Genomic DNA, 61,132 nt, shown 5'->3' with positions numbered 1-61,132 from the left:
AAACACTCCATGAAATTGTTTATACACTCCATAAAATAGTCTAAACACTCCATACACTACATAACATTATAAATAAACTCCATATAATAATCAAACACAACAAAATTAAATCAATTATCACTATCAATTTACAATCACCCAAATAAAAACTATAAATCATTTAAATAAAATCCTATTACTATTAGAGACTTACTAGAAAATTACAAGAAATATTTTAAATTTTTCCTTGGAAAGTTAAATGGACCTCTTATTGCCTTTTCTAAGGAAATAAATAAAAATTAATAATTAATCTAATATATTATTATACTTATCGATAAATTTTTAATCACATAAAATGTTAAACATAAAATTGCTATGAAAATTGCATCATGCTCAAAGTATTATACCATCAACGGTCAAATACTTATTCAAAATTTTTCTATATGGTTTTCTAACCCATCTTGGCAAGAAAATCTTACTTAGAAAATTATATGATTTTTTAAAAATAATTTATAATTAGAAAAATATTTTGAAAAAACATGAGGCACTAATGGTCCCTATATTTCTACTAAAAATGTCTTTTCAACATTTATTGAAAAAACCACTAATAGTCTTTAGAAACGTATTTTTACTAAAATATCTTTTCAATTTCTTTAAGAGCCATGAGGAAGGGACAAAGAGTTTTTTTTTCCCATGTTTATGATCTCGCCCGTAGGGGTGGCTTCGAATAAATTATATATAAAATTATGCATACATTTTAAAAAAATATAATGATAGGGGAGGTTCAAGATTGAATTTCAATAATGGATTAAAATGTACCAATATTAATCTTTTTTACTCCAATTATTGTCTAGCTTGTTTTGTAATTTTTGAATCCCCCTAGATGAAAATTTATATTCTAGGAAAAACTAAAAATATTTTTCCTATGATAAATATTCCCAAAAAACATTTAAATAAAATCTTATTACTATTAGTGACTTATTAGAAAATTATTAAAAATATTTTAAAATTTTCTTAGGAAAGTTAAATGGACCTTTTATTGTCTCTTATAGGGAAATAAATAAAAATTAATAATCAATCTAATATATTATTATACTTATCGATAAATTTTTAATTAAATAAAATATCAAACACAAAATTACAATGAAAATTGGTTCATGCTAAACGTATTACAACATTAACTGTTAAATACTTATTTAAAAATTTTTAAAACGTATTACAGCATTAAATTTTTTTTTTTTTTTTTTTACTTTATGATCTCGCACGTGCAAGATCATCTTCGCGCGGGAGAGGGGGGAGATTATTTCTCCCCTAATTTTCCCCTGAAGTTAGGTTCTGGTTTTCCGCCGTGATGATGCGGAGGGAAGGGGGTTACGGCGCCGGGGAGGACCTCTCGATCCAGCGCCCGCTCCCCCCCCCCCCACGCTCCCGATTCCGACTCACCTCGAGCCGGCTCGCGAGTCAACGAATCGAACCTGGCTTCGGTCGAGCTCAGCTCGTTAAGGTAAACGAGCCGATTTCTATGCTCAAGCTCGGCTCGAGCTCGATACATAACGAATCGAACAGAGCCGGTATCGAGCCGAACTCGAGCCACTCGCGAGCCGGCTCGGTTCGAAGCCACCCCTAGACTTTCGACCCTTTAGCCATCTTGGGTTCTAGAGAGAGAGAGAGAGAGACTGAACGTGGGAGATACTGAACTCAGCTTCCTTCTTTCATGGAGGTCTTCCATCTCGCCGAGGGGAAGACGGAGACAATTTATAGATAATCAGTCGGTTAAGCGCGGACGCCGGATCTGGTACTATCAATTCGATTCAATTAATATTGCCATTAATAATATTTTAATTTAGTTGTGCTTTAATGAAGTTTATTATAGAAAATAATAATCTAAACTATTGAGAAGAACGAAGTACAGAAGCGGCACAAATCCATGGGAGAACTGAACACCTCTGACCTTTTGGGAAAAGAAAGATGGAAAAGCGACGACACCTCTAAAGAACTCAACATTTAATTAATTAGATCCATCGACCCTTCAATGTTGGAATATTTATTTGTATCGACTGGGCTAGTCCTTGTATAAGATCTGTGGGGTTGTTTTCCTAAAAGGTTCGAGGCATGGTATCAGAGCAGGTTAGTCCCGAGTTCGAGTCCCGTTCCCACCAAATTTTATCCCAAGTATTTCTGGTGAATTTGTCCTGGGTTTTTCCAGGAGTTTGTCCCGGATTTTTCCGATGAATTTGTCCACGGGTTTTCCGTGTGGGAGAGTATTGGAATATTTATTTGTATCGACCGAGCTAGTCCTTATATAAGATCCGTGGGGTTGTTTTCCTGAAAGGTTCAAACATTTTAGCCTAATGGTTTCGATATTCAAACTACCACCGATACGGAAAGAAAGAAGAAGAAGACAAAGACATGACTCTACGAACAAAAGAGAACCCGTAAAACAAAAACAAAAAATACTGAGCATCGAAACTTAGCAATCCGCCAAGTGGATAGACAGAAAAGGGAAAATGAAATAGAAAGGAGAATAGATTAGCGAAGGAGAGACTTGTTGGATCCTCTGGCGCAACGGTGTAAAGAGAAATTGGCAAAGACATCAAAGGCGAAGATGACGCAGGGCAGAAGAATTTATCCTATCGTTTCCGTGAAGAAGAAAGGTTAGAAATAAAAGAAGGAAAATGGCTTCCTCCAACGACTTTAAATCAGCAGCAGAAAGGCATCTCAGCTTGCTGTTTTCAATATCTTCAGCAGAGAGTGGGCATGTGCTCCGTCAAAATTTCTCGAGCCGGTACTTCCCTTTTCTTCGTATCCCTTCCTGTTCAAGCGGAGATGGGGTGAGGGGTTCTTGGACGACGCCTCCGCATGGCTCAACACCTCGAACCACCACTACATCTTCCTCCCAGCACCGACGGGTGAGGGCTCCCTGGAGGAGAAGGCAGCGGTCTAAGGCTTAAAAGAAATTGTGATTTTATTATCATATATTATCAAATGGAATTCAAATAATTATGTAAATTAAATCATTAAAAAATCCCAATAGGGGCATAATTTAAAGTGTAATTTTTTTAATTTTTCATAACATTTGAGTAAAGAGTGAAAATAATTTTAAACTATTAGGGGACTAAAATAAATTTTTAGAATATATAATTAACCTTCATTTGAGGGAGGCAGATAATTTACAAAATTCGATATCAAAATCTTAATCAATTTTAAGTAAAATAATCAATTTTAAGTAAAATAAAAATAAAAATTATTATTATTATTTTAAATCTATTTAAGATAAATAAGTAGAAAAAAATATTAAGTTAATTAAATATAAAAATAAAATACTTAAACAAATTGTTACTTTTACAATATATAAATTATCACTCTTAAATTAGTAAATAAATATAACATTAAAAGTCATGAATTTATATAAATAAATAAATAATATATTTTATTATATAAAAATACTTTGATCGATTTAAATTTTATAAGATGGTTTTATTTAAAATTTTATTAATAAAATAAGATAATTTTAGATTTGTTTAAATTAATAAAATTAATAGAAGTAAAATAAATATTAAGTTAAATAAATATAAAAATAAATACCTAAACAAAAATTATTAAGTTTATAATGTCAAGATGCTTGATCAAATTGTTTCTTTTACAATGTCTAAATTCTCACTCTTAAGTTAGTAACTAAATATAATATTAAAAAATATTATTTTAAATAAATAAATAAATAAATAAAGTATTTTGGGTAAAAGAAGTGAGGGTGGAAAGGTTGGGCGATAAGAGAGGGTTGGAGCATGGTCAAAGAGAAAAAAGAATGAGCAAGAGGAAGGGCGTTGAGAGCGAGAAGAAGTAGGAGAACAGAAGGCTAGGGTGTCGAGAGAAAGAGAGAGAGAGAGAGAGTAAAAGTGAAATTGGAGGGTGTGGCCTCACTTTCACTCGTTTTAAGTGGCGGGTACTAACAACACCTAAATGTAATCGATTAGATATTATAATTCCAAATATGAACAAAATCTAAATATGACCATCAAATTGGGTAAGTTTAGAGAGTAAAAGAGTCATTATATTGATTTAATAACTTGATTTTTATTAAATTTTGTCAAATAAAATTTAATAATTAGTGCTAACTAAGATTGAAAATTTAAATCCCTCAAATTTATGGTTTGTCCATCCCAAATCGTTTTCAGGCTCAGAGTGAAATGCAATGCATACTATATTCCCCATTCATTTCCCGTCCTCATCCCATGCAAACCAAGTCCAAATCCAATCTTCATTTTGCCAAAATCCTGACCGATGGCACCGTCTCCTAGCCACCCCCTCAAGCCTTTCTCACATCCCGTGACCCTCCCGACGAACCCTCCTCCTTCACCGAAGCTTCCAAGTATTCCGAATGGTGTCGTGCGATGCAACTAGAATTCGATGCCCTTCTCTCCAACAATAATTGAACTCTTGTTCCTCCATCCTCATCTCAGAATGTTGTGGGCTGCCGCTGGATTTTCAAAACAAAATATCTCTCCAATGGCTGAGTTGAATGGCGAAAAGCGTGCCTTGTTGCCAAGGGCTATAGTTAGCTCGAGGGTTTGGACTATTCCAAGACTTTCAGTCCAGTTATCAAATCGACAACCCTTAGGTTAGTTCTTTCCATTGCCCTCTCTGAAAATTGGTTGGTTCATCAATTAGATGTTCAAAATGCGTTTTTTCATGACACGTTAGATGAAACCGTCTTTATGTCCAAGCCTAGTGGATTTGTCCATCCTCAATTTCCCACCTATGTCTGGAAGCTCAATCGTGATCTCTACGGCCTTAAGCAGGCCCCCCGTGTGTGGTATGCTCGTCTGAACAGCAAGCTGATTGAATTTGGCTTTGTTACTTCCAAGTCCGACACTTCCTTATTCATCTACCCCCGTCAGTCCATTGTTTTGTATTTTTTAGTTTATGTTGATGATGTTCTCCTTACTAGCTCAGATAGCTCTGCCATTGTTCAGCTCGTTAAATTACTCAGTGCTGATTTTCCAGTAAAAGATCTTGGTCATCTTCATTACTTCCTTGGTATTGAGTGTCATCGAACTTCGAATAAGATTGTTTTGTCCCAACGCAAATATATTTTTGATTTATTACATAAGACCAATATGGCTAATTGTAAGCCTGTTGGCACACCTATGCCTCCTCCACTAAACTCTCTGCCTTTGATTCAACCTATATGGACGATCCTTCTCTATACCAGAGTGTGGTGGGAAGCCTCCAATATCTTCTCTTCACTCGGCTTGATTTAGCTTTCTCCGTCAATCGGGTCTGTCAAGTTATGCATTCCCCCTGTCTTTCTCACTGGCAATATGTGAAGCGGATCTTACGATACTTAAAACAAACCCTGGATTATGGTCTAGTTCTCACCCCTTCTCCATCTCCTGTTCTGGCTGCCTTCTCTGATGCTGACTGGGCAGGCTGTCCCGACGACCGAAAATCTACTGTTGGTTATTGTTTATTCTATGGCACTAATTTCATCTGCTGGAGTTCAAAGAAACAAACTACTATTGCTCGGTCTAGCACGGAGGTTGAGTACAAGGCCTTGGCCCATGTTATGTGTGAACTCGTCTGGGTTCAATCCTTATTATCTGAACTGGGCATTTTTTTATCTCAGCCCTCATTCTTTATTGTGATAATTTGGAGGCTGCTTACTTATCTGTGAACCCTGTGATGCATTCTCGAACCAATCATGTGGATATTGATTATCATTTTATTCGTGATCGTATTCATAACAAGATTTTTCGAGTCTCCTTCCTTTCCAGCAAAGATCAGATTACATGTCTTGACCAAGCCCCTATCCAATACCTGATTTTGCACACTCAGATTGAGCTTCACCATCCTGCCAGGACTGTTGGGCTCGTTGGGGGTAACAACAAGGTTAAGTCTCTCAACGCCAACTCAGCACTACCTCAGCAAAAGACTCAAACACTGAATATATCATCACAGCATGTATTCCAGAAGCCTCCAGAATACTGACACATGACATGTATTCCAGAAGCCTCCAGAGCATTACAATGTGTATAAATAACCACCTCTTGTACACATATTAAATTGAGGAGAATGAAATTACAACTTCTATACTTTCTGTGTCTTGTTTACATTTCTAACACAAGGCAGAACTAGAATCCGGTGGGGAGGGTGATGTTCCGCGCGGAGACGGAGCTTTTACAGATGCCGAAGAGAGTTTCTGACTGACACAGCATTTTCTGTGAAGAGGAAGCGGCTATGACAATCCCGAGAAAAAAAATTCAAATAAGATTTTTGTAGGGTTTATTTTGTATACTTAAATAAAATTACACATATTTTTCATCCCCTGCGTTCAAGCTCATTTCAAGGGTCGCTTCGAACTGAGCCGGTTCGCGAGCGGTTCGAATTCGGCTCGGTACCTATTCGGTCCGATTCGGGTTCTCTCAAACGCGACTGAAGCCAGGTTCTGCTCGACGGCTCGTCAATTTAACGAGCGGCGGATTGGGAAATTTTCGGGAGTCTCGGTCTCGGGGGTTCGGGAAATTTTCGAGATTCTCGGTCTCGGAACCGGAAGACAGTGGTCGTCTTCCATTTTGTCTTTGCGATTCCGCGATTCCCATGCCCTGCTCTGCCATTTCCCATACTGCTCTGTCGTTTCCACTGATGAGGCCATGGCTTATGGTGCCGTTGTTCATGCCGCAATTCTGAGCGGCGAAGGCGACGAGAAGGTCCAAGACCTGCTGCTTCTGGATGTGAGTCTCATACGTGTTTCTTTCTTGTGTTTTGCCCTCTCGTTTGGGCAAATATGCCTCTCTCCTCCTCCTCTGACAGAAATTTAATCCAGAAATTGCCCTACATTTCTGCCCTTCATCTTTGCAGCTCGCTGACTTCCCATTACTGCATTTCTGTGCTCCAATGGCGCGGCCTGGTCTTTGCAGCTCCGTTCGGCGTTGCCTGCTCACTCTCTTTTTGTCTATTTCTCTCCCACAATAGTCTCAACTCGGAAAACAACAAGAACAATGGGAACGGCTGTATTTCTCCTCTTCTTCGCTTCCATTCTTCTCGGCGGGTCGCTAATTCCCAGCAACATGGTCTCAGGTATTTATTTCTTTCTTCCTCTTTATGCAGACATTTATGGTTTAGTTATATGTTAAGTTTTATTGATCGATAAATTGTTCCTTTGTTTTCAATCATCTCTCGGAAGTTGTCAACCCTGCTTCAATTTTGCCTGTAAAACACTAAAAACCCTTTTTCTTTTCTGCCATCTATCGAGAAGAGCACATTAGCTGTTGCTAACCACGATACTTTCGCCCAGATCACCGAAACTTACAGAAAATGGATCCATAGACTCAAAGAACAAAAACGAGTCTGTAATCTATGGCTTCTATAATTGGCGAATAAAACCATCTCAACAAATTACACATATTAGAGCATGCTTTCTTTTGCTTTAAGCAAATCCGAATCGCTTCTATCTTTTTTTCTTTTAATTTTTTTATCGCAATATTATTCAGATCTGCCGAAACTTTTTTTTCTCTGGCAGATACATCACTTTGATTAATTCCTTTCTTCTCATCCACCGCACTACTAATGTCGCCTCTGTCGCAGTCCTCAATCGCTGCATTTGTCTTTTTTATATTCGTACTCATCTTTCCGTTCATTGCGTGAATTGGAAACTTGAATCCCCTTTTTAGCTGGGTTTGAGATAAAAAACGGTATGCTCAGGAAGAATCCCTTTGAAGGAGATGAGAATCGATGAGATGTTTAAATCTTAGGGGTGGTTTCGAACCTAGCAGGATCGCGAAAAACAGAAATTGGATGCGAAAAAAAGGAAAGTCAGAGGTTTTTTAATTAAATATTTGAATGAGTTATATTTGTGTTATTTTTATTTTTATTTGTAATGTTATGTCGTTTATGGAGTGTTTAGACTATTTTATGGAAGGTAAATAATTTTATGGAGTGTTTATAGATAATTTTATGTAGGTATTATCTATATATGTCCAATTTTAAATAGAGGTAATATTAAATTTTATATAGGTATTATATATATAGATTATACCCAATTTTAAATAGAGGTTATATTTAATTTTATATAAATATTATATATATAATCTAATTTTATGTAAAATATATGTATAAGTTTATATATAATTTATTTAATATATATTTTTTAAAAAAATTTAAATATATATCGAAACTCGAGTTTTAACCGAGCTCGGTTAAAATTTGTGGTAACTCGAGTTTGACTTTGGCTCGAGTTTGAATTCAAAATATTTAAATCAAATTTAAACATATGTCGGTTGCGACTCGATGCCAACCATCGATGACTCCATTGTCATATTTTTCCCGGTCCGGTAGAACCAGGAAGTTAGATCTTCTCAATCCTCATCCAATATCCCCACCCAAATGTGGGATTTGATTATAGGGGATAGGAAGAGATTAATGGTGAGCAAGCTACCGCACTTTGCGATCATAAAAGCAGTGATTGAAAAGGACCGCCAACTCTTCTCAAACTTTTCAGTAGTAGGGTGGACTGTGGAGTCTGTTTCTGTAACAGATGCTGCACGGAGTTTTGTAGGTGACGGGTCTTTTCAAATGGTTTATAACCAATTACTCTTTCCCCCCTTGGACCAGTTTGACTTCCTCTATCGTTCTTCACAGATCTTTTCGGTTTCTAGTTTTTACTCAACGCCGAATCACCAGACGGCCGTCCAGGCACCGTTAATGGAAGTTAAACAGGCCCAGAATAGCCTGCGGAAAACCAATTCAACAGCCATTAACTCTCATTAATTGTCTGCACCTTGGGCAGGTCTTGTCGCTGTACGCCTGTACTTTGGAGACAGAACCTTGTAAATATCACATGGTGGCCCTCGGAACGATATAGGCCATCACATGATTCACATCCATTAACAACACCATCGACAAAGAAGTTGATAACCATTGCGTCACGAGTTCTTCAGTCCAGTGCAGAGACTCGACGTGATTGGGTGTTCGTCTTCCTCTCTGTTCTACTCAAACGTATGTATGAACCTGGAATCACTGTAAGACCATTAAATAAGATAAGATTCATATCTTATTCAATCCTGCAGCAAACCTCATTACTCCTTAATTAGATATTGCAATATATTTTCGCTTTTGTTTTTTTTTTTTTTTTGTCTGATCCGACTTGAAGCTACATAGAAGTTACTTCACTCTGTAAAAGTAGATCATCCGGTTCCTTTATAAAACGATGGAATCTGAATTCCTCCTTTCACACAACGTAGAATCTACTTTCCTTTTTTATCTTTCTCTTTGGTTCTTTTTTCCTTCTTTTTTCTCCTCTCTTTGTTTCTTATCATTGATTTAATTTTATAAATAATTTTTTTATCATTTATGTCATTTATTATTATTTTATAAATAAATACTTTTATCATTGATTTTTAAATATTATGGATAAAACTTTAAATTATTATTTTAATTATGGTGTAAAATTTTAATTACTTAAATAACTTAAATATTTTTTAAATTAGTAAATTTACTCTTTGATAATTTATTTAATTTATGAGTTCTTTTGGCATAATTTTGTGTAGTTGCCCTAGTATCAAAAGCTAGTGCATATTCTTGACTAGAAGATGACAGTTTATACACAGTTCATAAGTATGGACTTGTGCAATTGAAGTTTTTGTATTTAATGTGTAATTTGTTTTGGCCTAGGTGGCTTTTTAAGAAGGATGAATTGAGATTCTAAGTTTAAAATCCAGTGCTTTAAATCAACTATAGATACTTAATACTCTCTAATGAGTTTGGTGGACTATATATAACTTTCCTGCCAAATTAGCCTTTTTTACCCGTTTTCAAAAAGCTACGAAAAGTGTTGATCGATCAATGAAAGGTATGATCAATCAACCATGTATAACGGCTATATTTTATAAGTTCTCCAAACTTGTTGATCGATCAGAGCATCAAACAACTAGTTTTTAACCTTTTATAGAGTTCATAGATCGATCAACTCATTTTGACTGATCGATTATGCTTTATAAAAGTAATTGTGCAATGTTCAGGGTAATTGATCAAGCAATAGGGTATGATGAAACATGCTTTATAACCTTATTACTTTTATAGGACTAAGTTCTATTGGCATGATTTTGTGTAATAAAGGTTGCCCTAGTATCAAAAGCTAATGTATATTCTTGACTAGAAGATGACATTTTATATACAGTTCATTAGTATGGACTTGTGCAATTGAAGTTTTGTATTTAATGTGTAATTTGTGTTGGCCTAGGTGGCTTTTCAAGAAGGATGAATTGAGATTCTAAGTTTAAAATCCAGTGCTTTAAATCACCAATAGATAATACTCTCCAATGAGTTTGGTGGCCTATATATGACTCTCCTTCCAAACTAACCTTTTTTACTTGTTTTCAAAAAGCTACGAAAAGTGTTGATCAATCAATGAAAGGTATGATCAATCAACCATGTATAACGGCTATATTTTATAAGTTCTCTAAACTTCTTGATCGATCAAAGCATCAATCAACTAGTTTTTAACCTTTTAGAGAGCTCATAGATCGATCAACCCATTTTGACTGATCAATTATGCTTTATAAAATTAGTTATGCAATGTTCAGGGTAATTGATCATGCAATAGAGTTTGATGAATCATGCTTTATAACCTTAGTTGACAACATTTAGGATGATCGATCATGCCTGATTGGATGATTGATAATATTTTATAACCTTATCTGGTAGCATTCGGGTTGATCAATCATGCTATACGAGATGATTGATCATGTTTTATAGCCCATGTTGGTTGATCAATCATGCTTAGGGGTGGCTTCGAACCGAGCCGGCTCGAGTTCTGCTCAGTGCTGGCTCGGTTCGATTCGTTATCTATCGAGCTCGAGCGCCGAAATCGGCTCATTTACCTTAACGAGCCGAACTCGACCGAAGCCAGGTTCGGCTTGTCGGCTCGCAAGCGGGCTCGAGGTGAGTCTGGATCGGTATCAGAAGAGGGAGAGGGGGGAGCAAGATCGGGAGCGAGGGGGGGATTTTCCTCCCCTTGTCAACGTCGAGCCCCTCCAGACGAGTGTTGTCGCAGCTGCTTGCCGGCTGCCTCTGTGGTCGTCCATTCAATTTCTTCCTCTCCTCGCCGTTGTCGCCGTCATCCCCGACGATAGGTCCTCCCCGGTACTGTAACCCCCTTCCCTCTGCATCGTCTCAGCGGAAAACCAGAACCTAAGTTCATGGGAGAAATCAGGGGATAAATAATCTCCCCCCTCCCCCGCGCGAAATCGCACATGCGATATCATAAAGTAAAAAACAAAAGGAACTTTTTGCTTAAACTCTCTTCCTCATAGCTCTTGAAAAAATTAAAAATACATTTTATAGAAATAAGTTTCTACGAACTATTAGTGTCTCATGTTTTTTTTAAACACTTTTCTAATTAAAATTTCTTATTAAAAATCATATAATTTTCTAAATAAGATTTTCGTATCAAGATGGGGTAGAAAATTGTATAGAAATTTTTTGAATAAGTATTTAACAGTTGATGCTATAATACTTTTAGCATGAAACAATTTTCATTGCAATTTTGTGTTTGACATTTTATTTAATTAAAAATTTATTGATAAGTAAAATAATATATTATATTAAATATTAATTTTTATTTATATCCCTATAAGAGGTAATAAAAGGTCCATTTAACTTTCCTAAGAAAATTTTAAAATAATTCTTGTAATTTTCTTATAAGTCACTAATAGTAATAAAATTTTATTTAAAGGTTTTTTTTGGGAATATATATCATAGGAAAAATATTTCTAGTTTTTCCTAAAATATAAATTTTCATCTAGGGGCACTAAGGAGGCCATAGTAAATTTATGGCCAGATTCAAAGATTACAAAACAAGCTAGACAACAATTGGAGTAAAAAAGATTAATATCGGTGCATTTTAATCAATTATTGAAATTTAATCCTGAACCTCCCTTATCATTATTATTTTTTAAATGTATGCATAATTTTATATATAATTTAATCAAAGCCACCCCTACGTGCGAGATCATAAACAAGGAAAAAGAACTCTTTGTCCCTTCCTCTTGGCTCTTAAAGAAATTGAAAAGATATTTTAGTAAAAATACGTTTCTAGAGACTATTAGTGTTTTTTTCAATAAAAGTTAAAAAAAGACACTTTTAGTAGAAATATAGGGACTATTAGTGCCTCATTTTTTAAAAAATATTTTTCTAATTATAAATTTTTTAAAAAAAATCATATAATTTTCTAAGTAAAATTTTCTTGCCAAGATGGGTTAGGAAACCGTATAGAAAAATTTTGAATAAGTATTTGACAGTTAATAATATAATACTTTGAGCATGAGGCAATTTTCATAGCAATTTTGTGTTTGACATTTTATTTGATTAAAAATTTATTGATAAGTATAATAATATATTAGATTAATTATTAATTTTTATTTATTTCCTTAGACAAGGCAGTAAGAGGTTCATTTAACTTTCCTAAGAAAAAATTAAAATATTTCTTGTAATTTTCTAGTAAGTCTCTATTAGTAATAGGATTTTATTTAAAGGATTTATAGTTTTTATTTGGGTGATTGTAAATTGATAGTAATATTTCATTTAATTTTGTATTGTATGGAGTTTATGCGTAATGTTATGCAATGTATGGAGTGTTTAGACTATTTTATGGAGTGTATAAAAAATTTCATGGGGTGTTTATGGAATGTATAGACAATTTTATGGAGTGTTTATGGAGTGTTTATGCAGGTATTATATATATATAGATTATCCCCAATTTTAAGTAGAGGTCATACCGAATTTTATATAAGTATTATAGACATAGATTATGTTCAATTTTAAGTAGAGGTCATACCCAATCTTTTGCATGTATTATATATACGTTATGCGGTGTAGAGGTCGTGCCCAATTTATGTAAAATATATCTATAATTTTATATATATGTTTTAAAAAGTTTTAAATATACGTTGAGGCTCGAGCTCGGCTTGAACTCGGGTAAAATTTTTGGGCTCGAGCTCGATAATAATTTTAGGCTCGAGACGAGGTTCAGCTCGAAGCTCAGCTCAAAATATTTAAATCAAACTCGGCTCGAACATAGGCAGGTTCGGGCTCGGCTCGGCTCGATGCCACCCCTAGTCATTTGATCATGTCAAATGCTTTTTTTTTCAGGACTATGCCTCTTGGAAACATAACTCCTGCTTCCTTACTATTCATTTCTTTGATCGAAGAGCTAGATGAATACAAAGCTAGACATGTCTAAAATTTGTTAAATTTATAAAAAAAAATAGATATGAACCTAAACTTTTAGAGATAATAAATAAGACAAAGATCACATTATCTCTGTAGGTTGATTCAATCATAGAACCTGCTATAATATGAATACATAAACATATTTTTTATAATAGAGGAAAGTAATAAAGTCTAATTAATATTAAACTATTATTATCTCAGACATAATTAAATAATTCAATATAAATAAAAAACTAAAATAAACACGAGTCTGTGTTAATTCTGGCTCCATCCACATCTTCTCTTCGACAAAGGAGATCCTTCGTCTTAGGTGTCTGTCATGTTTTGCCTGTTTCGATAAATCCCAATGCCAGAATACATGTCCCTAAACAAATACATTTCTGAAACAACAGAATTCATCTCCAAGCGCCTGCTCGGCAGTTCTTCAGAACAGGATAATCCAATTCGTAGTACCGAGAGTAAACAGTTCTGCCAATTGATTCCACCATTGCGGCTCCTACCATTTCTCACAACTTCACCATCCTCCAAGAGCAGTAGTGGGTCAACAATCTCTGTTAGTTGTTGGGGCAAAGCCGTCTTGACGAATTGATGGAGCGATAAACCATCTGCGAACATTTCTTCGGTGGGCTTCTTCCTGGTAAACATCTCCAGCAAAAGAATTCCATAGCTGTATACATCTCCTTGTGTGGACACCTTAGCGTTCATTCCATACTCTGCCATGTGAACATCTTGTTTACTTAGAGCAAATTAACAGGTTAATATTTCTTCTTTGCTAGGTAGAAATAGTCATGTTTTAGCTTTCTTCTCCATGTTGTACTTACATCGTATAAGAGAATATTACCTGGGGCAATGTATCCAGTGGTACCCTTTACAGCCGAGGTAGTTTGGTTTCCTGTTGCTTCATGAAGAAATCTTGCTATCCCAAAGTCACCAACATAAGCATTCATGTCATTGTCTAAAAGAACATTACCAGGTTTCAAATCACGATGAACGATTGGTACTTCACAATGATGATGGAGGTACTCCAATGCTAAAGCCACATCAATGGCTATGTTTAGCCTCTCTTTGAAGGTGAGATTTCTCATTTGAGATGGCCCCTCTGAACTTTTTGGGTGCAGCCATTTCTCCAAACTGCCGTTGGGGAGATAGGTAAAAACCAGAGCTTTAAAATCATTACCTTTGGAATCGATGCTTGAGCAAGCTGTTATGATCTTGACAAGATTTCGGTGCCGGATGCTTCTTAAAGCTTCGCATTCAGCCATAAAACTCTGAGAAGCTCCTCTTTTTTGTAGGTTGAGTACCTTCACTGCAACAACTCTCTCATTATTTTCAAGAACGCCCTTATAAACTGAACCATAACTTCCCTCACCAATCAAGTTGTCGCAGGAGAATCCATTAGTTGCTTTAAATAGATCCCTGTAACTAAGGGCGAAGAACTTATCTTCAGAAGATGATGGGTGGCGGCAAGAAATTCTGTTTGAAATTCTCCTCCAGTAATAATAGAGTGCCAATATGAAGATCAATAATAAACAAATGATGGCACCACTGATGATCAGTACTTGCTTAAGATGATGCTTGTCTCTCCTTTGTTGTCCAAGAGTATGTGTAGGACAAGCAGGCAATTCTAATTCTTTGATACCCCCACAAAGCTTATCATTTCCTATGACTGAAACTGCAGCTTTATTCTTAAAAATCCCCACCTCTGGCACTTTTCCTTCAAGATTATTAAATGAAAGATTCAAGTAACTCAAGAAAGTAAAGTCACTAAGGTATTTTGGGATTTCACCTGATAAGTTGTTACTTGAAAGATCAAGACGGACGATGCCTCTAAGAGTCCTCAGTGATGAAGGGATGGTTCCATTGAATAGGTTCGCATGGATTATAAGGTGCTCCAAGCTGAGGCAATTGCTCAAGGTGCTTGGCATCTCACCTGACAGTTGATTGTTTGAGATATTCAATTCTCCAAGATTCTTCAAATTCCCAACTTCCATTGGTAGTAAACCGCTCAAAGAATTATGGGATAAGTCAAGGAACCTGGTCAAGGAGGAAAGACTAAAAACCTGTTTGGGTATGGGACCTGTTAGTTTATTCTGGGAAAGGTTTAGCTCTTGCAGAAATCCAAAATTTCCAAGACTCAATGGGATACTTCCCGTTAGACCATTTTCATTCAAATACAAAAGGTTTAGGCTAGTGATGTTTCCAATCGAAGATGGGAGTACACCCGATAGTTTATTTTGCTTCAGTGCCAGCACTTGAAGCCTGTTGAGCTTCCCAATACTGTCCGGAATTTCACCTGTTAGAAACATGTTTGGTAGGGTCAAGATCTCCAAGTTCTCAAGATTTTCTATCCCTCTTGGCAGATTCCCATGTATCCGATTGTCTCCTAAACTTAATTGCCTTAAGTTGGAAGACAAATTGCTTATGGAGTTAGGCAAAAGGCCAACAAGATGATTCCTCCAAACATTCAACTGTTCTAGGCGAGTACAATTCGTCAGTTCCCTCAAGAAAGATAGTTCATCACCATCCCTATTTTCGAGCTTGTTGTTGTAAAGCCTAAAGTTCACAAGACCCTGTAGTCTACCCAAATTCGGAGGAATTGCTCCACTGAAACTGTTGTTGCCTAGGTCGAGCATTCCGAGTGATGACAAATTAGAAACAGAAGCAGGAACATGCCCACTAAGGAAGTTTGATGACACCATAAACAATTTTAAATTGGGAAGAGTCAAACCTAGGTCAGCTGGAAGGCTTCCTTGCAAGTTATTCTTAATTGCAGCAAAAGAGGTAAGAGAAGAGAGATTGAAAAGTGAGAGAGGTATTTCACCAGAGAGCTCATTTAGACTGATTTGAAGAGCCTCTAAACTCACTAATTGGCCAAGTTCATATGGAATACTTCCTGACAAGCTATTTGACCCAAAATTCAGCAAATTGAGGTATGAAAGATTTCCTAGAGAAGTTGGAATGCTTCCTATAAGCTTATTATAACTTACACTCAAGAACATGAGGTTAGGCAAGTAGCCTAGTTCAAATGGAATCTTACCCTCCAATCGGTTCCCGTTCAAACCAATGCCCACCAGCCTTGCACAATAGGTTAGATTAGCTGGAATTTCTCCTTCCAACGAATTATTTCTCAAATCAAGAAATTGCAACCTGAACAAGCGACCGATCTCTGTAGGTATTTTTCCATGAAGGCTATTGTTTGTAAAGTCAATATCAGAGAGGAAGGTGAGGTTTGCTATGTGGGGGGAGATGGTGCCGGCCAAACCAAGGCTTGAAAGGCTCAATGCAATTACCCTCTCATGGCGACGGCCACATGTGACCCCATGCCATTGACACAGATGCGATGTCCAGTTCCATGAGGACAATGCATCCCCAATTATCTGCTCTTTGAATGCAAGCAAAGAGAGCTCGTCTGTTTCATTACTAGGCCGGGTGGTGGTGTAGGCTATAGGCATTGATGAAATGAAGAAACAGGCACAAAAGAAGAAGGTGACTCTCCAGAAAGCCATTGAGATGGGAAGCAAAAGTTGGTGAGGAAGAAGAAAGGGGTACTTGTCTTCTCCCTCTACACTTGCATATATAGATGGAGAGATGGCTACAAAGGTCTTGGTCTCAGAGTAGTGGTTGACTGACTTAGAGTCTTGTAAATTTCCATTTAGTGGTCGACAGACTAAGAGTTTTTCTTTAGTGACATGAAACCTTCTGTCCATGTCGTCTGTAACTTTAAATTTCAATAAACATGTACTATAGTGCATAGGACTTTCAAGACTACCAATGGGAAGTGAAGAAAGAACAGAAAAGCTAGGTACCATTAGTTTAATGGTTCCCACTTATGAAGATCAACAATGTGAAAAGCAAGTTAGGAGGGCTGTACGTTGGGGCTATAGGGTGGGTCTCTCCTGCAAAGAGAGAGGAAGAAGATGATCTCTCCCTCTTTTCCTCCAATTGAGAGGTGACCCTTCCCCTTTCTTGGCAGTTCTTACTGTTTTTTAATCAAGTGAGTTTTTACCCATTTTGGGTCTAATTACAGTATCCTATTAAATTATGAAAATGCAAAAAAATGGGACAGATTTTTATTAATTTTTTTTTATGATGTCATATGACACCCTCTTCAGTTCAATCAGTGGTGTAATGACATTGAATTAGATAGTTGTGTTTATAATTGTGTCAAATAGTTTGGTTTTATTTAAAAAGCATTACAGATTGTGCATTAGAGCATAGCAGAGTTGCCGGCGACCTCTGTCGAGCCGATCAATCTGATCTAACTCGAGATTGGGAGACACTGAGTTGGGTCTCGATCCCTAATCACAAACTCAAATCTACAATATGATACTCACTGCCAATGTAGACCATCCTAGTTTTATAGATACTGAGTCAACATTGATTATTGGACACTAAATGGAACGAGTCAACTCTTACTCATTCTTTTTCCAAATTTTGCTTACAAATGAATCATTTACCTTACTCTTAGTCAGTCAACCACTAAATGGAACGAGTCAACTCTTATTCATTCTTTTCCCAAATTTTGCTTCCGAATGAATCATTTATCTGACTCGTAGTCAGTCAACCACTAAATGGAACGACTCAACTCTTATTCATTGAACTGATGAGGGTTTCATATGACATCATAATTTTTTTTAATAAAAGTACGTCCCATTTTTTGCATTTACATATTTCAATATGATACTGTAATGAGACCCAAAATGGGTCAAAACTCACTTGATTAAAAAACAATAAGAAGTGCCAAGAAAGGGGAGAGGTCACCTCTCAATTGGAGGAAAAGATGGGGAGATCATCTTCTTCCTCTCTCTTTGCAAGAGAGATCCACCCTATAGCCCCAACATACAGCTCTCCTAGCTTGGATTTCCCTTTTTTGATCGTCATAAGGGGGAACAGTTAAACTCGATTTTCTTTTCTTCACTTCCCATTGGCAGTCTTGTAAGTCCTATGCTATGCAGTATATGTTAATTGTTATCACTGTCAATATTGGAACCAGGAATTAGTGTGAACAAGTGTGGATAAGGGAGAATGACATTACCTTTGTGGGAATCGATGGTGGCACAAGATATCATTGAAATTTGAAGTTAAAGACGACATGGACAGAAGGTTTCATGTCACTAAAGAAAAACTCTTAGTCTGTCGACCACTAAATGGAAGTTTACAAGACTCTTAGTCAGTCAACCACTACTTTGAGACCAAGACCTTTGTAGCCATCTCTCCATCTAGAAATGCAAGGGTAGAGGGAGAAGACAAGTACCCCTTTCTATTAGATTCGTAATAGTAAATTTTAATCCAGAATTTACAACATGCTAGAATATTAGGATTAAAAACAAAATACCTGGATCTATTCCGTAAATTTTCCCTTCTGATGCGGAATCTCTATGACGAACGATAAGAACGGATATGGTCTTCCTCAACTAAATCGCCTTATTCCTCAATGGGACCTTCGTCTCTCTTCCGGATGGGGAGAAGGAAAACTGTGTGTGATTTAGTATGTTGGGGACCATAACCATGTTGTGTCTCTTTATATAGGGTTCCCATAATTCCCTATGGTATCTACTCAAGTGGCCCATATTCATGGCCCATTCCTTAATGGGTTTAACAAAATTAGATCACTTAATTTCAGCCATTCCATTAATAATAGAAAATATAATTGCATAATAAATATGTTACCCAAATTAGAATATGAAATATGAATTTCCTAACACTTTCTTCTTACTCACCTTCTTCTTTTGTGTTTGTTTCTTCGTTTCTTCAATGTCTATAACCTGCACCACCTCCCGGCCACCTCCCGGCCTAGTAATGAATACGTTCCGTTTTACGATGACTTCCTAAAGAGAAAAGTGAGGACGAGAGAAACAGAATTCGGCTTCCTTCTTTCATCGAAAACAGAACCTATTCGGGGAGTTCAACATCTGACACCAACCACCTACAAAAGTCTTTTCACCGGGCAGTTCTAGCCTTGCAGAGAAGGAGGTGACCGGCGTAAGGTATTGAGGCCGATTTTTCGGTGGCTTCAGGGTGTTCTTGCAGGTGGCCGAGGGGAAGAAAAAAGACTAATGGAACAGGATTTGGGTATTAATCCTAAGATGGGTAATTAAATGCTTACAAGATAAAATCATAAAAAAATTATTAAAATATATAATTAATTGAACATATTAATCATCCATTATTTAAATAAATAAATATTTATATTTAATTAAATATTTTAGAATAACATTATGCCTTGTGTGTGATGAAGGGAGTAAAATATACAAAGAATCATTCTTTTATTTTTTTCTACCATTTTCATTCTTTGTTTTTCGATTTGTATTTGATCTCTCTTTTAATTCTTCTCTATTCTTTTGTCTTTTAATTTTTGGCCAAGGATTTGTTGTGTTAATTTATTTCTTTAATTATCTGTGGGTGGCACTAAGCCAAACGGACTTGCAAACAATTTGAGCTCGGTTTAATTCAATTTTTATTAGAGCTTGGCTTGAACTCAAACTTGGAATAAGGGTTGTTTAGTATAACAAATCAAGATAGAGATTTTCTATGCTGGCCTTGTCGGCTTGTGATTTGACTCGTTAGTATATATATATATATATATTTTTTTTTTTTTTTAACAAAAATACTTTTTTACCCTAATTGCTATTGTTAGTTCCCTCTTTTGTAAGTTGTAGATTGCTCTTACTTACCTTAAACCTCAAAGACGATTGGTGGTTCAAACCTTTCAGGTCGTGAGCCAACTCATTAGCATATTATTTTTACAAAAAAAACCTTTTATCCTAATTGTTTTTGTTAGTTACCTCTTTAGTTGGTTGTAGATTGTTCTGGTTTACTTCAAACCTCAAAGACGATTGTTTGTTCGAGTCCCTCAACATACAATATTGGTGCTTGCCAATGGTATAAATACTATTGATGGAAAATTTTGCTCTTTCTATTAGATCTATTAAGTTGACTATTGTAAATTATTAAGCTCCGTAACAAAGTCTTAGACTCCTCTGCAATGAGCATGCAGTTAAGTGGTTCTAAGCTCATCACCAAATTTTCTCTATTCATTTTTGTAATTTTTTAGTTTTTTTAGTTTTAAATATATGTTGAGCTTGAACCCTACTCGAGCTTGAGCTTGAACTCATTTAAAATTTTCAAGCTTGAGCTTGAGCTCAATTAAGTCTCGACACTTGGCTCGAATTTGAGCTTGAAGTCTTAAGGTCTAACAAAGCTCGAACCTGCACAGGTTTGTGTTGGGATCGACTGGATACCACCCCTAAGAAGAACCATCTCTATTTCCAAAACTCGAGATAAGGGTCTTAACAAGGACTACTCTCCATCCAATTGTACTGGTAATAGTAAAAAAAACTTCAATGTCCCTGATCTGTTATTGAATAATCTACCTTAGATATGTGTCAACTTATAAAATCTAATTAATTAGAATTTCACACCCTTTAAAGTGGAGCATAGATACCATGTATGTCCAAATTGTTGTACATGTGTGAATTCCTTCTTTAAGAGAGGTTCAGTGAATAAATATCTACGTTGTTCAAACAATCACACGTAAGGAGTCACAACCGTACCGAATGTAGTAACGTCTCTCATGAAATAATAATTCACTTCTATATGTTTTATTTACTTGTGAAAGATATGATTATTAACGATAGATATAATAACATGATTATCACAAAACATCTTCATTAGCTCCTCCTTAACAAAAAAAAAATTCATTTATGAGTCTCTTCACCCACATCAACTCACATGCAGTAAATGACATAGCTCGATGTTTTGCTTTTGCACTTGATCAAGTTACTATTATTTTTAAAATTTTCATATAATCAAATTTATACCAACAAAAGTGCAATACCCTCTAGTCGATCTCCGATCAAGCTTAGAACTTGCATAATCTCCATCTCCATCTCCATCTAAATATCCAACAATATTAAGATGTTTATGTGTTGCATAGTTCAAGCCGATACCTAGAAATTTCTTAAGAAAGTTTAGAATACGCACCACAAAATAACATTTTTGTGTCTTCGAAAATCAATAAAAACTTCATAAAATTGTAAAATCATGGGATGAAGGTTGGAAGTCTAGCTAACTGCTATTGATGCTTTAAATGAAAGCATTAAATGTGTAATTGATGTTTGATTAATGGATATTAACTTTTAATGAAGGTTGGAGGCATTGGGGTTCCTTACAAAATATCATTTTTTTCTCTCAATTAAAGTAAGTAAAAAAATACATAAATATTCAGCATTGGGGTGTTGCGAGAATCAAACTTAGGACCTCTCACACCCGAAGCAAGTATTATACCACTAGACCAAACATCCACCATGTTTTAAGGGGATTAATATTTGTTCTATTCTTTTATTAACTATCGTTGCCTGTTGAGCATGCGCTTCTGTTGCATTTAGTGAGAGAAAATATAATTTTTTTTTCAAAACATAAAGAATATAAGAAAATTGTTTTTTAAAAAATTTTAATTTTAAAGATATCTTTTACATGAAAAAAAATAGGTTGACTGTGTTTCATTTGCAATAGTATTTTATATTTTTCTACTTAATAAAGTAATTAAAAACCAACTACTAAATTAGAAAAAATAATTATTTTCCTCATTAAAATATATGAAAAGTCTTGACATATATTTTCCATATCCTATTAAATCAATCAACTGATTTTATTTCATTTTCTTCAAGAAAATGGGGATATATTGTCATATTGCCCGATTTAGAAGACCACATTGAACTATTTCACTTCACTAATTAAAATGGTCCATTAGTCATGAACTAGTGTTTTTGAACTTATGTTACACCCAAAATGCTGCTTTAATAGTATTAGCATTAACTAGTAAAGTTAATAAACTGGTGCTTTAAATTTTGATTAATTAAGCTTGAATGCTTTTGTAGGAGGTAAATGAGATAAACGAAGATGTTTAAAAGAGGATTTACTGGCCTAGATGGTGTCAACAAGTTTCACTGAAAATTGTAGAAGCAAAGACAGGAAAAGCAAGACGAAAATAAAATATTCCATGTTAATGGTGACAAAAAATGGTTGAAAGTTAACGAAAGAATGATAAGAGTACGATACAATGAGAAAAATCACTCTTTATTGGATTCAGGATCCTCTCTAATCGTGTTGTTTAGATGGTGTAAGGGGGTGGGAGGGGGAGGTCCTTGACGATTTCACAGAGGGGGGTGTTTTCCGGCAAACTGTACTCATCGCGCAGAGACCTGGCAGGGGAGAGGACGCTGAAGTAGAACTGTTGGCCTAGGTACTGCCTCTCCAAGGCGTTGGAGCGGACGCTCCACATTCCGGCATTGTCAAGGGTGAGGAGAATGGCACTCCATGACTTGGGGTACACTTGAATGGTGTGGCGGCTGACAGCGTCGAGGAGGTTGTAGTTCTTGCGGCCGGCGGGTGTCCACTTCCCGGGATCCATGCCGACGGCGAAGAAGGAGTAGCCGTCAATGTGCCATGACTGGATGCTCTTTTCATGGTTTTCGAAGACAATCTCGACGAAGTTGCGGAAAGTGGCATTTAGGACAATGGTGTCGACCTTGATGTTGTCAACTTTAGCAGGTGGCTCGTCGCCGATGACATCGTATTGGAAGATCTTGTCGGTGACACCGAAGTACTCGGCGAGTTTAAGGGGGGTGGCGGGGTGGACGAAGGAGACGCCATTGATGGCATAGCGGAGCTTGCCATCAACGGTGCCGGCGGCGTTGGCGATCTTGATGGTGCGGGTGATGTTGATGCCACCGTAGTGGTAAGAGCCCTGGGGGTTGGGGCGGGCAGCGCTGGCGGTGAGATTCCAACGGAAGGAACGGAACTGGTTGAGAGACCACGCCCATCCGGTGGGGGAAGGTGGGAGGACCGGTGAGGGTGTCTCAGCGGGGGCTCCTTCGTAGCCGATCAAGGCGACGCTGTTGAGGTCGTACTTGGTGAAGCGCGAGGACGCAACCATGTAATAGCGTTTAACCAGCTGGTTGGCGGTGACGAGGACCGAGTAGCATTGGCCGACATGGATATCAAGCGACTCGTACACATTCTGCACTGTGTGAGATCCGTCCATCTCCACCAGCTTCATGGGGTGGTCTTGGATCCTGAAGTTGAGGGAGTTCCTCAGCCCGACGTTACAGATCCTGAAACGGTAGGTCTTACCGGACTTCATGGAGAACATCGGCTTCCTGGTGGCATCATCGCTCTCTCCAACCTTGCGGATTTCGCCATTGATGTGCACACCGGTGGGGCGGGCAAGAGTGCGGCCGCTATCAAGGAGGCCTTGAAGGGTCTTATGGTCCTTGTCGTACCAGTCACCGATAATGACGGTGTAATCATCCTCGGGGTCGTCAAATGGGACTGGGATGAGGAGACGGCTGTTCACCCTGAGACCTCCGAACCCGCCGGCAGCTCGCTGCATTCCGATGGAGGGGGAGTAGAAGTAGCTGCCGATCTGATCCTTGACCTGGAAATGATAGGTGAAGTTGGTGCCGGGGGGAATGGGGCATTGGGTTCCGAGGGTACCGTCCATCCACGAGTTTTTCCTCAGCTGGATTCCGTTCCATGTGAGGAGGAAGGGCTCGTCGAGGTTGTTGAAGACGTTGATGACAATGTTGTTGTTGGTGGTGGAGTTGATGTTCGGTCCGGGGAACTGGCCGTTGATCAGAATCCCCTGCTGGGGCGTCCCCGCAGGGGAGATGGTCCCGTAGGTGACGTTCCAGGTGAAGAACAGATAAGGGTCCTCCGCCCACGCCGCCCCCAACAGCAGCGGCACTACCACCGCCAGCAACGATGCTGCACGAGTCATCTTTCTCACGGTCTCTCTCTCGACCTGCAAAAGCTGAAAAGCGGACGCTCACTGAATCGACCTGAGAACGCTTCACAGTCCACTGAAACGACCCGATCAGCGAGAAGCCATTGGTGATCCAGAAGAAAAGAAGAGAGAAATACCCGTTGCTCTGTCCAAACCCTCCCTTCTGTCTTCCCTATATATAACAACCAGAGGCGACCTCTTCTCCGCTCGTTCTCGCTCGATCGTCTCCTCTCTCTCTTCCCCACCAACCGTCAGTTCGTTGCTCCGTTACACCAGGCCTTCTCTCCTTCTCTCTCTTTCTAACTTTTCAACCGAAATTGATCTTTTCACTCCCTTTATTTAGTAAAAACTTGAGAGACAGCTGATCCCAGACCGATCCCCGCCATTGGCGTCGGCCTCATTCTTCCTGGAACATCTCTGTTTTTTGTTGACAATAGTTATTGACCATCTCTATCTGTCTATTTATCTATCTATCGATTCATATCGGGGGGCAGGTTGCATGACAAGCCCATTAGTAACTAAAAGCATATATGAAATGACGAATTAATGAAAAAAAAGTCGAGAAACTGAAATGAAACCTTATTGTATTTTCCCATGCTAACATTCCAAGAAGTATAATCTCTTTCATAATTGTTGGAAATAAGTAAATCAAATAGCTAGAACAATGAATTTGGTATAAAAATATAATTTTGATCATCTCAACCACACACAATAATTCGGCACTTGAATTATTAGAATGTCCTTGTACTTTTTTTTGTCATTGTTTTCATCGATAACCAAAACTCGACAAAAAATAGATACATACTTAAGAATTAAGCGAGGTCGATATATTATTTCGATTGTCTCGTAATTTCTCGTTAGAGTGAGGGGAAGAAATTGGAAAAAATACACTATTTTTTGGAACAAAGGAGGGGCAGGTCTCCTCTTCATGTGGAAAGAGGGGAGTATAAAAAACCCAATTTTTTTCTTATGTGATTCAAGTTAAAATTAAATAAAAAACCCATTTTGCCCATGTTAGGGATACCCTTAAACCCTAAACCCTAATGTTTAAACTAAGAGATTCATTTGTATTTTCATTAAAATAGTGGGCTCACATTGCTCTATTTTGTAGTATCAATAATATTTTTATATTTAACTTTTCTTAGTACTATTTTTAATTTCTAAACTTAATTTTTTTAAAACTATTAACTTTTATTGTATTAAAAAATAATACATTTAGACCACTATATTTAAATTTTAGACTTGCATAAATTCATAGTTCACAGCTACAGCCTACAAGGGTCTACCTCTGGCGCTCAGGGCGAGCCTCAAGCCGCGAATGAGAGCTCTTTCTCAAAACTGGAGTCTTAAATAAACCGCTTCGCTCATGCTTTATCAAGTTAATTGTGGGATGGTTAGCGTCTGTTATCCCATATCCTGGTTTCTCAGTGGTGGGCTTTGAGCGGCACGGCATGTAAGTTTTCTTCTAAAGATATGTCCCCGTTCATTTGTGTCTTGACGCTGGCATGTTCGATAAAATGCTTGTGTGACGCCTTACGTAGTTTTTGAATTCGATCATCAATAGAAGTTCTTTTTTACTTTGAATTCGAGACAAAGAGGAACTACATCTGTCGCTCCACTCGAGGCCTTGCTATTGGAATCAGTTCTGTCATTATTAAGCTTTATGTTTTTACGTCATTCTAAGATTTAACATGTCTATGATGCTTCGGAGTGTAGAACACATTTCATTTGTCTGCTCGTTATGCTAAATCTTGCTGCTTACCTAGTAGTTACAATCCGCAAATTAATCTTGGGTCATTGAAGTTGGACCTCGCATCTGTTATTTACTGTTATATCTCTTGTTCCTATTTTATGAGGAGATCAACTGGGTTTGTTTGTTACATTAGCTTCCTTGTCAAACATCCTTCTCAGTATGCTCAATGGATCTTATGCAAATGCTAACTGTGTGCTCCATAAAACATTGCTTATATAACAACTGTCCTGGCGGAGTTTGGAGTTCACCGTCTTGAGGTGCACTTATCTTGTTCAACTGTAGAGATTATGCTCCACAACCGTTCAGCATCTTTGAAGGCTAAACTCTGAAAGTCTGTAAATTGGATGCAATGTAGACTTGTATAGTCTTATTCAGCTAATTCTAGCATATCTTCAGGTTGTGCAGGCAAGCCCTTTTAAGCGAACCTATTTATTCAACAGTACCTGAGGTCTTATGGCTGCAGTATTGAAAACCATATTGGCTATCTCATACTAATATTTTCAAGGCTCCAGGATGTCGTTGATCAAACTGCAGATGAGTCATCAGCCCTTCAAATGGATTCATATTGTTTCAGAATTCAAGCTGTCCCATCAATGGTGGTTGGTTACTCTTTGAATATCATCAATCTGGACAAATCTGACTGCAACCAATCATGAAGATTGCATGCTGTGTTCAACACTTTTTAGACTTTTCCTTGTACTACTTGCCTAGAAGCAAAAACCGTAACTCAGGTATGCTTTCTTACAAGGTGGCCTCGCCAAAGACTTTTCTTAGAGAATATCTGGATTTTCTCCTTACATCAAGGTTTTGGGGATAAATATATAGCAAACCTTACCCAATCAAGGTCGTTCTAATAAAACTAACAATTTGTCTTTTGAGAGTTTGCGGCCAGGTTTCATGTGAGACTTGAGTGCATGAGCCTATTGTAAGCTGTTGTGACCTTTTAGTAAGAGGCAATTGATGTAGTAGATGGTTCACTTGTGGAAGAAGAAAGCCATCCTGAAAAATTAAAGATATATAAAAGGAAAAAAGAAGACAGAAACACAACTGTTTCAATTTTAGGACAGTTACTGTTTTAGGAAAATGCTTCTATTTTGGTACTTTCTTTGTAGGAAAAAGTCAGCATGTTTCTACTTCTATTAGCAGCTCAATTCAATTGTAATTAGGAAGTCTAGTCCGAGGAAAATTCTACCAAAGTGATGTAGCGTATTTTGTCAAAGACATGGTAGTTTTAAAGTCCATAAATAAAGAGAAATGCTATAACTTGTAATCAGTTATCAAGAATAATACAGATTGTCTGTGACTGCTGGAGCTCCATTGTTCTCTTCCTTTCTTTTGCTGAGAATAGTTTCTTAGTAACTTTTTTCTCTCATACTAGCTACTGCTAGTAACAAAACAACTCCTGAAAATTCAAGTTCCTCTGTTGGAGCTTGAAAACCAGGTATTCTTTCGATTTGAAAAACTGGTAGCTGGGTTACTGATACTCTAGCCTTGTTCCTCAACTTTATTTCAATAATTTCAGTGGTGTTATATTGGTATAAGAGCTAGTGTTTAATCAAGGCTAGTGCCAAGACTAGATCCTAAAAAAATCAGCATGGAGAGTGTGTCAATGAGGAGTTTAAGGCTGACATCATAAGCAAATTCGAGCAGCTCATGAAGCAATTGTCATAAGCCACTGCAAATAGTGTTGCAAATGTGGGAGTTAGCAATGTAGGACTTGGGCATTATGAATAAGATGAAAATTTCATGGAAGCTCCAGTCCAAAGACGTGCCTCTGTTGTAAGAACACATAATCAACACCCAAGACACCTCCAAGATAGTCCTCCACTTACATACAACAACCGATGGGAGAGTGGAATCAAAATGAGCAAATCTTTTGGTTAAGATAAACATGTTGTTTTGGTAGTTTTACAGTTAAGAGGACGAGCCATTGCATGATGGCAAGCCACAACATACCAGTGAAGCCAACTTTTGAGTCTAATATCATTACATGGCAAGAGGCTAATTGGAGAAAAGTTTCTATCCTTCAACTACCGTCAAGCCTTGTATGAAAGACTTCACAAACTCTCAAAAGGTATAAAAAATCTATTTCCCAATGAACTGAAGAGTACTTCAAATTGCTAGCAAGGAATCGATCGAGGGAGGCACAATATCAATTGGTTTCTCAATATGTGAGTGAACTGAAACCATCTCTCTTTAGGAAATTGCATATGCTTACCCTTACTAATGTTTCAGTAACCTTCACCAAAGCTCAATAAGCAGAAGAAGATGAAAAAGCCTCTTCTTTAAACACTAAATTATCTTTCTTTCTTTCAGCTGTTCCATACCTCAAGATCCACCATTCCATATGACCCATCCTTCATTCTCATCTTCAAAGTCAACTTCATCCTCTTCAACTCCAGCCCCTAGATTAGTCCAAGATAAGCCTACCTATGCATGTTTTAAGTGTGGAAAGGCATCATTCACAAAGCCCAATGTCCACAAGTAAGACAACAACTCTTAGTCCATGAAGATGGAAATGAACAGGATGCTACTGATGGTATGACCCTTGGGGCTGAAGACTATAGTCCTCAACTATCTTTAGTGAATAAAAGGTCTTTTCTTACTTCTAAGAAGGATGAAGAGAAATGGTTATGTCACAACATCTTTACCATCACTATCTTGGATGTCACAATGCCAAATTAGGAATTCTAATCCTAGGAAAGTTCTATTAAATTGCTGGAGCCTATTTAGGCAAGGACATGGTAGTTTCAGAGTCTATAAATAGAGAGACATGGTGAAACTTTTTAACAGTTTTCAAGAATAATACAAATTTTCTTTGGCTGCTGGGGCTCCATTGTTTTTTTTATTTTCTTTGTTGAGATTAGTTTCTTAATGACTTTGTCTCTCATACTAGCTACTGCTAGTTGATGTAGAATTTTAGTTACATCGACTTTTATACCTCGCAAGTGTACGAATCGTTCATGTAATCTAGCAGTAAGCGAGGGTCATATCCACAAGGAGGATTGAATTTTGTGTATTCTTCAGTCAACTAGCCTAACCAAATATGATGAATTAATATGAACTAAACACTAATTATATCCTAAATTATCAAGCAATAATTTAATTAACTGCTTGCACAACAGGAAACGTCAACTCTGGATTTTACCGTGATTCGTGCCTCTCTCGAGCGCCACTTAACCACAAATCCGGATTCTCAATCCTTGCGTCTAGCCCCTCTCGGGCGCCTAGAGTTAATGACAAAGATCGGATTACAATAGAATGCAGAGAATTAATTTCCTATTGTGATGATGCTAAAATTATCAACTCTGGATTTTACCGTGATTCGTGCCTCTTTCGAGCGCCACGTAACCACGAATCCGGATTCTCAATCCTTGCATCTAGCCCCTCTCGGGCGCCTAGAGTTAATGACAAAGAGCGGATTACAATAGAATGCAGAGAATCAATTTCCTATTGTGATGATGCTAAAATTATCAACTCTGGATTTTACCGTGATTCGTGCCTCTCTCGAGCGCCACGTAACCACGAATCCGAATTCTCAATCCTTGCGTCTAGCCCCTCTCGGGCGCCTAGAGTTAAAGACAGAAATCGGATTAAAATACCAAAATCCAACCTCAATTATAATCTTACCCTAATTAGCTAATTTAATCAAATATCAAGAAAACAAATCTTAAATAAACCTTAAATATCAAATCAGATTCAATTAACATTCAAAACCTAAGTTCAAACCATATAAAAACTAAATTCAATAATGACGAATTACTCCCCTTCTTCCTCCTCTCGCTCGGGCAGCAACTCGTTCTCACGGGTGCTGCAATTTCCCGAAATCAATGGCTTCGGGTTGGCAAGAGTGAGTGGCCGGAGGTAGAGACGACACCGGCGACGACGGTTAGAAGCCGACGGACGGAGGTAACGTCCGGCGAAGAGCGAAACAGAGCTGACGTTCTCTAACCGGCTCTCTCGAGTCTCGGTTGGAGTCGGAATAGCTCCGGGAATGGTCGAAAATACGTAACTGACGCCGGAGGATGGTCGGAAAGCGGAAGTTGCACCGGAGAAGCCCTCTCGGATCACTTCTCGGTCTGGCGAGCGACGACTGTTGAACTCACCTCGACGGAGACTCTCTCGAGCTCTCCTCGGGTTTGTTCTCGGTTGCTGGACGGCAGTGGACGGCGGTGGTGCGGCGGAAGGTATTGGCCCGGCGAACGACGGTGGGGAACTCCTCTCGGGTCCTCCCCTGTTTCCGGTCAAAAACCTCTGTTTTGGTCTCCGTTTCAGTTTTCTCTTCACGCTGCCTTCGACCCCCTCTCGGGTCTCCCCTCTCGGGTTTTCCCTCCCGGGTCTCCCCCTCTCGGACCCCCTTTCGACCCCCTCTTTCGACGCCCCCCTTTTGCTTTAAATACCATCTTATTTATTTTAAAACGATTTGACCTAAAAATCATCTCCATTTCACTAAGGGCATTTTGGTAAATATCTCCTTCTCCACCATAATTCTCCTGAAATTCCATAATTAAATCTATAAAAAGCATTTCAGGAAGAAATAAACCTTAAAAACAATGAAATATAATTCAGGAGAGAAAAATATACAATATCGACAGCGATTAATGCCAAATTCAATAAATGCTCATTTCATTTGAAACCCTACAAATAACCACCTATAACACAATTATAAAGGTTATTCTATTATAATTAACCTAGTTCTCATGTCAGAATATGGCATCTATCACTAGTAACAACCATCACTTGAAAATTCAAGTTTCTCTAGGAGCTTGATAACCAGGTATTCCTTAAGAGTTGAGAAGTTGGTAGCTAGGTTACTCATACTCATGCTTGTTCCTCAACTTTATTTATTTATCATGTGATGGAAAAACATATTTTTACACTTGTCTGCACGGAAAATCTTCCTCTCTTCTTCAAGGCCTATTATATAAGAAGTTTTTCTGGTTCCCATTTTGCAAAACATGTTGAGTGAATATCACAGATTTTGTGAAAGGATCTGCTAACAACATACTCTCTAGGTGACACTAAGCTTTTATTATCTTTTAATCCACTTTAAGACATTCATTAGGATATACTAACTTTTCTTTTTATCCACAAAATGTACTAATGCTTCCATTTCTATTCCTATGATCTGAAGTCTTCCTTCTGAACTACTTGTAAGAGGGAGGAAATGTGAAGCATGTATTGCATAGCCTGGATAGGCTCTGATTTGAGGATTTTTGTAAGTCACTGATATGGCAGAAAATCAATGATACTTTTGCAGATGTCACGAGATTTATTAGCATGGAATCAGAGCCTGCAGTCTTATTTTAAACAGGGTTTCCATGAGAAAGTGCTTAATCTATATCGACAGTTGCGGTGTGTTGGGATCTCCCCAAATGCTTCTACTTTTCCATCAATTATTGGGTCCTGCTCTTATCTGTCTGATCTACAACTTGGGGAGCAGATCCATGCTTCCTTACTACAAATTGGTTGCAAGTCTGATCAATATGTGGTGTCTTCGCTTATCAACATGTATGCGAAATGCCAAAAAATTGAAATTGCTCAAAAATTGTTTGAAGAAACCTCTACAAGAAGTGTGGCCTCATGGACTGCTCTCATTCAAGCATATTCACGGATTGGTAGATCGAGACAAGCATTCAAGATGTTTGGTTGGATGCAACAAGAAGATGGCATTAGACCAAATGGGGTCACACTTATTAGTCTCATTCCTGCTTGTGCCAATTTAGGAGATGGTGAGGCTATGCATGGATATGCTATAAAAATGGGAGTAGACTTGGATTCTTTCATCGGTACTTCACTTGTAGACATGTATCTGAAATTTGGGGCAATCAGGAGTGGGAGTCAGGTTTTCCATGGTTTGGAAGACAAAAATGAGGTCTCATGGATTGTCATGGTTTCTGGATTGAGTCAGAATGGGTCCATTGGTTATGCAGTTTCAATCGTAGAAACAATGTTCTCTGAATTGAATATGATTATCGATTCCACTTCTTTGGTTAACCTAGTTTCAGCATGTGCAAGAATAGGAGACCTGAAACTTGGGATGTGGGCTCACACCTACATTATAAAAACTGGAGTTGGAATGGACTCCTTTCTTGGAACAGCTTTACTCAACATGTATGCAAAATGTGGTCTTCTGGGACATTCTCATCAAGTTTTCCTGGAATTACCTGAGCAGACTTTGGTCTCATGGAATGCAATTATTCACTCTCATGCTCGCCTGGGATTGCTGGAAGATGTCATCATAATGTTTCAACAGTTGATTCAAGCAGGGTTCTCCCCTGATTCAGTCACTATTAAAAGTTGTCTATTGGCTTTAGCTTCTTCATCCTGTTACCAGAGAAAATCTTTACTTGGAGAATGCTTCCACAGTTTGTCAGTAAAATATGGGTTTCTTGATACCGAAGTCGAGACTTGTAATGTAGTTTTGGACTTCTATGTCAAAAAAGGAAACCTAAAATATGCGGAAGAATTATTCTGTTGGATTGGAGATCGAAGAGACACAATTTCCTGGAATTGCTTGATAAATGGATATGCTCAAAATGGTTATGTTAAAGATGCACTAGTGCTCTTCTCCCAAATGCAGTTGGAACATGTGGACATGGATTCCTTCACGTTATCTATTGTCTTATCGGCGTGTGCATGCCTAGGAGATCAGTCCCTAGGGGAATGCATACATGGTGGTCTAATGAAAAAAAATTACACTTTTTTCCTTACAAAGGATCCTTTTGTGGTGACTGCACTTGTGGACATGTACTCAAAGTGTGGTGATGTGGCGTCTGCGTATAGGGTTTTTGAGGAGATGCACATCAAAGATACTGCCACATGGAATGCCATGGCTTCTGGTTTTGGCCTTAATGGGTGTTTCCGTGAGGTCTTTACTCTCTTTTGTGATTACTTACAAGTTTCAGAAGGACCATCTGTGTCTGAGTTTGCAGTGGGGACGGCTGTTTCAGCCTGTGGCTCATTGGGATGTTTGGAGGGAGGCTGTTGTTTACATGGATTTGTTATGAAAAATGGATTGGAGATGGATATTAACGTTGAAAATGCAATTTTAAACATGTATTCAAAGTGTGGAGCTCTTGGAGATGCGGAGTTGTGCTTTAAGGAGATGGAAGTGAAGGATACTGCATCTTGGACAACTATGATTTCAGGCTACGGGGTGAATGGGAAAGTAAATGATGCTGTCGTTTTGTTTGAGAAGATGGTAGAGAAGAATGTAGAGGCCAACAGGATCACCTTTCTGGAGCTCTTGTGGGCTTGCAGCCATGGGGGAATGGTGAAAGAAGGGTGGGCTTATTTTGAGAAAATGAGGACTCTTTATGGGATAGAACCACAGCGTGAGCATTTCTGCTGTTTGGTTGATCTTCTTGGACGAGCTGGATACTTATATGAGGCTTATGTCTTGATAAGATCAATGAAGGCAGCCCCAGATGCAGCTATTTGGGGCGCCCTTTTAGGTGCATGTAGTAGTTATGGGGAGCTAGAATTGGCTCAAATTGCAAGCTTTGAGCTTTCAAGAGTAGACGTGAATAAGAAAAGTAGCTACTTTGTTCTTGTATCAAATGCTTATGCTGCCGGTCAGTTATGGGAGAAGGCTGCAAGAGTTCGAGAGGATGCTATGATTGACCGCACAGGAACAAAGAAACCTACAGGTTGGAGTCAGATTGAACTTTAGGTGGTAGAAGACTATCGACTGAAAGCTGATTTATGAACTGCAGGTGTATGAGAGAAGTGCTCACTGAGGTTGTTGGCTTGCCATTCTCTTCTCAATGTACTTCAGATTTTCTTGCATAAATTGAAAACATCCTCTGACAAGTTATTGCAGTTTGCATTCCTCAAGTGTTAGAAAAGTAACGAATCAGGAGAACAGCCAGTCAAACAATGTATGGTCACTCGCTAGAGATAACTTGTTACTTAGAAGTAAAATGCCTGGTAACTCTTCTCTCCAAAATTGCCATTGAATTCAAAACAGGCACACACATTTCAAGCTTTTTCAATGCATTTCGCTTACCTATTCCTCATAGGTGTCCGTGATAACTAGGAGACCATCTAGTGCCTCCCAAGTGCAGCTCATCCATCGTTAGTGTCAAATTTCAACCCTTGAGCACTGACATGTGTTTGAAATTCAAGTTGATCTGAGCTGCATTTTCACTGTTTGTCTCCTCTATTATATCTTCTACTTACTAGTATTAGCAAATATGGTAAATGAAATGAACAGATAAACTGAATGACTGAAAGCTGAAGAATGACTTCAGTTTGTATTTAGATTGTCTGGTGGGAAATAGTCGGTGGCTGTGATTTTCCCTTTTTTTTCATTTGTGATTCGGTCAAGTTGTTTCTGGGTATTATTGATTTTCTGATAGAAACAGGGAAAACGAAATGACAAAAGGAAAAAGCAACAGGCTTTCGGTTGGCCGCGGGAGCATTGATCTTTCTTGCTCTGCCACGTCTGGATCTCGTAAACCACCAACTTCCGGGCAGCAAAGAGTAGTTGGCATTTGGGAAGCGTCGAGTAAGCAGAAACGAGCCAAAGTGAATTAGTTAGGTTATTCAGTTTCTACTCTAACATTCCATGTACATTATCGAGTTTTTGTAGAGAAACAATATCTAATTTATTTAAATTTTTATGATTTTTACAATTTTTTAATTTTAAAGTAAACTTTGTGTGATGGAAATAATATTTAAATTTATTTATATTATTTATAATTTTTATTTACATAAAGATCTGATTTAATTATACGGAATTTTAATTATTTAACTATAATCTTGAATTAAAATTGTGATAATTAGGCGAAGAGATTCACTGTTCGTTATGAATTGTTTTAATTTCCCATTTAAGGTACTTAGCGGCTGCGAGTCACGTGATTCTCGCGACGGCGTTCCGGAGCCCACGTGCGGTCAGCCGTCGACGCGGCTGTCCCATGACTCACGTCTCGGCATTTCGCGAACGGGTTAGTTTTCTTCTGCTGTTGCCGCTTCTCTCCAAGTCCGCCGGACGTCAACGAGACGTGTCAGTGTCGGCGTGCCGGTGGTCTCACAGAAACGGTGAGACAAACAATGCGTTACTTCCTCTCATTTATGGTCCACAACTGTTTTTTTTTACGTATGAAAAAATCTGGAGTTACAGTCAGACCAAGCTCACGATGACAACAGGCTCGCCCTTTGAGGACTATAAATTAAGGTGGTCTCGAAGCTACCAACTTGTCACTATCCCTCGCTTCCTTCCCCATTCAGAGGGTGCGCGACTCCCATCCGAATTCCAAACGCGCGAAGGTCCAAACTAATCAGAAATTCGCGGGTTGGTGCGGTGGGCCCAACATGATAAAACGTAGCCCGTTTATTCCATTTTCAGTTTTTTTAATATAAATTCTCCGCGATCTTGTGTATCTGCCTCGTCCCGGCTTTCATTTCATTACGCGCCTACGTTCTCTATCAGTGGAAGGGAGAAGCAGAGGAGAATGAAGGTGATTGAGAAGATCCGTGAGGCAGAGGCGGAAGGAAAGACAGTTTCTCGTTCGAGTACTTTCCTCCGAAGACGGACGATGGCGTGGAGAATTTGTTCGAGCGGATGGATCGGATGGTGGCGCACGGGCCGCATTTCTGCGACATTACTTGGGGTGCTGGTGGATCTACAGCCGATGTCACACTCGATATCTCAAAAAGGATGCAGAACATGGTACGGTGATGCTTGGCTGTGTTCTGTTTCTGGACAATGATCTGTCGGTGGTCTTGTTTTGTGATGGATCTGAGTGTGGTGGGCGAGTTTTGGTTCGGCTGTGTGTTCTTTGTCGGTTTGGTTGTTGAATTGTGCTGGAATGGTTTTTTTTCTGAGATCTTCTCTGTGCTGCATTATGTTTTGGATTCTGAAATATGCGAGATCTGTTTTATTATGTCTTTGAGCTCTGTGACTTGATGGAGAAAGCTCCTTTTGTTTAGTTGTTTGTCTTGCTTTGTTGCATGCTGATTTGGTGGATGAGATTTGGTTTTTACTAGAAATTCAGGACGGTGCCTCTGCTTCTGTCCTCTTGTTAGCTGAAGATTCGGTGATGACAAATTAGTTCTTTTGCCGTATTTGTGATTAATTCTGGTTTTCTATCTTATTACCTGCTGGTTCTGAGTGTAGGCTCGAATCTTTTTTTTTTTGTTCCGTTCGTTGTTTGCCTGCTTTACTTGTGCTCGCTCTTTCGTAGTAGTAGTTCTAGATCTGGTATTCTGTTTTATTGGTTTCTTCCTGTAAGTTGACGTCCTATGTGGCCAATTATTTTTTCTGATAAGTCTAACTTGGTTCAATATAGTAATGCACTATGTATCTGGTGTTCGTCTGGTATGTATTGCACGAATTGTTCGTTTTTTCGGGAACCTGAAATAGGAGTTTTGCACGTCCGAGCTCTTGAGTGAGAGGAGGTCCCATAATTGCTGTTCTGCTGTTTTTTTTTTTCCTTTCCTTTTTCCCTTCATTCAAGCGTATTTAGATCCATTGCTATACATATACAGGTCTGTGTAGAGACAATGATGCATTTAACGTGTACAAACATGCCAGTGGAGAAAATCGACCATGCACTTGACACCATTAAGACTAATGGAATTCAAAATGTTCTGGCTCTTAGGGGTGACCCTCCTCACGGCCAGGATAAGTTCGTCCAAGTAGAGGGAGGATTTGCTTGTGCACTTGACCTGGTGAGGCAGCTTACTTTTCTCATTGCTTTCAGTTTTCTCCTTTCCACTTTAAAATTTTAAGCAAAAGTAAACATAAAAACTTTGAAGAACATGGATGCATTTCTAGATTACCATTTTCGTTTTAGTTTAAGAGGTGAAAGTCTCAGAAGGAAATTTAAATCCAATTTGATATTAACAAAGAAGTGTTCTCTATCAAGGAAATAAGAGAATATGAAGAATCAAGTGCACAAGAAAGTATCACTATTAAAAGCAGAAAAGGAAATTGAAAGTAACATAAGCAATAATCTAAGAGATTCTTTAACAAGCTAGGTGTGTATGCATCTATCCACTGTATCTTGTTCTATTTAATTCTGAATGTATTTTAAATCAGAAGTTAGTGCTCATGGAAGAAGGTTCTATATGGTGAATAGGAATAAATTTCAATGTTTCATTGATTTGTTCTTGCTCAATCATTTGTATAGTCTTCATTTTTTCTCTTTAACTGGTTGAAGTTTCATTACAAATTAGACGATTGAGAACACTAGAAAGAAGATTAAAAAAACATTTTCATTACATTACCACATGATTTGTTCATTTTTCGGTGATGATTTCTGCTCTCTTTTTCAATGTGATCACAAGTAGTATGCCTTTGATGTAGGTACAACATATCCGTGCCAAATATGATGATTACTTTGGCATCACTGTTGCCGGTTATCCAGGTCGGTGACATTAGATGAAACTACTCTATAAGAAAATTCTCTTTGGATTTATATGTAGTTCACATACATAACTTGTTTATTGCACCCTCAGCTGATATATACTGTGAAATGTTCATTGAATCCAGAGGCTCATCCTGACATGATACAAGGGGAAAGTGCTACTTTAGAAGCATACAGTAACGATCTTGCTTATTTGAAGAGGAAGGTACCTTGATGGACTTTTTCTTGTAAAGTTTTTCATGGAATCTAGTTTATTCTGAATAGGTCATATTTTCTTATCAAATACTTTTCTGTTGTTTATATAGATCATTTCTGTAAAAGTGCTACTCTTATATTCTCTCAGGTGGATGCTGGTGCAGACCTTATTATCACTCAACTATTTTATGACACTGATATTTTCCTTAAATTTGTGAATGACTGCCGACAAATTGGAATAACTTGCCCAATTGTTCCTGGGATTATGCCTATTAACAACTACAAGGGCTTCCTGCGAATGACTGGGTTTTGCAAAACTAAGGTGTGCTTTCTTCTTCATGACTTAATTTCTGAGTTCCCAATGTGTTCTTCACTTATCTATTCTAGACAAGGTAACCTTTTTAACATCCACCGTTTCTTAAAATTTTTCTAAACAAAAGACATTCAGGACAATAGCTTTTTTCCTACTTTTCATATATCTATAAATGCACGTTAGTGGCTTGGTGCCCTTCTCTAATATCTGTATTTTGGCTTGATAGTTTATTGGACATCTTTGTTAGTCACTTGCAACACTGTCTGCAGCTAGCTAAACATCTTAGTTAGTTGAAACTTTTTTTATTCAATCAAGCTGAAAAATTACTTTAAACTCCATTTTCTGTAATAAAAGCAATGACCATGCTTTGACTTGGACTTGGCACACCTTATTACATCTGAAGAGGCTGCTTTTGATAATGTAATTTTGGTCAAGTGTCTTATATTGGAAAGCTGGGTTTCTCTATAAATGCATCACCTAGAGATACATATTTAGCATTCATCTCACTTGAACCTTTAAATTCCTTGACAGCAAGGTGCCTCAATCGGGCGTATGTTGTATTAGGTTTATTGAACTATTTGTGCTTATGTATATGCCCCCCTTATTATCTTCTCCAGTGACGCATTATTTTCCTCACTCATAATAGATGTGTCCTGGTTCTTCCTCACTGATGTGAACTACATAGACTAATCTTTTCTTTGTTGCATGTATCTAAGCTGAATCTGTATAGTCGATCTCAAATTTGTTTTATTGCATTTTGTCTTGGGTAAGGTTGTTGGCATGAAGCTGAGATGCAGCTCACAGCAGATGAGTTATTGTAATATTATCCTTATTATTCTTGATTTGTTGCGATATTACAGATCCCTGCTGACATTATGGCTGCTCTGGAGCCAATCAAAGAAAACGAGGATGCAGTTAGGGCTTATGGAGTACACCTTGGAACTGAAATGTGTAAGAAGATTCTGTCTCATGGGATCAAGACCTTGCATCTTTATACACTGAACATGGAAAAATCTGCATTAGCTATTTTAAAGGTAAGCTCTGAGTGAAGCTTTATTTCATGAGAAATTTGGTTTTAATTGGTTATGCATAAACCAGTTTTTAATTGTTCACCTTTTGGATTTTTTTTTGTTTCCTCTCTTATTTGGGTATTTTGTGAGTAGCTACACTGCAAATAATTTCTATTTTTATTATCTGGAAATAAATGCCTGTTTTTGGATATCTAGAGCTAGGGTATTAAATAAACAGATCTCTCTCTAATTTATAGACACGAAACTATCTCACACAAAAGCCATCCACCTTATGATGTTAATGCTGATTTTTATATTTTCTGCAGAACCTTGGCTTGATCGACGAGACCAAGATCTCTAGGCCTCTACCATGGCGGCGGCCTGCAAATGTTTTCCGTGTTAAAGAAGATGTTCGCCCAATTTTCTGGTACTTTTTTTATAAAAAAATTAAATAAGCAATAAGTAAAGCTGGTATGTATCTCAGTGCTTGAAGAATGAACCATGTCCAAATCTCTCTTGATGTCAATATGATAGGGCGAACCGTCCAAAAAGCTACATATCCAGGACTCTTGGGTGGGATCAGTATCCACGTGGACGATGGGGTGATTCTGGCAATCCATCATATGGAGCTCTGAGTGACCACCAGGTAACTATGGTTCTAAATTATTTGACTCTTTACATTATTTTTTCAGATCTCATGCATTCAATTATCATAGCATGCATATATACCATATGTTTGGCAGGAAAAATCAAATAAAACATTAATAACTAGTTAATATCTTTTCTTGAACATGAAAGAAAGCATGTCTTACTGCCTCAAGTAGCAGCTTTTCTCTATATTTTCATTAAAAAGGAAGACTTCATTTCTAGGTATCAGTGACAGCCTAAAAGAAAGTTCACTGTTCTTTTTTATTTTTTTTGTATGAATGTTAGAACTATCGGAAAAGTAAGGACTTATCATATCCAATAGTTCTGCTGTGCAATCTTTAGACCACTTTTTTTGGTTTTCTATTTCATTATGATATATTATTCAAGATGCTAAAAAGGACTTGGTTCATTAAGAACGAATATGTGATTGCTAGAAGTATCGAATTTGACAACTTATATTATCAGTGGGCAAATGGGAAAGCTGATAAAAAAGCCAACGCGGGTGTTTCCATGGATGCTGAGGAAACTACTTGGATGTGGGATGTGTGTAATATATTTGCAGATTGTTGGTTCTTTCTTGTTCTTTTCATGAGTTGATCTCATTCTGTATTTTTATGTTGTTTTGGTTGCTCTCCCCAATATATGGGCAGATGCAGTTGTACATCCTTCCTCTTTAATATCGAAACATGCCATTTAAAAACAAAACCCGTTGTTGTCAGTCTTTAGCTCATCCAGTGATTAAAGTGTAGTGAAGGATGGAGGCCAAAGAACCTTTTAAATTTGTTTTCCTTGTTCTACGTTCTTTACCACTTTTTAAAATGTGAATTATATTGAATGTAACAACCAAGAGTCAATTTATTTCTTTTGGTTTGTGGGAGTATGTCAACTGTCTGTTTGTAAAGATAAAAATCTGCTACATTAGTCTTCACACCATTTCTACTTTTCAGAGCTTCAAGTGAAAGAAGAAGTCTCAGGACTCTAAAAAAAATGACTTTTTTTTTGCTCTGTGCTGTTACTTATTTCTTTTTAGATCCATACTTGAATCAATATCTTACGGGAAAACTCCTAATGTTCTTCTTACTGCAAATGTGAGTTTCTTTATCTTTTGGGAGCATAACCCTGACTAATCATTGCCTTCCTTGCAGTTCATGAGGCCACGTGCACGCAACAAGAAACTTCAAGAAGAATGGGCTGTCCCACTAAAGTCTATTGAAGATATACGTGATGTATAATTTCTAACTTTGTTTTATGTTGCTTTTCCAGTGTTTTTGGCCTGATGCAGAGACAGAACTAGTATTATTCTGAATGTTCTGTTAGAGGTGCATTTGTGAAAGTGTGTAGTTATGTCTACTTTGTCTTTTGTCAGAGATTCATGAACATCTGTTTGGGGAAGCTCAAAACAAGTCCCTGGTCAGAGTTAGATGGGCTTCAGCCAGAAACAAAGATCATTGATGAGAAATTAGGACAGATTAATTTGAATGGTTTCCTTACTATCAATAGCCAACCTGCTATCAATGGGGAGAAATCTGACTCTCCCACAGTGGGTAAGTAAGCAGATATATTATAACTTTTTGCTGCACTAGGAGAGATCATACCGGTGTATGAAACTAAATGTACTCATTTTGTTTAACATGCTTTTGACAGGATGGGGTGGGCCAGGTGGCTATGTATATCAGAAGGCCTATTTGGAGTTCTTCTGCTCCAGAGATAAGTTAGATTTGTTGGTAAAAAAATGCAATGCTTTACCATCTCTCACCTTCATGGCTGTGAATGAAGAAGGCCAATGCATGACAAACATTGGCCCAGATGCTGTTAATGCTGTCACATGGGGTGTTTTCCCTGCCAAAGAGATTATTCAGCCGACTGTTGTGGACCCTGCAAGTTTTGTGGTCTGGAAGGACGAGGCATTTGAGATCTGGACAAGAGGATGGGGAAACTTGTACCCAGAGGATGATCCCTCCAGGAAATTATTGGAAGAGGTGCACTTCTAATTCTTTCACTATATTTATGCTTCACAGCTTCTCTACTTCTTTTGTGGCCTCAAGAAAGATGAAGAGCAATCTTCAAGTTTCTGAAAGCATTTTAAATGAAAAAAAGCCGTTTTAGCCAGATGTGATCTTTCCTGGTTATTCTTTTTGGTAACGATGAGAAAGAAGATTGCATTAAAGAGGCTCCCAAAGGTGGGAATGTTCCTGGTGTTATTCCCAAGTGTATCACCTAATGGTTGCTTGGCATCCTCATGAAAAAAGAGTTACTGCCAGAATTCTAGTATAAATAAGGAATGGAAAAACTGAATAGTTGACCTCTCGGTAGGTAAAAGAAAAAGGATTTCTGATAGATATTGCTCTCTGATCCTTGAGGTTCTTCCTTAGGATCTGAAACACTCTGTATGACCATGCAACATTTTGAATTTTTTATTTAATCCTTAGTCATGAAAGTGAAGCCTCTTTCTGGGTTTGTTACTGGTTACGTGAGTTTCTGTTTACCTTCTTCGTTTGTTTAGAACTTTTAAATTCACTAGCTTTATTCTTTATTTTTATTATCAAAATTTTGTAAACGGGGCACTCTTTTTAACAGGTGCAAAAAAGTTATTTCTTGGTCTGCCTGGTGGATAATGACTACATCCATGGAGATATCTTTGCAGTATTTAACGATATTTGAAGAGGCGCTGCTTTTTGGTTACTTACACTCTGTGCCATGGGCTCTCTTGCAATAGTCTACATTAAGGGTGTCACAAGAGCTGGGTCTTGATAACAGTAGAAGAGAAGCAGGCCATTATTAGGAGAACAGGCCTGGTTTGTCTTCAAGCTTAGTCATGTATCTTATTTTCTAGATTAATTGCTTGTTGTTATGGTGAAACAATAAAGCGTGCTGCAGCTTTCTTTCCCCTTTTTTGAACTGCTGCTTTAAGCGATATGCACAAAAATAGCAAGGTGAGTAAGGTATTTGTTTACTTTTCTTCTGCTTTTTTCAACCCCAACAAGAATTGAAGTTTGCTTTGTTTCACGGGTGCCCAGTATTTCTTCCGTCGTCTGTCAGTGAGGCTTTCCTAGATTAGTGCACGGCTGTGTTAATAAAATCTTAATGGAAGTCTGAGCAGGTCTTGGGTCCGAGGATCAGGCTGGTGTTCAGAAAGTGTTAAAAGTGTTTATTTTTTTTTTTAAGATTTGCATGTTGGCATGAAGAAGTGAGGGTTAGTAATTTGATCTTATTAAATTTCATTGAAAGTAAAGTATCTCGAGAGAAAATTCAAATTTTTGTGTAGGGAAATAGAGTAAAATTTCGAGTCTTTCGCATTATGGCCACTTAGATGAAGACAATGCTCCTGTTGATCCAATTCAGCGAAGGTTAAAAAGCTTGTTTTGGTCATATTTAGAAATATTGCAAGTAGATTGATAGTCTAGTCTGATAAAGACGATCGTCTCTAGGTATACAAGGAGTCAGTTACCACTCACGTGTAAGTAATCACTCAAATTAATCATAAATGCCTTGTTACGGATTTTTATGCTTATTACTTTACGTAACATAGTATATAACATTCTACCAAAAGCAACAAGTTTATAGTCAATAGATTGGTACGATCATATAATTGCCGTCTCCACGTAATATAATGCTTGGTATAGTTTGGATTATGACTTAATGACACCCTCTAAATCTGAACCACAACAGACATTAAAGATTATGTAACACCCACCCCTGGTTATATTTTTCTTGGTATAGTCAAATACATTTATGGTTCTAAACAAATCGGTTTAAAATTTTAGTAATTAAATACAAAATAAAACAATATTATCACCAATAACACTAATATTTCCATTCTATTAATAAATAGTTATTTTAAACATTTAAATTTCATTATAGTTATATATTATTTGTATATTTATTAGTTTAATTTAATAATTTTAAAATAAGTTGATTCTATTGAAAATATAAAATATTTATTCTATTTAAAGGTATATACGCCTTTTTTGCATTACACACTAACATGTTAACATTAACTAACTTTGTGTACTTTTGTATTCTCTTAATTCTTAATACTTATTTTAATACCTTTTAAATTAAATTAAATTATATTCTTATTTTTATGTATCTTAAACTTTACTTTTCATTAATTTTTATTTTGATAGTATCTTTATTCTCATATAAAATGAAATATACATATAAAAATAATCAAATAAATTTATTTATGTGCATAAAAATAGTAATGAAATATTAATAAAAATAAAAAAATACATATAAAAATATCTTCTCCCACTTAAAAGAATAAGTGTTGGGTAAAGCAAATAGGTAATGAAATACTAATTACTCATTCCGCTTGTTACTACCGATACTCGTCTATAAGTATGGGTGGCAAATTTTGACTTGATTCGGTAACTCCATCCACCCATTTATTATTACATGTATAATTTCGATGTAAAGGTATTTTAGTAATTTTATTAAATTTAAGAGAATTGTAATTCAATGGAGTGTTGTTACCACAAAAACATTTATAAATTTAAAACATTGAACCAATAAGGCTGTTTTATGTAATTTTACTTTATAAGGGCAATTTTGTAATTTTACTTTATAAGGGTAAATAGGTAATTTTATTGATACATAAAATATTTGTAACTGCAACGTATGAAGTGATTTAATTTAATTCATTTTTAATATTAATTATATGGCGAAATCCTATTCCGTCTTCTTCTTCTCTCGGGTTGTCAGCAAATTACCCATTGATGAAGCTCTGAAGTTTCTCTCGATCAAATGATGAATTGGGGATGTTTGCTTAGAGCAATGATCGGTGTTATGGAGATGATTAATTCAAAATAAAAGATACTCGAGCGGAGAGCCACATAGGAAGAACACGAACAAATAATTGATTTTCAAAATCACTAAACAAATCTTAATTCCTATTAAACAAACTTCAAACACAACCTGTTTTTTATAATAATCTCCAACACAACTTTAATTCATGACTGTGCGTATTTCTTGATCAAATGCATATACAACATCTGTGCTAAAGAAGTAAAGATCAGGAAACTAAAATGCCGAAATTTGAAAACTGGGTGAGAATCCTGAAATACTGATGGTTGAAACAACATAACACTGCTGATTTACATACAAAAGTGTGTACTTAAAGAGGAGCCTTTGCTTGCTGAAGTTCGTTCGTCTGTCTGGCAGCTCAAAAGGGGGGACTGTTTGGTCTCAGTTTACTCTGATTCAGTTCTGTTCTGGGCTTTTCTTTGAACAATTACATTCGAAGAAATATGATTTATAGTAAATGAATTCATGGGGGAAGAAAAGGAAACAAATGAAAAGAAAAGAAGAAGAAGAGGATGCTACTTGGGTTCGATTTTGGCTGACAAAGTGTATCCACCACTGTAATCAAAGGCATTACTACTGTGACTATCCTCCTTCTTTGGCAGAGGTTCATTATAAGGATGCTGGGGACCTCCAGGCCCCTTTGTGGATCCAAACTCTGTTGCAGATGAAGATGCAGAGGTTGAGTTTGTGTTCACTCCATCATTCTGCAATATGGTTTCGATTTCCTTCGCTATATCACTCATGGTGGGACGATCTGCAGCTGACTCTTCCACACATTGCATAGCCAACTCCAGAAATCTGCCAAAGCCAATGAGGTTGGTTGCATTTCGGATTGTCGGGTCCATGAATTCTTTCAAGCCATAGTGCTCTTCGCTTTTATCCATGGCCATTCGAACTTCCCGGACGATGTATTTTCCCTTCTCTATAGGCTGCTTTGCGGTTATCAACTCAAGCATAACCACACCAAAGCTGTAGACATCGCTCTTCTCTGTCAGTTGTTGGGTCATGTAATATTCGGGGTCTAGGTATCCCTGCAAGAAGAAAGAACCAAAATTGCATGTCATCTTGATGCGTTTTTTTGGGGTCAGATTTTGCAGTTTGAGAAGTACTTACAAGAGTGCCTTTAACTTGAGTTGAGACATGGCCCTTTGCACTGTCTGATATAAGCTTTGAGAGTCCGAAATCTGCAACCTTTGCAGTGAAGTTTTCATCCAAAAGAATGTTTGTAGACTTGACATCTCTGTGAATTATTGCAGGGTTTGCAAGCTCGTGAAGATAAGAAAGTCCTCTTGCTGAGCCTAAGGCAATTCGCAGTCTTCTCTTCCAGTCAAGGTAAATCCCACTTTTACCTGCAAGTGATTGATTGTGAGGGAAATTTTCATTAACAGTTAGGATTGTTAGAATAAAATAGATTTGGTTGTGGTGGGAGGACTTACCAGTTAAGCTCTCTCTTAATGTTCCATTAGGGATATACTCATAGATCAACATTTGTTCTCCTTGTTCGAAACAAAAACCCACAAGGCTGACAAGATTCTTGTGATGTACCCTGGAGAGAAGCTCAATCTCTGTTTTGAATTCAAGCCCTCCTTGCATGGATCCTTGCTGGGCTCTTTTAATTGCTACAATTTGTGCTCCTGGCAGCATTCCTCTGTAGACCTGAAGACCCAAGAAACAAACAACTTGGGCGCATGAAGCTATTGGCCATTATCTGAAGGATCTTTATGTAATAAAAAGTCACCTTTCCGTAGCCTCCTGAACCAATCTCATTGCTTTCTGAGAAATTGTTGGTGGCTTTCTTTAGTTCATCATAGGAAAACCATCTGGCTCCTTTCAGTTGTGGTGCACCACCACTATCTTTTCCTGCCGGCCCCCATGATGCTGGAAAGATTGATTGACCATCAATATCATGACTTTATACAGATTGATTGAAACTGAACAAGCGTTTAATATTTCTGGGATTATAATAGCCTCAGAAAACACTGGTTCAACTTACCAAAAGGTTTGCTTAATTCAATTGCTCTTTCTGCCCGTTTCTTCTGACGATAAGCATAGATTGCCACCCCCACAAGCACAACAAATAGAAAAGCACACCCAACTGCTATTGCAATTATCACACCTATACTTATTGACTTCCCCCCACTTCCAGCTAAAATATGTCACATTTGCATTCACATCAGAAAGTGAAATAAATAAAATTTGTCAACAAAAAACAAAGAGGAGAAAAAAGAAACAGAAGGAAAAAATAGCTTCAGTGGGTGGGTACCTGCGAAAGTGTATGGTGATGCAATGAAATAGTAAGGACCAAATTCAGGAGGGGGTTTAAATATCTGATTGCTTAGTTGAAATCCCATTATTTGGATCTCTGATCGATTAAAGTATTTTGTATTGAAGGGAAAGAGCTCCAATTGGATCTGAAGATAATCATCCATGTTGAAGAATGGGTTCTGAAGAGAGACGGAGCCTGGGGTGAGGTCAAGTTCTTTCCACAGGCGCATTTCTAGTTCATGGAACAATGTACTGTTTGACAAGTCACGGAAGAATGGTGCTCTGAAATACAGAGTTCCTTCATATGGATAGGCACAGTAACAGCTCTGTGGGCTGAGCTTCTGATCTGCAGGACATGATTTGCCACCACAACTAGCCAGACTGGTAGAATAAGATTTGTCTGATTGCTGTTCGAGTTGACAGTACTTGAGGCTTGGGATCTGAGTGCAGACTGGATTGCCATAAAGTCTGACATAAAGAAATTAGCACATCAGTGGAGATTCAGCAGAAGCGACATAATACTGAGAAACTGGTGGTGAGTTGAACACTTTCTTACTCTAGGTTGTCTGTGTATCCAGAACCAAGTGTTACGGAAGTAATATTGTTGAACTCTAAATCAGCAAGGCTCAGCTCTGAAGTCACACTGCTTCCCAAGTTGAGGGTCCCATTGAATTCATTGTTCTTTAATTTCCTGTTTTCAGCATAGATTTAATCTGAATGAACTTAATTAGATTAGAGATACCACATGGCATCGTAAATAACTGATACAGAGCTTGTGCTTACACTTGTTGTAATTGTGGAAAACTAAATAGGGTCTGTGGAATTTGACCCTTGAGATTTGCACCTTCCATGATCCTATCCATCAAAAAGAAGTAAGAGAGCCCTGTGTTAGATAAATTAGTAGGAGGAGACGCTTTAAAGTTCAAATGGGTCCAATGTAAACTCACAAAGTGGTGAGAGTTTGCAAAGTCGAGAACCATTTAGGAGCTTCAGATGGATCAAATGTGTTGTTACTCATGTCCCTGAAGAGAAGCATAGCATCAGTACTCGTGCTCAGAAAATATAGAGAACAACTTCACATTTTTTTTTTTTTTTTTTTTGGTGGGGGGGGTTGTGTTCGTGAGCTGAATATTACACGTAATTGAGAACCTCCATGCTAGAAAGATCAGGTATTAGTCCAGTCAACTGATTGTTTGCCAAATGCCTGAAAAATTTTGCAATGATTATTAGGAGTTCATGCATATTCAAAATAATAATAATAATAATAATAATAATAATCTCGTTTCTGAAGCTACAGAATGTGAAAGTATTAGAGTGTAAAGATACACTCACAGTTCATTAATCCTTGTAAGGTTGCCAAAGATTGGAGGGACTGGACCATTGAAGGAGTTTCTATCAAGTCGTCTGATGTGGAAAAGAGAGTGGATTCATAAAACTGCCACAATCAAGAAAGCAGCAACAGAAGCAAAGTTCTCCTGTAAATGGTACTTACAGAACCTCAAGAGTTTTCACCAGCCCCACTGTGTTGGGAATCGGCCCAGTGAACTGATTTCCATCAAATAATCTACCGGAGCAAAGTAGCAGAAGAAATGCTGATTAAAAGGTCAATGCAAGGCATAAAGCACATGAATTTGTGTATAGCAGCTTACATGTGTATCAGAACCATCCTGGAGCCAAAGAGCTTAGGTGGAATGGTACCGGATAGTTTATTCTTGTTGAGGTGGCTGCCAAATTCACATGCTTGTTAGACAGCTCGTATAAATGTCACTGGTGTATTTATTGAAGAATTAAAAGGATAAAATCGGAGCTATATACACTTACAAGTGCTTTGCAGTGAGAAGTTGATCTAAGCCAGGAGAAACAGGGAGCCTCCCAGTGAGCTGATTGTCTGCCAGGTCTAGCCAGTATAGCTTTGAGAGCTTTCCCAACGCAGAAGGTATTTCTCCTGTGAAGTTATTTGAGTTCAGCGCCCTGTACAAGGATAATTCAAAATCCGTTTATCATTCTCAGGTACTTGATTCAAATCAGGTCTAGCATAGTGAGCATAGCCCGAGAGGAACAACTTACAGGAAAGACAGTTGTGACAGATTGCCTATTTCTGCTGGGATTCTTCCACTGAAGCTGCAACCTGCCAGGATCCTGAGGCAAAAAGAGAAGCTTCTCAGTTTTCCTCTCTTACAATAGAGGGGCTCCATGCAGAATTAAATTTACATTCAAGAACTTACAAGATGGTAAGCTGTTGGAGATTCCCTATGGTGGGGGTGACGGAACCCCTGAGGCCAGGATTGAAGGACAGGTCCCTGCCATTCGAACCAAAGTGGTAGATGAGGCAATCAATTATGAAATTGTGTACTGTTCTCATTGTTATGAAGAGAACTGCATAGACTGAGGCATTCCAGCGATGAATTAATATTATCATTTCTGCCTGTATTTATTTTCTCTATCACTTTTGTCTAGCTGTTAAACTGTTTAAATGTCCAAATCCAGTTAAACTTATGGGATCATCCCATTTGAAATAAACTACTTGCAAGGAAAATTCACTGTGAGCTAAATGAGACAGGATGCATTATGGAACTATAACTTACAAGCCAAATCTTATTCCGGTTTACAGAGGACTGTTATGAAGAAAGATTTTATATGCAGAAATTGAAGTATAAGAACTGAAAATTCTAGCCAGTTTATTGAAATGCACTTTCTTGCTATTGAGCAAAATTCTGTTTCTGATAACTTGATCATACATTCAGATATAGAGTCTACCTAATAGTCGCATATGGAGTGAAAATCTAGAGACAGAGACAACTCACAAGGATCTCAACTCAGACAGTTCCCCTATGTCGCCTGTCAATGATCCAGTCAAGCCCATGGTTGAGAGTCTCCTGTAAACAGAAGAAAATTTTATTTACTGTTCTCCTCTCCTGATGCGGGGACATGAAGGAAACCCAAAAGAATAATTCCTAAAAGGGGAATACAATGAAGTGATTCTGGAATTATTGCAGGCAACTCCATCCCATTGGTCACCACAGGGATCATCTGAATTCAACCAACTTGGAGGTACATTCTGCCATGTATCCTTCAGAGAACGGATTGCAGCAGCTGCAAAACAATCACCAATTTCAAAGAACAGTTTTCTGACTGATCAATCATCCAGAGAATAGAAGAAAAAAAACGTTGCAGGCGTTGTAAGAGGAATAAACACAAAACATAAATTTGACTATGAGACCATTAATAACAGTTCTTTGCTTCTGAGAGAACTTGTGCAGCAACAAAGTCAAAAGGCACCTTTCAAATTCAGCAAAAGGAAATAATATTTTCCCTATTCATCACACTTTCAAGGTTTAGTCATGCCCTGGATCAAAACTTTGGTTGTTGGTAATTCGATCTTCTTTCCATGCTATACCCAGCTTTCAAGATACTGGGTACTTCTTCCACTGCCTCGAATGTTTTTTTTTTTTTTTAGCTGTTCTTCACGGCTAAAGAAAAAAGACAGCTGAGTGAAGCCTCTGAGAATGTACATATCTTTCACTCAAACCCAGAAAGGAAGAAAAAAAATGCAGAATCAGAATTCAAGAAGAGAAAGGAAACACGGAGAGCATAAGCATTACCATCTTGGTTGTTTGTAAAACCAGAAACAGCATGGAGACCCAGAAGAAACAGCAGCAACCAAGTCCCCATGGTTCCAGAGAAGAGTCTCATGGGGGTGAACAGAAGCAGCAGCTCCTCAAGTCCTGCTCGAATTAATTACTCAGCTCTGAGATGATAACTTCTGTTCGTTGGTTATCTCACTGCAAAGCAACCTCCATTTTCCCTTTCTAATGATGAGGATGACATCCACCTCTCCTCCTTTCCTCAGCTTACTACCACTAAAAGAGCAGCTGCCGTTACTCAGATCTGAGCATTCAATTATGACTAGATGGAAATGAAAAGAAAAAGGGTCCCTCCCTATCTCTCTTCTACTTTCCCATTCCGTGCCTTGTCTTAGAAGAGAATCAAACTACTCATCATTCTCATCAACATCATCATCGTCCTTCTCCTCCCCTCCCCCCACTGTAATCCTTTTCTTTCCTTTTTCTTTTCTTCTGTCAATATGATTTGGATTGAGCTAAACTGGACATTTTACCGTTTCCTCAGTCCGTCGTCCGCCCGCCCACGTAACCGCTTTGAATAATCAAACAAGAAAGAAACAAGAACCTCCAGTTGATACTCACATTTGCAGGTTTCGAGTGGAGAATTATACAATGCAGTTTCATTACTTAAATTTGAAAATGAAAGAGAAGTGGTTGGAGTATTGAAGAGAAGGCCAACCCTTCTTCCATTTGTATTCACTCAACGACCTTACCTACCTTGCAGGTGTGAACACATTGCAAGGACTAGAGACTTTATTAGAGATGCTATCTTTTTTTAAACTCCTGAAAATACACAAATACTTGGTCTCTCTCCCCCATTCAATATTCTACAGCCAATTTTTTTACACTAGTTACAATTATTACATTAAATACTTGGAATACATTTAACATTCATTTGAAAATAATGTATCGAAACTTCGCTAAAGATCGTGTATTATACGCATTGTGTATTGATGAGTTAAATTGTATTTTGAAGAAGCCAATAACAAGTATATTGGCTGATAAAATAAGGGTAGAATTGGATAATTGTTCAACTGTATCAACTAGTAAATACTGTATTTCGGGGAGTCGTAGATAAGAGAATCGACCGATATGGACAAGCAACCCGTATCTGACAATAAGGGTAAGTTTGGAACCTCGTGGAAAAGAAAAGAAAATGATTATTATCTCATTTTTACTAACTATTTTAGGGAATAATAATGATCAAATTCTTATTATTTTATTTTATTTTATTTTCTAGGGTTCCAAATAGACCCTAGGGCTTAGATTTTTGGCACAGATATAATTAATATATGATTTTAATAACCACATATTTTTTAACATAATTTTAACATATAAAACCATGGTTTTTCGATTCACCGAATTGACTCGTGACTCGAGTAACTCAATTTGGATCCATCTAACTCGAATCCGAGTCAGAAAACCTTGTATGAAACACAGGGAGATAGTGCCTGATTTTAGTAGTCTGAGTATGATACCTGATACCGATATGAGCACTCCCGAAAACCTGCCAATTGCCGGGTTGCAGAGATTGTTCTTGTTAATTATAAAATTAATGGAGATGATAACAGAGCCACTTCTTTCACCATCTTTTTTTTTTTCCTTAGCGTAAACAACAAAACCATGTCGCCTGTGCCTTCAGAGATTTTCTTTAATTCCTACAAACAGATCAAGTCCAAGAAAGTCCAAATCGGAAAGTCCCACCTGCTCACAACGAAGACCAATCTGCCGATGGACTTCGTCTGCCACTAATCTCCGTTTCTTTCTTAATTAACAAAAACCACATTTGCCACTTAGTTTATGATTACGAGCGGCCATTACAAGGAGAGCATCCTCCATTAGAGAGAGAGAAGCAAAAGCTTTAAAATGAAATGAAATGCCGGCCATGGCTGACGGACCATTTAAAGAAATTTGTCCTCTTATCATCAGATGGTTTTGCTTGGGCGTTTCTGCCGCTCAGACATGAGAACTGGGTTTTGAATTTTTTAATCTTTTACGGCCATTGAATGACACGAAATTGTGGATCTTCCATAGTTGGAACCAGTTCGTAGCTTCTCAGCTGTTGTTTTCTGCGATTGCTGGGATGCCCAGAACACGTAAGAGAGCTGTGAGCTGTTTGTGATCGTTAATAAAACTCCAACTTTTGACTGGCCGATGCCGGACGTACTTTTAATTCAGTGAGCAATATTAGGATTGGAAGTTGGCAAATAATTAATTTTATTTTATAATATGATTATTTTAATTTATTTTATTTTGTAGAGATAATGAGTTTGAAGCGAGCACGGTATTTAATAAGAAATTAATTAATCACCTAACTAAATAAAGATATATACAATATCGGTTAAATGGTGTTTAACCTTGATGTTAAGCTACTAGCCAATACACCAAATCTTTTGTATCCAAATACGAGTAAGACCGTATTATATGACATAGCCATTTTATATCATCTGATAATAGTACATTAATTTCACAAATACACCATATGAGAAGGGAACCCCAAGTGGTGTATTTTAAAACTTAGGCTAAAGATTATGGTTAAATAAATCACCAAAAAATGCATTAGTGGCAATGATATATAAGGATCATTCCACATTATCCACAAGGACAAGAAACTTAGGTCATTTGATTGGTTTTCTATGCATATTATACTCTCTCTCTCTCTCTCTTTCTAAAACAATATTCTTCGATTTATAGAGTGGATGAGACTCATTCAAGTGAAAGTGATTAGGTTCATCCCACAAATTAGTGGTTGCATTTTCAAATACGTATATTTTTTGTTTTATTGGTCAACCATTATTTATCAAATCCAATTGGATTATGATTATACAAATATGTATTATGTCATGTTTATCATTAGTTGGTGCTTCATTTTTTTTTATGTTTGAATTTTTTTTATAAATAAAATGTGTTATTTGGATGCTACGATCAATCGGTGATCGATATCATTTTATGTCTCCCCTGACTTTTAATAGTTTTTATCTTTATTTTGTAATTATCTCTTTATACTTCAAATTTTCTCTCCCTCACTACACATCTTAAGTATCTTAGTTTTTTTTCCCTAGAAGCAACAATTCTTCCTTTGTTAACATGATAATATACAAAGAAAACATTCATGTGGTCCAAGGGCATGAAGTTGCAATATGAATCAAGTGTTATGACTTTGATCATAATGGGTCAATGTTATTATTTAATTCTAAGTAACTTCAAGTCTACTCATGACATTAAACTACACAATGCCTTGGCTTCATTGGACCCAAATTTATGGTCATCAAAGTTGGAACATCTAATCAAGTTGATTTAAACAAATTAGGTTGATTAGTGCTTATTCTAATCCAATGTCATAAGACTAGGGTTAGGGCACCATTTTTTAACTAAACTGAGTGTGTTGGTGTTGATCAAAATCTAAAAATGACATTTCAAAAAAACCCAACAAAATCACTAAGTTTGTCGGTTTAATACCTAAAGCAATTTGAATTAGCTATGTTAATCGGGTTTTAAATCCGAATCATTAAATTAACATTACTAAAGCAACTTCTTTGATCTTTTGCCAAGTGCTTCCTTATGTTTTAATCATCCCTTAGCTCTAATATTCCACCATTTTTCTTTTTTAGTGACCTTTTAGCTTGAAGATCTTATGTAAATATTGATTTGGTGATATTAATTTAACTGATTTGCTACATTAAAAAAAAAAAAGCCTAACACATGAACAAATCAATGACTAAGGTTACCTATTACTGTTGCTTTTAAAAAAAAAAAACTATAATGCTCTTGATATGGAATGCCACAAACAACTAAATTAAAAAAAAAATTGAATTTTGAGTAAAACCTGCAAAGTGAACTAATAAAATCAAGTCTCACACAGATCTTAGGATTTATTTAGAAACCTTTGTAATTAGAGACAGGGAAAAGGGTGGATTCCAATATTAGAATAACATTCCTAAAAAAGATAAGATTTATTATTATTATTATTGTTGTCGTTGTTGTTGTTACTGTTATTACTATTATTAGTACAATGAGTTTCTTAAAACCTAACCCTATGACACTATCTCATTCTCCAATTGCCCCGTTAAAATCCATAATGAGTTGGATTTTCAACCCTATTCTATCATGTTCCCTATTTCTCATCCCATATAAAATTCAAAATTGCTTCCAATTACATACATTAGTTCATTATATTAGAATATTTTATACACCCTTTCTTGTTCAAAGAGTTATTTATTGTGTTTTAGACTCATGTTATTTCGTAAAATGTGAGTAAAGCTATCATTACACCTCGTGGGTTGGGGATCAAGCAAAACCCATTAGAAGATTGTTATTATGTTAATTCATCCCCTTTTTGGTAGGCATAGAGACAGTTTCAACCCCAACCATGTAATTTTTATATATAGTTTTTTGTTGTTCTCTTTCAAAAATCCTTAAAAATAGTAGTAAAATTTGACATAATTCACTTAGACTCATGTGATATGATCTTGGAATTGACCCGACTCTTCAGTGAAGTATGTGCTTTTATAAGGAAAAAATTGCATAAATTAACTATTCGGTGCTTCTAACTGCTTTAAAGAATTTGTATTTTTTACAATGTTTGAATATTAATCAAGTGTTATGACTCTTATTAACTGGGTCAAATTCATATTTTTATGGGGAAAAAATCTAAAAAGTTCCTCTAAAAAAAGTTATTTCTCAAAAGTCTATTGACATAGTTTTATTTCCAAAAAAACTAGTAAATGATAAAAGTATTTTTTCAACCTCTATTTCAATGGAACTTGTTACATAATGTTTACTAAGTAATGAATTGCCCTCCTTAAAATATTAAAACCCCATTCAATAAAAATTTTATTTCCAAAATACCTACTTATTCAATTTGTTTTTACCTTCAAAAAATCATATATATTTTATAATTAAAATTTTAGATATTATAAAATGTCATTTAGTCATTTTGATTATTAAATAAATGTTATTAGTGGATTTCATTTATGGAGGTAAAATAAATAATGGTATCAAAGTATATTTTATTGAATTAAAATTCTATCGTTAGATTTTTTTATATAAGAATTTTAATAGAGGAAATTATTAGATATTTTCTTATTATTTTTTTATATGATAATTTTGAGCTTATTTCATAAAATTTGACTCATTGTGATAGATGTATATGAAGAATTCCCCTACCCAAAAGAAAAAAAAAACGTATAGGAGGTTTTCTCCTCATACAATTCAAGAAAGAATGATTCGAATTTATGTATATAGTGGCAATTGTATCCAAAAAAATTTGAACTATAAATTTGAGTAGTTTTTTGTTCTTCTCTCTTCAGAAGAAAAATATCATTCATACTAATAACTCAAGTTAGGTAATTGTCAAAGGCCTCGAATGAAAGTCCTAAAAATTTCTTGAGTCGTCTCTAACACTATTTTTTTTTTTTTTTGACTCACCTAGAATCTATTTCCACATTCTAATCTAGTTTTAGTTGTTGAAACAATTGAAAAAAAAGCCATGTTTTGGCTTCTTTATTTTGAACAAAACTTAGGGCATCAAAGTGAGAACATCTTATCAAAGTTGCTCTAGCTAAAAGAATGAATAATTTCTAGTCCATGTAAAGGTTGATCGGTGTTTCATGTAATCCAATATTATAAGACCTAGATTACAGCAACCCAATACGCTAAAAACTGTAGACCTAATAGAATACGAAAATTGAATCTTTTAATTATATCTCATGTTAGACATACTTCAAGTTGAACCCCATAGAAATATAACAAGTAATTGGAAAATTATCGCACATAGAGTCTGTGACACTTCATGTTAGGGCATGTCTTTATTATTAGTGCAACTTCCATGGCTAATACAGGGGAATGCCTTTTGGTGTCAGGTATTATATCAAGGCTCTTAAAATTTTATATGTACGATATGTCTGACCATAATGTCTTTTCTTGGGCAATTTTTTTATTAAAAATAATTAATATCACAAGACTTGAAGGTTAAACCAATCCTTAAAAAGAGAAACCCTAACATATCTCAGGATCAAGAAACTTACCACTAAAAAAAAAAATTCAAAGAGGAAGGATTTTGAACAGATGAGGAAATCTTTCTAGAAAATGTAAGTTTCTTTTGACTTAGCAAAAACTAGAAATCATGATAAATTTATTAACAATCAAACTTGCATTCATGGTGTACTCTAGAACTATACGTTTGATTATATGGTCCAATGTTTATTTATTTAGCCAAAGGTAAACCAAGTTTTGGTTTCTTAAATTTGATCCATCTGAGGCTTAGTCAAGGTAGGAACTCCATATCAAGTTGCTTTCCAAAAATCCTTTCTTTGATTAAGGTTCAAGTCTGATGGGTATGTTTATCAAACCATCCAGCTAGAGGAGCCAAACAAGAACACCATGAATTTGACAATTAGTCTTAGTCAAAGATAAGGTTAAACATCCAACATTATAACACCTAATTGGAGTAGAAAGAGAATCTTCAAAACTTATTTCTAAAACCAAAGACATTGATTAGTTGGACAAGTAAAACAAATTTGAACAGTTTATGGATACTTAATTTTCTAATTTGAATCATTAGTTATCAGTTTCTAGATACTTCCACCTTCTATGACGTTGTGTCAACCAATAAATCTATATTCTTGGATGAGACCATTAGTCGAAAGGGATGCTTCAACTTTTTAAGTCCGAAATCTTTCTAGAAACTTATAGAGTTGTGAGAGATTGTAGAGTTGAGAACTAGGTGGTCAAAGGAATTGTCTAAAGTCCATGGAAAACAAGTAATGGCATCAATGAGTGAATGAGAGAAAGAAGATAGTTTAAGACTATTTAAAGAGTCGATTTACTGACTCCTCCCCTCTAAATTATAACTTACACAAACTATTCGTGTAAGATGGTTGTTTGCTAAATTCCTGAAAGATATTATACCAATTTTCAGATAACTCTCTTCAAGAACCACAACATTTTCGAGAAGTCCCACTTACAATTCATTTATCATGGTAAGATTGTTGAGGCTTGGAGAGCTAGAGTAAGGAAATTTTTATTGAACTGATTCTTGTAAGAAGAAATGAGTCTCAGACAAGGCTTCTGTTAAGCACCTAGCTAATACTACCCAAAAGACCGGCTTGTTAGGAGCTGAAGACATAGGTACTTAACCCAGGACCATAACATCACAACTCACCTTCGCGAGCCGACGTCCACGGCGGCCCACTCTAGCGACGACCTACTCTAGCGATGACCTACTCTAGTGATGACCTACTCCACACTGAGGTCGCCCCCTCCGGTATTCAAAAGCACGATGTGGGACCCACTCTGATACCAAATATTATGCACCTAGCCAATACTACCTAAAAAACCAGCCTGTTAGGAGCGGAAGACATAGGTACTTAACCTAGGACCATAACAGCCTCCCAACATAGGAAAAAAAGAAGAAAATAAATAAGAGAAGTCTTAAGGACAATGTCACTCACATAGTTTCAAGAGTTTGAACTAGTCCAAGTGTGGATGGAATTGTTATAGTGAGTTGTTTCTCATCTAATGATCTAGAAGAAGGGGGAATGACAAAAACAATGACTCATAGATAAATTAAAGAGAATGAAATCAGAATGTTAATTGGTTGTTGGCAGATTAGAAATGCACCATGACCATATTAGAGTTGAAGAGTTCAACGGGAATGGTAACGGATAGCTTATTCTTGTTCTAATGGTTGCAAAAATTTTATATGGTAACTAAACCCTCAAAACTTTGTAAAATCATATTTAATTGAAGAAAAAATTTAAAATTAATTAATGGATATAACTTACAAAAAAATGCTTTGCATTGAGAAGCTGGTCTAGGCTGAGACAGGGAGGGACCTTGTAAGATGGTTGTCAACCAAGTCAAGCTAGTACAATTTTGAGAGTTTTCCCAGTGTTTTAGTTTGAATTTAAAGCCCTGGATTTGAAAATTCAACTAAGTTTCCTCTCATGTATATTCCTTGGACCTATTGTGAATTTAAGCAAAGTTGTATTGAATAACTTACAAAAAGGTCAGCTTTGAGAGGTTCCTCAACTCCTCTAGGATGCTACCAATGAAGCTGCAACTAGCCAAGATCCTCCAAGGGAGGGGAGAAATAAAGAAGAAGTTGCAAAGATAACAGGGATGGTAGAGCCTTAGAAAGTTTGTTTGAATTGTCAAAGCAGTAGAGTTAACTTTCTAATATCAATTTGATCAACATCAGATAGAAATTCAATTATTACAACTCGATGAGTCCTTCAATGTCTGGAGAGAGAATGCCTGAGAGGAGCATTGTTTATAGCCTCCTGAAAACAAACCAACAAAAATGATTGTTACCATTTTCCCTTCAAAAGAGGAGAAGCAAACAATGACGGGAGATCAAAACAAAAAGTGTGAGAGAGATGCAGAGACGTGACTATGTTGTCCGAGTGCAGGTGATTCCTTCCCACTGTTCCTCGGAAGGGTCATTCTAATTTCTCCAACTTCGTGCCACATTCTGCCAAGATTTCTTGAGAGACATAATTGCAATAGCTAAATAATAGTCACCAATTTCATTCAGTGCAATCTCGATTGTTTACCCACTGCTGAAGTAACAAGTTGTCCTTCTAAAAAATAAACAAGAAAAAGGGTATTAAATTTTGATTGGATTAAAAGGCAAGAACTAAAAGAAAGAACATCTTTTGTTAGATTTTATTATTACTATTCTATTAGGGTTTAGGGACAACACATAAAGAAAAATAGTCAATTAATGAACGGAAAATTGATTCAAGAACAAGGTGAAAATGTACATTTTGTGCACATGAAAAGAAGAACAAGCGAGCCATTAAGCGAAATGAAAAAGGAGTAGTTGTTAACTATTCTAATAATAAATAGGTAGCATGTTGCTTATGTGAAAAGTAGAGACACATCAGGAAAGACTACTCCAAGAGGAAGGCTTGGTTTAAGAAAAAAAATGTAATCTCATATCTTTAATTTGTTTTAAATCTAATATGGTTGAAAGTACCTCAGTACTTAATGTCAATATATTTACTTTGACTTTCATGTTAATTATCTTAGCTAAGGAACAACATTATTATCACAACAAATCCTTAAATACCTTAGAGATTGAATCAATAACTCGAAGCCTCAAAATGTTATTCTTAAGTTTCTTGACTTTAATAATTTTGATTCATGTGTGGATTGTAATAAGGGTAACAGACCAACAAGAAAGAAAAAATGTCAAGAAGAGTTATGATATATTAGAAATACCACATATTGAAAAAACAAGAGTTTTTTGTCATTTCCATACTACTAGGTTTGTTGAGTAAAAAACATGGATAATTTTTAGAGAATGATCATGTACAGAGTGGGAGTGATCAACTTGAAACATAGTTTTCGAGGAAAGTTAGGTTTCTAATACAACTCCTTCAACAAGTAACAAAATGATTATTCACTATAACATTATATACCTAATTGGGTAGATGTTGAATAACCAATTGTTGATGTTTCATACATTTATGAGGATATTCTAGATGATCTTGTTGAACAATAGCCTCTACCAGGTGTAGGTCCTATTGCACAATAGCCTTTGGTGGACAATGTGAGCTACCTCGAAATTTGAACATAATCTACTGACCATGTAGCGTATCTTCAAGAATCTGAATATGAACTAGGTCCTGAAAATCACCCAGAAACATTTTCACAAGTTGTAAATAGTAATTAATCTTACTTGTAATATGATGCTATGAAGGATGAAATGCATTTTATGGTGATCAATCGAATTTGGGATCTAGTTGAATTGCCTATAAGGTGATAGCCATTGACAATAAATGGGTCTTCAATACCAACAAGGACTTATTATGCAACTTTGAGTAATACAAGACCCGACTCGTTGCTAAAGGGTTTGCATAGAAGAAAGGAATTGCGTATCAAGAGACAACCTCGATCTCTAGTTTCTAAGAAAGATTCTTTTTGTATCATCATGGCAGCCCATTTTGATTTTGATTTATATCAAATGAAAGTAAAATGGGTCTACCCCAATGGAGGCTTTAGAAAAAACGATTTATCTCAAGTGAAGGCGGTCATTTGGTAGAAGCTTAAGAAAACCATATACGGTTTGAAGCAACCCTCGCATCAATGGTATTTAATATTATTTTTTCATTTGATTTTGTTGAGAACATTGTGGATCACTACATATACTGTAAGGTTATTGAGAGTAAAATTATTTTTATGGTCTTGAATGTGAATGATATTTTGTTTGTAACTAATGATATGGGTTTGTTGTATTAGGTAAAAGTTTTGTTCTCTCAACATTTTAATATGAAAGCTTTCTTAGAGACAAAACATAAATATCTTGGAATTGATCATGGAGCTTATACCAGTAAGGCACTTGAGATATTTAGGATGTTAAATTATTCACCCAGTGTAGTACCATTATGAAAGGTGCCAAGTTCTATTTGAACCAATCTTCTTGTAATGATATTGAAAGGGAACGGATGAAAGATATTCCTTATACTATGGCATTTAGAAAATTTATGTATTCATAGGTTTATACCAGAATAGGCATTGCATTTGCAATAGGAATGTTTAACAGATTTCAAAAAGGTTGCTCCTTGTTGATCCTCTCAAATACAACCTCTAGAGAAGGTATAAGGCATTGCAGCAAACAAGAAGGGAACTTTAAATTCACACAAATATTAGCCATCATGATCTAATAGACAAAAATATGTTTTATAGCATAAAATTCAGCCATTTTTTTTAATTTTTAAAAAATTACAATGAAAAAATTATTTTTATGTTGTTAAATTCCACCGTTTTTTATTTTTTGGAAATAATTTATGGCATAAAACTTCATGAAAAATATTTTTATTTTCAAAGAATATTTATGCCCCAAATTTTGCTAACAAATATTTTATTTTTATAATATCACTTTATTACTTGTTGGTGAAATATTCCCCCAATAAAACTCTTTTTATATTAAAATTTAAATTTTTTTACCTTGTTGAAACATTTAAACATATATAAAATGTTCTATAATTAATAAATAATAATAAATACAAAAATTATAGACAATTTTTACTTACTTACTAAAAGAGGATGAATATGCAATATATAGTAAAAAAAATTATCTAAATAAAGGAAAGTTTGAAGAAACTCAACTTTGTCTCATAATTTCATATGCACCCCCACCCTACTA

At 36.7% G+C, this 61,132-nt stretch overlaps 5 protein-coding genes and 1 long non-coding RNA gene across 7 annotated transcripts; 3 read left to right on the top strand and 3 right to left on the bottom strand.

Moving 5' to 3' along the window:
* The first annotated feature begins 6,406 nt into the window (after window positions 1–6,406).
* Window positions 6,407–7,257, top strand: LOC137966413 (uncharacterized). The gene is made up of 2 exons (XR_011116207.1): window positions 6,407–6,710; window positions 6,838–7,257. It is a non-coding gene; the product is annotated as an uncharacterized lncRNA (long non-coding RNA).
* Window positions 7,258–13,466: 6,209 nt separating this feature from the next.
* Window positions 13,467–16,271, bottom strand: LOC137966404 (probable LRR receptor-like serine/threonine-protein kinase At3g47570). Its single transcript, XM_068813002.1, has 2 exons — window positions 14,048–16,271; window positions 13,467–13,919 (listed from the first exon to the last, which is right to left on the bottom strand). Exons 1-2 carry the CDS (start codon window positions 16,203–16,205, stop codon window positions 13,513–13,515), a joined length of 2,565 nt encoding a protein of 854 aa, XP_068669103.1. The 5' UTR covers window positions 16,206–16,271; the 3' UTR covers window positions 13,467–13,512.
* Window positions 16,272–22,318: 6,047 nt separating this feature from the next.
* LOC137940103 (L-ascorbate oxidase homolog) lies at window positions 22,319–30,693 on the bottom strand. 2 transcript variants are annotated; one of them, XM_068785035.1, is made up of 2 exons: window positions 30,663–30,693; window positions 22,319–23,973 (listed from the first exon to the last, which is right to left on the bottom strand). In XM_068785035.1, the coding sequence occupies exons 1-2, from the start codon at window positions 30,691–30,693 to the stop codon at window positions 22,319–22,321; spliced, it is 1,686 nt and encodes a 561-aa protein (XP_068641136.1). The 2 variants fall into 2 exon arrangements, with proteins under 2 accessions (XP_068641136.1, XP_068641129.1); XM_068785028.1 differs by lacking the exon at window positions 30,663–30,693 and having other exon boundaries at window positions 22,319–23,986.
* Window positions 26,402–34,405, top strand: LOC137940095 (putative pentatricopeptide repeat-containing protein At1g69350, mitochondrial). Its single transcript, XM_068785018.1, has 3 exons — window positions 26,402–26,476; window positions 31,006–33,677; window positions 34,115–34,405. Exon 2 carries the CDS (start codon window positions 31,006–31,008, stop codon window positions 33,418–33,420), a length of 2,415 nt encoding a protein of 804 aa, XP_068641119.1. The 5' UTR covers window positions 26,402–26,476; the 3' UTR covers window positions 33,421–33,677; window positions 34,115–34,405.
* Window positions 34,406–35,121: 716 nt separating this feature from the next.
* Window positions 35,122–42,249, top strand: LOC137966398 (methylenetetrahydrofolate reductase (NADH) 1-like). Its single transcript, XM_068812988.1, is given in 13 exon segments — window positions 35,122–35,249; window positions 35,252–35,421; window positions 36,240–36,422; window positions 37,060–37,120; window positions 37,246–37,325; window positions 37,464–37,637; window positions 38,489–38,662; window positions 38,965–39,065; window positions 39,173–39,284; window positions 40,432–40,512; window positions 40,653–40,830; window positions 40,931–41,265; window positions 41,864–42,249. Coding segments are annotated over 13 exon segments (1,779 nt in total). The 5' UTR covers window positions 35,122–35,203; the 3' UTR covers window positions 41,948–42,249.
* Window positions 42,250–44,189: 1,940 nt separating this feature from the next.
* LOC137966390 (leucine-rich repeat receptor protein kinase HPCA1-like) lies at window positions 44,190–50,488 on the bottom strand. The gene is made up of 20 exons (XM_068812978.1): window positions 50,475–50,488; window positions 49,960–50,217; window positions 49,327–49,450; window positions 49,162–49,233; window positions 48,583–48,657; window positions 48,425–48,496; window positions 48,179–48,328; window positions 48,007–48,081; window positions 47,850–47,921; window positions 47,690–47,761; window positions 47,493–47,561; window positions 47,305–47,379; window positions 47,141–47,212; window positions 46,914–47,048; window positions 46,356–46,825; window positions 46,086–46,238; window positions 45,831–45,970; window positions 45,529–45,748; window positions 45,206–45,441; window positions 44,190–45,123 (listed from the first exon to the last, which is right to left on the bottom strand). The coding sequence occupies exons 2-20, from the start codon at window positions 50,048–50,050 to the stop codon at window positions 44,608–44,610; spliced, it is 2,889 nt and encodes a 962-aa protein (XP_068669079.1). The 5' UTR covers window positions 50,051–50,217; window positions 50,475–50,488; the 3' UTR covers window positions 44,190–44,607.
* Between the last annotated feature and the right edge of the window lie 10,644 nt (window positions 50,489–61,132).

Source organism: Aristolochia californica, unplaced genomic scaffold, assembly GCF_029961685.1.
Source record: "Aristolochia californica isolate CCGP_79_NKW_82.1479 unplaced genomic scaffold, dmAriCali1.0.hap1 SCAF_10, whole genome shotgun sequence".
Lineage (NCBI taxonomy): Eukaryota > Viridiplantae > Streptophyta > Magnoliopsida > Piperales > Aristolochiaceae > Aristolochia > Aristolochia californica.
Note: the sequence above shows the minus strand (reverse complement) of the source record. Positions and strands in the feature narration are given on the sequence as shown.

Coding starts and splice junctions, on each gene's coding strand:
- LOC137940095 (XM_068785018.1), top strand. CDS start 31,006: ATGTCACGAGATTTATTAGCATGGAATCAGAGCCTGCAGTCTTATTTT.
- LOC137940103 (XM_068785035.1), bottom strand. CDS start 30,693: ATGGGAACCAGAAAAACTTCTTATATAATAG. Junction 23,974..30,662: donor AAAAACTTCTTATATAATAG/GCCTTGAAGAAG, acceptor TGACTCGTGCAG/CATCGTTGCTGGCGGTGGTA.
- LOC137966404 (XM_068813002.1), bottom strand. CDS start 16,205: ATGTTCTTGAGTGTAAGTTATAATAAGCTTATAGGAAGCATTCCAACT. Junction 13,920..14,047: donor CACTGGATACATTGCCCCAG/GTAATATTCTCT, acceptor TTCACATGGCAG/AGTATGGAATGAACGCTAAG.
- LOC137966390 (XM_068812978.1), bottom strand. CDS start 50,050: ATGAGACTCTTCTCTGGAACCATGGGGACTTGGTTGCTGCTGTTTCTT. Junction 48,082..48,178: donor CTTCTCACTGCAAAGCACTT/GTAAGTGTATAT, acceptor TGAATTTGGCAG/CCACCTCAACAAGAATAAAC. Junction 47,213..47,304: donor TTGCAAACTCTCACCACTTT/GTGAGTTTACAT, acceptor TTTGATGGATAG/GATCATGGAAGGTGCAAATC.